Source organism: Pseudophryne corroboree, chromosome 7, assembly GCF_028390025.1.
Source record: "Pseudophryne corroboree isolate aPseCor3 chromosome 7, aPseCor3.hap2, whole genome shotgun sequence".
Taxonomy (NCBI): domain Eukaryota; kingdom Metazoa; phylum Chordata; class Amphibia; order Anura; family Myobatrachidae; genus Pseudophryne; species Pseudophryne corroboree.
This window is the reverse complement of record NC_086450.1, coordinates 46,451,383-46,523,471: the sequence shown is the minus strand read 5'-3', so window position 1 is coordinate 46,523,471 and position 72,089 is coordinate 46,451,383. Positions and strand designations below refer to the sequence as shown.

At 47.3% G+C, this 72,089-nt stretch overlaps 1 long non-coding RNA gene across 1 annotated transcript; it reads right to left on the bottom strand.

The window, feature by feature from the left end:
- Positions 1–27,300: 27,300 nt before the first annotated feature.
- On the bottom strand, positions 27,301–66,321 carry LOC134944514 (uncharacterized). Its single transcript, XR_010181886.1, has 4 exons — positions 66,142–66,321; positions 64,724–64,918; positions 29,505–29,592; positions 27,301–27,491 (listed from the first exon to the last, which is right to left on the bottom strand). It is a non-coding gene; the product is annotated as an uncharacterized LOC134944514 (long non-coding RNA).
- Positions 66,322–72,089: the final 5,768 nt, after the last annotated feature.

The following is a 72,089-nucleotide window of genomic DNA, read 5'->3' as shown; positions in this document are numbered from 1 at the left end:
CTTATGGGGGCTATGCAACAGGCAACAAGATTATGGAACCATTGTGATTTTTAAAACGGCAACAGGTTATAGGGCTAGTTTTCCTTTATAAATTGTTGCAGCTTTAAATGTATTACGTGGGTCATTCCGAGTTGATCGCTCGCTAGCAGTTTTTAGCAGCCGTGCAAACGCTATGCCGCCGCCCACTGGGAGTGTATTTTAGCTTAGCAGAAGTGCGAACGAATGTATCGCAGAGCGGCTACAAAGTTTTTTTGTGCAGTTTCAGAGTAGCTCAAAACCTACTCAGCACTTGCGATCACTTCAGACTGTTCAGTTCCTGTTTTGACGTCACAAACCCGCCCAGCGTTCGTCCAGCCACGCCTGCGTTTTTCCTGGCACGCCTGGGTTTTTCCGAACACTCCCTGAAAACGGTCAGTTGACACCCAGAAACGCCCACTTCATGTCAATCACTCTGCGGCCACCAGTGCGACTGAAATGCTTCGCTAGACCTTGTGCAAAACAACATCGTTTGTTGTGCCCGTACAACGCGCGTGTGCTTTGCACCGCATATGCATGCGCAGAACTGCCGTTTTTTTAGCCTGTTCGCTGCGCTGCGAACAAAAGCAGCTAGCGATCACCCCGGAATGAACCCCCCACATAACCCTCTATATCAGTAGTTCTTGCCTCTCCACCCACCCAATAAATTCTCAATAGATTAAAAAAAAAATCCTTTTTTTGAGGAGTGTGGAAAAGATGTATTCCTGATTTCCATACCTGTAACTTTAAAAAAAAATAAAAAAAATTCACACTCCTGCAGTTTCGGTTTGAGACGATTCACTAGTAAAGCATACACATCTCTCCCGGGCTGCCATCACAAATTGCGGGGCCTGGGACTGACAAAATAGACAGGGCCCCCATGCAACAAAAAAAAAAAAAGTTTCTGCCGCACCACTGCACCCCTCTGTGATGTCACACATTGTGACGTTACATACAGGTGGAGCGTTGCGGACCTGCAGGAATTATTCCGGGAGAGGAAATGCACACGGAAGGCTTGTTTTACTAAGTCTCAACAGCCCGCTATTGTTGCGCAGTCTGGTGAAGCTCTCCAGGTATTGGCGGTAGGAGCCAGGAGTGGGCCCCTCTCTCTGTAAGGGCCCGGGACTCCACGCAGTTCCCCCCTGATGGCTGCCCTGCACATCTCTACACACATTACCATCGGCAGGCTAATGTGGTTTTAAATTGTGCCAAGTCTCAGCTATAGTATTCTGCCTCTGATTATGCCCAAAACTATATGAATACGGTACAAAGTCCAATGTAGAGGAGAGAAAGGCAAAGTATCGGTGGCATATCTCCTGGCGGCAATGGAATTGTTTGCATCCATGTGTCAGGTGTTGGGGCCCCCCAGAAGTGCCTATGGGGGAAGGGTACTGGCAGAATAACAGGGACTACAGCCTACGGGGTCCGATCAGTATAGTCTGGGCCGCACGCAGCCTGTAGCCTGATAGAAGAAGCGCTCCAATCATTTACACTGTGCTCTCCCATCCTCTCCTGCACTGTAACTGCAGGCATCGGCGCTGTCGTCTGGACTGGTCAGTAAAAGGGGGGTTGGGACTGGCGCCCCTATGAGGAAACGCTGGAGTCTATTCATGAAGCAGTGAAAAATGTGGAGAAGTGAGCCAGTGGAGAAGTTGCCCATGGCAACCAATCAGCATTGAAGTAACATTTATAATTTGCATACTATACAATTGTACGGAGCAGCTGATTGGTTGCCATGGGCATCTTCTCCACAGGCTAACTTCTCCACACTTTTCGCTGCTTCATGAATAGACCCCAGACTGTCTCCGGGCACCAGTGAGGACGTTCCGCCTCTGCAAACTATTTAACAATGGACTATCATAGACAGGATGCTGATTGCAATACAGATAAAGAGAATAAAGTGACTGATTAAATCTCCCTAGAGTCCTGAAATGCGGGGCACACTGTAGTATGTAGTGACAAGCTGCTCACCAGGATCCATTCATATATCTGACCAACACTGACAATACCTGTCTATTTCTGAGGAGCCCAGAGCTTATTGTGATGGGCCCATGGGCGTTGCATCTTGGCCCCTGATGTGATATAGAGATCAGAGCAGAACTGGAATAGTCAGACAGTTGGGGGTCTATTCATGAAGCAGTGAAAAGAGTGGAGAAGTGAGACAGTGGAGAAGTTGCCCATGGCAACCAATCAGCTGCTCTGTATGATTTTATAGTATGCAAATTATAGATGTTACTTCAATGCTGATTGGTTCTTCTCCACTGGCTCACTTCTCCTCAGTTTTCACTGCTTCATGAATAGACCCCTAAGAGCCTGTGCTGGCTGCAACCAGATCACGTGAGATCCGAGCCAGTGAAAATGATGCTTTGACTTGCAATACGATCCCAGGATCATGGGCAGTATAGAGCCAATCGGAGGCTGCGTTTATGCCGGATTAACCTTAATTACAACCACATTTTCATTTATTAATGGCTCTTCCTCAAAACTAGAACAGAATTGTTCTTCCACATTAACTGTAAAGATGCTGAAGAGTTTTGATTTACATCGGTCATGCTGCTGCATTAGTACAGGTTCAGAGAGAATAAATAAAATGCATAAGAAATCTCTAACGTCTCCTGGTATCTTCAAAGTGTGACTCTAGTGTCATAGTTCTTGTTTTATCCTGAAACGTTCTTTCCCTGCATATTCATTTTGCCATTAACATCATTGAAATTCCTGCCCATTGTGCAACTTCCTTTATTGAATTCCATTGTGTTTATACTGCGCTAATGTAATCCGTCTTCACAGGGTTGTAGAAGTAAACCATTTGTTATTGATTTTAAGTAACATCCCCAATATCCTTCAGGACACATGAACCTGAACCCGGACACTCAACTCTGGAAGTGACCATAGAAAGCCTGGGTACGTCTTTCACTACAATAATTTGGGATGAATAATATGATGTAACTGATTCACCTGCGGAATGTTTAAAAGTCAGTAACCATTTTGGCTGGTTGACAAGTATGTGGTTGTCAGTAGCTGCATCATTGCCATCATAGGCGTGCGCAGGACATTTTATTAGGGGGTGCACGAATAGAAGGGCGTGTTTAGCACCGCCTATTGGGTATGTCTAACACCACCTAATGGGTGTGTCTACCACCACATATTGGCACTCAATGCAAACTAAATAATATAGAGAATTGATGCACAGATATATATATATATATATATATATATATATAGATATATAAAATCTGTTTAATATATGTTCAATTGTATATATATATATAATATATATAATATATGTATATAATATATGTATATTATATATATATAATATATATATATATATATATATATATATATTTATTATATATATATATATATATATATATATAATATGTATAATATATATAATATATATAATATAATATATAATATATGTTCAATTGTATATTTTATTACCATAGATTATATCCTAATCTCTCGAAATATATATTGATATTGAATTTGAACTTGTCCTCCTCCAAGAGGAACGCTGTATTCTGTGGCGTTGGCACATGATGAGGAGAGAGAGAGCATGGGTGGGAGCATGAGCGGGCATGCACGCGGCATGACATCATCACGACACATCCCACAGGTTAGAGGAACTGGGAGTAGGATTACGTCAGTGATACTGCACCATACAAATGAATGACAGCCAGACTGAGCGGAGGGGGTGGCGGGCGCAATGGGCGGGAGGACAGAAATGAGCACACTCTGCGATCGCCAATACTGCAGCAGGTGCGTGTGAGGGGGTTACAGACATTAGGGGGTGCCTGTGCGCACCAGGCACCCCCCCTGCGCACACCTATGATTGCCATCTTCTTTGTCATACAGGAAGTGCCTCTGCAACCATTAATTCACCATTAGCAGTGTCCATTAATTCACCATTAGCAGTGAGTAAAGACACACTTCTACAGCTCTCCAGAGTCTGGTAATTTGCACACAGACCACTGTACAATTTCTGATAATTATAATTAATTATCGCGGCAATAAGCAATGAAGTATTGTAAGAGATATATGGGGGTATGCAATTAGGAATTTTTTTTAGCCTATGCGAAAAATTCAGCAGGAGTTAAAAACATGTGGATCGGCGAATCCACATATTTTCTCACCTGCGTCGGCAAAAATACGAGCCATTATTTCGCCAATGCCTTTTCCCAAAAAAAAAAAAAAGGTGAAAAGGCATTGGCGAAAATGCCTTAAAAACAGGTGAAAACGAAGACGCGAAAGCAATAGCTCTGAGATTACCGGAGCAAATTGAATACCCCCTATAGTAATCGCTAAAGCTCACGGAAAGTTTAGTGTAATGTAGCCCATAGACTACAATGGCTGACACTATATGAAAAGCTGCAATGACTAAACAGATTTAAATTTGTCATTTTAGCAGCCCCTATACAATCCGTTGCTATTGCAAAGAAAAGGGAGGATATCTGCTGCAGTACCCCATAAATACATCCTGGGAATACTTAATATTTGCATATATCCCCAAATACGGATGTTTTCATGTGTCTCATTACTGTGATATAAAGCAAGGCTGCTCCTTGCTCAGTGCCACTTATTTCCAGCTTTCTTGATGTTTTCCTAAGATATCACCTCGCTTCCCTTTGAAAGTTCCTGCACTCCTTACTTGCCATGTTCAATAATACATGATAAAAGTAGGATGAATAAAATTCCTTTTCATGAGTCAATTTTCACCTCTCAGAAAAGGCAGCGAGGGAAATCAAGGGCGTTGGACGTACGCATGACGCATCCAAATCACCCAGCCGCAATCCAACGTCCCTCATAGCACCTTGTCGTTTGTGCAGTGTGTATATGTGACAGGGTCTAATCATCGCAACAGTGCGGAGACTTTCTCAGCTTTAAATAAACATATCACTCAGTTTTATGGGCAACCTTAAATACTCAGAAACTTATCAATTATACATCTTATGCCGAAACATTTCCCTGCAGCACGCTTGGAGATGATAGGGCTTCTGTGCCCTGGTGGGCTGACTTTATACTGCACAATTAGGGCTCAATTAAGCATGTGAATCCCATCAGTAATAAAGTTTAGTTCAGAGGTCATCAGCTGGCACTTATTGTCCTACAGAAGTTCCTTCAGCTCATGATAATTATACCTACATCATAAATATAGCTAACAAGTGCTAACCTATCCTCGGCATTTACAGTTGGAGAACGAATTGACAGAATAGGAGAGGAGTGGGTTGAACCTCAGCAAGTCTGGGAGGCAGGACAGTAAGGCATTATGGGAGTTTATGATTAGCCAACAGGAATGAATGTTGGGGGTAGGTGGAAAGGGTTCTTAAGCCTGGTGAAGGGGCTGGGTCAGCCTCTTCTGCTTTTGTCGTCCCACCCTCCCTCCCTACTGGTGGTGTTTGTTTTATGCTGTTGCGTTGGCTATTTTCGTGATGTGGGTTGTCACGGTTTGGTGGTGGCGGGAAAGAACGGCAAGTTAACATTTGTTGTATTAAAGAGTGGATTGGAGGTCGTTTGGTGGTTGATTTTTAGGTGCGCTCTCCTTCGCTGACTGGTTTTACATCTGCTGGACCGCCTTCTCGGGTGGGTAGTCAGGATGGAGGTTGAGCGGATACCTATTGTTTGTTGGAAGGTTTACGTCAGTTTTTTATAAGATAGTTTGTTTATGGGATAGGGTTGTTTTAGCCGTTCTTTCTGGCCACCATACTTTAGTTTAATTATCCACAGTTAATGGTTCACTTAAATAAATAGCTAACATTTTCTGCCAAATTCAAGTCTCCGTGTCTTTATTTATTATAATTAAGTGTTAAGATGTTATGGTTTATGTTACGAACAATCCTCAGACTATATGAGGTTTAAACTTTTTTCCTTTAAAATGACAGTTAGGAGCTGATTAATTGGTACTTAGGGGGTAATTCAGAGTTGATTGTAGCAGAAAATTTGTTAGCAGTTGGGCAAAACCATGTGCACTGGAGGGGAGGCAGATGTAACATGTGCAGAGAGAGTTAGATTTGGGTGGGTTATTTTGTTTCTGTGCAGGGTAAATACTGGCTGCTTTGTTTTTACACTGCAATTTAGATTGCAGATTGAACACACCACACCCAAATCTAACTCTCTCTGCACATGTTATATCTGCCTCCCCTGCAGTGCACATGGTTTTGCCCAACTGCTAAAAAATTTCCTGCTGCGATCAACTTGGAATTACCCCCCATGTGCACTGCAGAGTGGGCAGATATAACATGCAGAGAGAGTTAGATTTGGGTGTGGTGTGTTCAATCTGAAATCTAAATTGCAGTCTAAAAATAAACCAGCCAGTATTAACCCTGCACAGAAACAATATAACCCACCCAAATCTAACTCTCTCTGCAAATGTTATATCTGCCCCCCCCCCCCCTCTCCTCCCTGCAGTGCACATGGGCCCTCATTCCGAGTTGTTCGCTCGCTAGCTGCTTTTAGCAGCATTGCACACGCTAGGCCGACGCCCTCTGGGAGTGTATCTTAGCTTAGCAGAATAGCGAACGAAATATTAGCAGAATAGCTACTAAATAATTCCTTGCAGTTTTTGAGTAGCTCCAGACCTACTCCTAGATTGCGATCACCTCGGTCCGTTTACTTCCTGGTTTGACGTCACAAACACTCCCAGCGTCCGGCCAGCCACTCCCGCGATTTCTGCTGGCACACCTGCGTTTTTTAGCACTCTCCCAGAAAACGCTCAGTTACCACCCAGAAACACCCACTTCCTGTCAATCAGTCTCCGATCAACAGAGCGACTGAAAAGCTTTGTTCGCCCGTGAGTAAAATAGCATAGTTTTGTGTAAAATTGCTTAGCGCGTGCGCCTTGCGGTGCATACAGTCACATGCGCAGAACTGCCAGATTTTGGCCTATTAGCAATTCTGCTAAAAAAAGCAGCGAGCGAACAACTTGGAATGACCACCATGGTTTTGCTCAACTGCTAACAAGTTTGCTGCTGCGATCAACTCTGAATTACCCCCTTTATCTCTTCCCTAGCTTTGATAAATCTTCCCCTGTGCCCCTGGAATGCATTTTATATTTCCTTCATAAAACTGCATTACATATTTAATGTCATTTTACTTTCTTTCCGGTTTTGTCCTTATACTGTAGGGGGCACTCCTGTATTCTTTTACGCATTAATGCAGACAGCTTACCATCAGCGTTTAAATGCTGCATCCTTGTGTATCAGCCTTATAGAGCCAAATGTGATACGCTGCGATTTGGAGGAGCCAGCGCGATTCCGTCGAGATATTTATTAGCTTTAAAGCACCACTTAGAGTAAATGCAAAACTAACCTTTTAATACATAGAAGGGATAAGCATAATAAAAATGAGTATTCCCAGCACAATGATGATTGCTCATAATCGCAGCAGCCTCAAGATTATTAATACCTAGAACCCCTTAGATCTGTGAGGCTCAAGAAAGTCAATCGTTGGTTGAAAACTGGGTCTACACTGAAGTCTTCACTGAAGCCGGCAAGCAGGGGATGCGCCTGTACACCACAGGTGAGATGTAGGGTTTCTGCCGGTAAGCATTGGAGGCACCTGTACACCGCACGTGAGATGTAGGGTTTCTGCCGGCAAGCATGGGAGGCAACTGTACACCACAGGTGAGATGTAGGGTTTCTGCCGGCAAGCATGGGAGGCACCTGTACATCACTGGTGAGATGTGGGGTTTCTGCCGGCAAGCATAGGAGGCACCTGTACACCGCAGGTGAGATGTAGGGTTTCTGCCGGCAAGCATGGGAGGCACCTGTACACTGCAGGTGAGATGTAGGGTTTCTGCCGGCAAGCATGGGAGGCACCTGTACACTGCAGGTGAGATGTAGGGTTTCTGTCGGCAAGCATGGGAGGCACCTGTACACCACAGGTGAGATGTAGATTTCTGCTGGCAAGCATGGGAACCGCCTGTACTCCACAGGTGAGATTTAGACTTTCTGCCGGCAAGCTGGGGAGGCACCTGTACACCGCAGATGAGATGTGGGGTTTCTGCCGACAAGCATAGGAGGCAACTGTACACCGCAGGTGAGATGTAGGGTTTCTGCCGACAAGCTGGGGAGGCACCTGTACACCGCAGGTGAGATGTGGGGTTTCTGCTGGCAAGCATGGGAGGCACCTGTACATCACTGGTGAGATGTGGGGTTTCTGCCGACAAGCATAGGAGGCAACTGTACACCGCAGGTGAGATGTAGGGTTTCTGCCGACAAGCTGGGGAGGCACCTGTACACCGCAGGTGAGATGTGGGGTTTCTGCTGGCAAGCATGGGAGGCACCTGCACATCACTGGTGAGATGTAGGGTTTCTGCCGACAAGCATAGGAGGCAACTGTACACCACAGGTGAGATTTAGGGTTTCTGCCGACAAGCTGGGGAGGCACCTGTACACCGCAGGTGAGATGTGGGGTTTCTGCTGGCAAGCATGGGAGGCACCTGTACACCGCAGGTGAGATGTAGGGTTTCTGCCGGCAAGCATGGGAGGCACCTGTACATCACTGGTGAGATGTGGGGTTTCTGCCGACAAGCATAGGAGGCAACTGTACACCACAGGTGAGATTTAGGGTTTCTGCCGACAAGCTGGGGAGGCACCTGTACACCGCAGATGAGATGTGGGGTTTCTGCTGGCAAGCATGGGAGGCACCTGTACACCGCAGGTGAGATGTAGGGTTTCTGCCGGCAAGCATGGGAGGCACCTGTCCACCGCAGGTGAGATGTAGGGTTTCTGCCGGCAAGCATAGGAGGCACCTGCACACCACAGGTGAGATGTAAGGTTTCTGCCGGCAAGCATGGATAGCACCTGTCCACCGCAGGTGAGATGTAGGGTTTCTGCCGGCAAGCATAGGAGGCACCTGCACACCACAGGTGAGATGTAAGGTTTCTGCCGGCAAGCAGGTGAGGCACCTGTACACCACAGGTGAGATGTAAGGTTTCTGCCGGCAAGCATGGATAGCACCTGCACACCACAGGTGAGATGTGGGGGTTTCTGCCGGGAAGCATGGGAGGCACATGTACACTGCAGGTGAGATGTAGGGTTTCTGTCGGGAAGCATGGGAGGCACCTGTACACCACAGGTGAGATGTGGGGTTTCTGCCGGGAAGCATGGGAGGCACCTGTACACTGCAGGTGAGATGTAGGGATTCTGCCGGGAAGCATGGGAGGCACCTGTACACCACAGGTGAGATGTGGGGTTTCTGCCGGGAAGCATGGGAGGCACCTGTACACCGCAGGTGAGATGTAGGGTTTCTTCCGGGAAGCATGGGAGGCACCTGTACACCGCAGATGAGATGTGGGGTTTCTGCCGACAAGCATAGGAGGCAACTGTACACCGCAGGTGAGATGTAGGGTTTCTGCCAACAAGCTGGGGAGGCACCTGTACACCGCAGGTGAGATGTGGGGTTTCTGCTGGCAAGCATGGGAGGCACCTGTACACCGCAGGTGAGATGTAGGGTTTCTGCCGGCAAGCATAGGAGGCACCTGCACACCACAGGTGAGATGTAAGGTTTCTGCCGGCAAGCAGGTGAGGCACCTGTACACCACAGGTGAGATGTAAGGTTTCTGCCGGCAAGCATGGATAGCACCTGCACACCACAGGTGAGATGTGGGGTTTCTGCCGGGAAGCATGGGAGGCACCTGTACACCACAGGTGAGATGTGGGGTTTCTGCCGGGAAGCATGGGAGGCACCTGTACACTGCAGGTGAGATGTAGGGTTTCTGTCGGGAAGCATGGGAGGCACCTGTACACCACAGGTGAGATGTGGGGTTTCTGCCGGGAAGCATGGGAGGCACCTGTACACTGCAGGTGAGATGTGGTGTTTCTGCCGGGAAGCATAGGAGGCACCTGTACACCACAGGTGAGATGTGGGGTTTCTGCCGGGAAGCATGGGAGGCACCTGTACACCGCAGGTGAGATGTAGGGTTTCTGCCGGGAAGCATGGGAGGCACCTGTACACTGCAGGTGAGATGTGGGGTTTCTGCCGGGAAGCATGGGAAGCACCTGTACACCGCAGGTGAGATGTAGGGTTTCTGCCGGGAAGCATAGGAGGCACCTGTACACCACAGGTGAGATGTAGGGTTTCTGCCAGGAAGCATGGGAGACACCTGTACACCGCAGGTGAGATGTAGGGTTTCTGCCGGGAAGCATGGGAGGCACCTGTACACTGCAGGTGAGATGTGGGGTTTCTGCCGGGAAGCATGGGAGCCACCAGTACACCACAGGTGAGATGTGGGGTTTCTGCCGGGAAGCATGGGAGGCACCTGTACACTGCAGGTGAGATGTAGGGTTTCTGCCGGGAAACATGGGAGGCACCTGTACACCACAGGTGAGATGTGGGGTTTCTGCCGGGAAGCATGGGAGGCACCTGTACACCGCAGGTGAGATGTAGGGTTTCTGCCGGGAAGCATGGGAGGCACCTGTACACCGCAGGTGAGATGTGGGGTTTCTGCCGGGAAGCATGGGAGGCACCTGTACACCGCAGGTGAGATGTAGGGTTTCTGCCGGGAAGCATGGGAGGCACCTGTACACCGCAGGTGAGATGTAGGGTTTCTGCCGGGAAGCATGGGAGGCACCTGCACACTGCAGGTGAGATGTGGGGTTTCTGCCGGGAAGCATGGGAGGCACCTGTACATCGCAGGTGAGATGTAGGGTTTCTGCCGGGAAGCATGGGAGGCACCTGTACACCGCAGGTGAGATGTAGGGTTTCTGCCGGGAAGCATGGGAGGCACCTGTACACCGCAGGTGAGATGTAGGGTTTCTGCCGGGAAGCATGGGAGGCACCTGTAGGGTTTCTGCCAGGAAGCATGGGAGGCACCTGTACACTGCAGGTGAGATGTGGGGTTTCTGCCGGGAAGCATGGGAGGCACCTGTACACTGCAGGTGAGATGTGGGGTTTCTGCCGGGAAGCATGGGAAGTTTGACCATACTGAACCATTTATGAAAGTTGCTACACCTTATCAATGCAAAACAACTCTTAAGGGCCTTGTTGTGTGGATTAGGACACTAGGGGGTATATTTACTAAAAGTCAATTGTGGTTTTCAGTAAATTTTGTGTGACAGGTATTTACTAATATCAATTTTGACTAAAAATCAACTGAAATAGAACTTTACACTTAAATAGAACTACAACAGAACCTTCAATACTTTAACATACCGAGTTCAATTCCTAAGCCATATTTACTAATAGCCAATTTAAAAATCGACTCGACATCGACCCAAAATCACCATTTTCAATAGAACCATAAGAAATAATTCTATTTGCTTTATGTCATGGAGAATTGTCTGAAACCTTATTATGATGGACAAACACATGGGAGGGAAGCATGTGGGCAATCTAGCTGCATAAATCATGACACTGAAGGCACAGAAAGGATTTTAGAAAAAAATTGTGGATATGCAAATTAGCCCAGAAATGGAGGTGTTTGTGGGTAATACAGTGCATGTGACCTGTTTTGACCAATAAAATTGATTTTGTCTATTTTGGTTCGATATTTGATCAATGTGTGATCGATTTTATTGTTTTTTTCTGTTGGGGGGGGGGGGGGCATTTTTGATGAATAGAACACTTTCAGAACTTCAAATAGAATGAGCTACAGAAACACTGTAGTTGATTTTGTGGGGATGTTGGTTTTATTCTGGTCGATTTTAAATAGAATCAAAATCGACTTTTAGCAAATATACCCCCAGATTTTTTAATTCTATTTGTTTTACACAATTTATTTATTCTAAAGGATTTTATTTTTTGTTAAAATGTAACTTGAATCCAAACAACCATCAAAACCATGTACGAAGATACAATAATCTATGATTTATAGCTATAAAGGAGAACAGGTCAAATGTCAGTTACGTTAACTTTGTAAATATTTGATTATTAGTCTTTCTATTATACACAAAAGTAGGGACTGAAGTCAATATTGTAGAATTGAAAATGAGTCTAGTTAAAAGTATTTAGGGGGTATGCAATGAGATCCAATCATTTTGGAGCTAATGAATTCGCCTCCCTAAGTATTCAATTGCGGGCCGTTTTCGTCTGTTTTAAGGCATTTTTCGCCAATGCTTTTTCACCTTTTTTTTTTTTTTGTTAAGTAAAAAGACATTGGCGAAAAATTCCTCAAAATCATTGAAAATGGCCCGTGTTTCAAGGGAAAACACATGGATTTACCGATCCACGTGTTTTCCGCCCCTGCCGCCTAGGCGAAAAAACTGAGCTCATTGCATACCCCCCTATGTATTAAATATTGTACATGCCACTTAAACTGCTTAGACACTTTTGCTGAAATTACCTTTAGTTTACTCAATAAATGACTGTAAAAGATTTGTTTTATATCAGTAAATAAACTGGGCCTTTTGTAATTCAAGAAGAAAGTCACTGGTAAGTTCCAAATGTTTTGCAAGTAACTTAGGTCAGGCTAACGTCTCTGTCTAATGTTAGATTGTCCATGTTGAAGGATTTATACTTATAACCTGAAAAGGAAATGTTTGTTTATTACAACGTTATGGCTTTTTATATACTTCACTGAAAAATGTTATCAATCCTGATTAGAGGGCTGCAGACAATCTTCTCGCTTTCTCTTAAGATTTATATGATTCTGTAATTGACAGCTTCATATTGGAAACCATCCCAGGGTCAGCTCGATTAGAAGGTTCCCAGTTGGGGCATAATTACCGTCATAGCAATGGTGCCTGGCTCCTCTCTGTCATCTCCTCTAAGTGCTACACTCAGAGGGAGACATTTCATGGAGAGAGAGATAAAGAGGAGCAAGATAAAGTATTATCCAATCTGCTTCCAACTGTCATTTTACGAGCTGTGTTTTAAAAATGACAGGAGCTAATTGGTAGGCACTCTGGGGCATATGTATTAAGCCTGGAAAAGTGATAAAGTGGAAGGTGATAACGCACCAGCCAATCAGCTGCTGACTGCCAAGTTACAGGCTGGTTTTGAAAAATGAGTTAGGAGCTGATTGGCTGGAGCATTATCACCTTCCACTTTATCACTTCTCCAGGCTTAATACATCTGGCCCTCTATCTCTCTCCACTTTATCTCTCTTCAATCATTGGTAAATGTCCCCCGGAGGAGAATAATGTGGTGTTCCTGGAAAGCAGGGAGCTTCTCGAGATCTGTATTGTGTGAGTATCGACAACACAATCATTTGAAGCCCCCAGAATACTGATAACATGATCCAGAGTTCCAAAATTGAATTTTGCGGTAGTATTGGCGTTCCTCTCTGAGCAGAGTGGGTACACTTTGGAGCGGCCCAGTAAGACAACCGAGAGATGTCCCACCCTTTTAAAAAATGACTATTGCGGCCCTAAATTTCTCATTACCCCCTTGTACACATGGAAACTTATAAGTGATCTGACGCACAAACAGCCAAAACTCATGGACTTAAATACAGTGTAGTCAGTAATGACTTGCTGTATACAAACAAAAGAAAAACCCTGAATGTGTACAATTTTTTACGAGTGTTCTATTACCTGAGCCTGCACTGTCCTCTTGTGTCTGCACAGAATAATGAAGCATCAAGCCAGGAACTCATGATCACAGCAATAGCAAGAAGGACTAGCAAATCCTCATAAACCATTAAAGGTCAAAGGGAGTCAGCAAGCGGCTGATGATAATATGGAGCCAGGCGCATAGATTTACTGCTGCCTATTCCTCTGCAGTTTTATATGGACACTAAAAGACACACTCAGATTTATGAACAAATTATCATCATTCTGAATGGCGGTAGTAGAAGGGAAAACTGCAGAGCTGGATGGACATAATAGGGAACATTGTACAAGCTGTTGTATTGCTCTTTCAGACTCTCTGTATAATGAAATGTTCATAAATATTCTATGCGGGTTCCTATTGGCTGCAGATGGAGAAATTTGCTAAGCAGTGGTTTTTGTATGTGATTTGCAAACCGACACACATGACATGCTAAACTGCTGGATTTACAATCTACAGTTTGGAAACTGAAGGGTCTATGTACTAAGGGGTCTGTGTACTAAGCCTCAGAGAGAGATAAATTGGAGAAAGATAAAGTACCAGCCAATCAGCTCCAAACTGCCATGTTACAGGCTGGGTTCGAAAAATGACAGGTAGGAGCTGGTTGGTTGGGACTTTATTTCCATCCACGGTTAGCAAATAGACCTCTGAGTACATATACCCCTTTATCTCTCTCCACTTAACTTTGGAGTGTCTATAATATTTTATATATACATCTCAAATACCACGGACTCATCACAAAATCTCCTGAACCATAAGTACTAGGAATAGGAAATTGACATTTAGACAGTAGCTCAGTAGCTTGCTTTTGTGATGTAGGTACCCACTAAGGAGAGATTTTTAACGTTTCACCCACAAAAGGGGTTAAAAGGGGTAAGTTGATTAATGGGAATTCCCCCCTCACAGAGGAGAGTTAAGACAGCCCACCCAGCTGGGGAGTATAAGGAATGTATGGTGTCAGCGATACCAAGTCGCGGAGGGGAAGGACACAATGCTCTGTTCCTGGACTTCCTTGCCAGTGGCAGCTGCAGAGCAATTCATTATTCAAATAGGGGAGCCACATCAACTGCCACCCCTAAACACTGTCAAACATCGCTGGGTGTGGCTCCCCTTCAGTATTTGAATAATGGACTGCTCTGCAACTGCCACTGTCAAGGAAGTCCAGCCTTACGGTTCTGGAGATTTTGTGAGGAGTCAGTAGTATTTGAAAAAAAAAAAAAAAAAAAAAAAGTATATTATATATATATATATATATATATATATATAAATAAACACAGATGGGTCCACGCTCATCTTGGCTTTTGTGCTGCGCCTAGGCACACCATGGTTTATTAACATAAACCCTTCATCTATTGTTCTCAGCTGCAATACAATACAGAGAACAATACATCAGGGGATTAAGTCATTACAGCAGGGAATTAAATCCGACTGCCCTGGCTCAATTAATCCTATTAAAAGGCCAAGATAAAGGTGGACCCATCTGTGTGTGTGTATGTGTATGTATATATATATATATATATATATATATATATTTCAGATATAAGTACTTATTTGCAGTCAGGAGAGGATAGTGTCTCAATTATCATATCATAGGTTAACCTGTCACCTGAACTAAACATTGCCAAACACGCCCTGCATTCGCCCAGCCACGCCTGCGTTTTTCCCAACACTCCTTGAAAACGGTCAGTTGACACCCAGAAACGCCCACTTCATGTCAATCACTCTGCGGCCAGCAGTGCGACTGAAAAGCTTCGCTAGACCTTATGTGAAACTACATCAGGCCGTCGTGAAAGTACATAGCGTGTGCGCATTGCGCCGCATACGCATGCGCAGAAGTGCCGTTTTTTTGCATCCTCGCTGTGCAGCGAACATTTTCAGCTAGCGATCAACTTGGAATGACCCCCTTTGACTTTTAAATGCAATAAAAGGAAAGCTTGATAGTCAGCAACTGCTTATCTGCTGTGTAAAGGGTACCGACAGCTCTCCCAGTGACCTTTAGGTGTCTATTTACTAAGCCTTAGATCAGGGGTGGGCAATTATTTCAGCTGGGGGGCCACTTAACACATTCCATCGAATATTCGAGGGCCGCACACAAAATATCCCCTCCCTCCCTGAGCACGCACAGGTACAAGGTATAGCAAAAACACACACAGGTGTAGGTGGGTACAGGGGCCCTCGTTCCGAGTTGGTCGTTCGCTAGCTAGTTTTAGCAGCCGTGCAAATGCATAGTCGCCGCCCACGGGGGAGTGTATTAAAATAGCATCCTGTGCAGCAGAGTGCCTGCAAACACATTTTGTGCAGAACAAGACCAGCCCTGTAGTTACTTATTCTGTGCGATGTTTGCTGCGACGAGTGACACAGTAATGACGTCAGACACCCGCCCTGCAAACGCCCGGCCACGCCTGCGTTTTCCCAAACACTCGCAGAAAACAGTCAGTTGCCACCCAGAAACTCCCACTTCCTGTCAATCTTCTTGCGTCCGCCAGTGCGACTGAAAGCGTCGCTAGATCCTGTGCAAAAGCACGCCGGCCATTGTACCCGTACGATACGACGCGAATGCGCATTGCGGTGCATGCACAGTTTAGCCCCGTTTTGCCTTGATCGCTGCGCTGCGAAAATCCGTAACTCGTACCCCCAGGAGTGTGTCACAAAGCGTCAGGGGGTGTTCACTGTCAAAAACGTCAGGAAGGTAGGGGTACAGGGTGCCATAAACACTGAGGTAGGGGTACAGGGTGTCATATATATAGAGGCAGGGGGTACTGGGTATCAAACACGGGGGGGGGGGGTACAAGGTGTGTAACACATACACAGGGGTAGGAGGGTACTGGGACACACACCAGGGGTGAGGGTGGTAGTGGGGGTCACTCACACAGAGGTATTAGGTACAGTGAGTCACACACACGGGGGGGGCGGGGGGGTTAGGTGGGTACAGGGCTCCCAGGGTGCTCACCTCTCTCTGCACCAATCCACTGAGTTGCAGGACGTCACTTGCGGTAACCAGGTACAGGCCAGAAGATCAAGTGCTGTGCAGTCCATGGTGTGATGCGGAACAGTGACTGGGAGGCCAAGATCTGCTTCCTCCTCCCTGGAGGAGGGAGGGTGTGGGGGACGCTGACGCTGTTCCTCCATGATGCAATGCTGGCCGAGGTGGTTAGCCAGGGAGCAGGAGACAGCCGGGCGTCCAGCTGCCCAGATGATCCGCTGGCCGCATCCGCTTCAGCCCCTGCTTTGGCTCTGCCCCCGCACCGCCCAGCGCCTGACGTCGGAAAGGAAATCCCGGTCAGCAGCCCCTGTGCCGTGACCGGGATTTCCTCAGCGGCGCCGCGTCTTTGAGCTGCTGTAGCGCAATGACCAGCGGCTCAGCTAGTCGGGCCGCTTGTCATTGCGCACTGCTGGGGGACAGCGGGCCAGGCAGGATCGGTTCGCGGGCCGCATTCGGCCCGCGGGCCGCATGTTGCCCATCCCTACCTTAGATGGAGATAAAGGGGGATATGTACTAAGCAGTGAAAATAGCGGAGAAGTGAGCCAGTGGAGAAGTTTCCCATGGCAACCAATCAGCATTGAAGTTTATAATTTGCATACTTTCAAATTATACAGAGCAGCTGATTAGTTGCCATGGAAAATTTCTCCACTGGCTCATTTCTCCACGCTTATCACTGCTTAATACATTTCCCCCAAAGTCAACGGAAATAAAGTACCAGCCAATCCGCTCCTGACATGTCAAAGGATGGGTTTGAAAAATGACAGTTATGAGCTGATTGGCTGGTACTTTATCTCCATCCAAGGCTTAGTAAATAGACCCCTAAATGTTGTGCGAAAATCAGTTGTGCTGGAGTATGCAGTTGCTTATTCATTTGTGATGGCTTCGTGGGTGTGTTTATTCACGAGTGGGTGGCTGCTTCACTTGCAATGCCTCGCAGTTCCGTCACTAGAAAAGAGAGCTGCTGCGTCGGCATTGCGACTGCATCTGAGTCATACCCAATGTTTGGTCACTTGTTCAGATACTCATACGGCATAGACATAATGGCTAACCCACTTCAGCTTCCCAATGAATTGCTTTATAAATCCCCACACACATGGAAACCGAGCAAAGGCTTACAATCATTTCCAACCTTCCACCTTAATCCCTCTCGCCCACACGTATGTAGGCTCTCCGATGCGCTTGGATATTATAAAGTGCTGCGGGGGTAATTCAGACCTGATCGCTGGGCTGCTAAATTTGTTGTCCTGCGATCAGATAGCCGCCGCCCAAGGGGAGTGTATATTCGCCGTGCAAGTGTGCGGTCGCATGTGTACGCCGAGCTACAAATGTCCCTCAGTCAGCGGACAGCTGCAAATCCATTCGCACCTCACTCACCATCGAATGATTTTACCAGTGTGTGCAGTCTGTGCAGCCCAGGACCTACTCCTACAGTGCGATGAGAACAGGCTGATCGGGGCCGGAGCGGACGTCACCTATTCTCCCTGAAAACGCTTGGGAACGCCTGCGTTTTCCCTGACACTCCCAGAAAACAGTCAGTCACCACCCACAAACGCCCACTTCCTGTCAATCACCTTGTGAACGCCCGTGCGATCGAAATTTTCACACCAGCCTGTCGCTGTTCGGCGATGGGTTATTGTTTGGCGACGCACGTGCACATTGTGGTGCATATGCAGTGAAAACGCACATCAGGTCTGAATCGGGTCCTTTATCTTTCCTCTTGGTGCTGTTTGCAAACACCTTTTTTTTAAATTTACAATCTTATTGGAAAGTAAGTTCACAGAACCCTGTAAATCTAGAAAACAGAAACAAATTATAATCATTTTTTTTCTTTTAATACAGGCGACAAATATTTACCGATTATTGTGAAATTTGGCAACATTTTAGTGTTTCACAGATCTCTCCTGATCCACTTATAGGGCCTTATTCCGAGTCTGACGCTGATGTGACCTCTTTAGCGCCTCGTGTCGTAGTCATGTCTGTGACTAGGGACAGATGGACTACTAAACCTTGGAGAATGATAAAGCGGAGAGAGATAAAGCACCAACCAGCTCCTAACTGTCACTTTTCAAACACAGCCTGTGACATGACTGGTACTTTATCTCTCTCTAATGCTTAGCAAATAAACTCCATCTAGTGAAGCAGGCAGGATGGTGAAATAATCACTGGAATTGCGGTGCTGGGGTGTGGTATGTTAGAGAGAATAAATTTAGGTCGACCATTATTGGTCGACAGTAAGTAGGTCGACATGGTTTCTAGTTCAACAGGGACTTTAGGTCGACAAGAAAAAAGGTCGACATGAGTTTTTTAAAAAAATTTGGTGTCGTTTTCTGCGTAGAGTGACCAGGAACTCCAATTAATGCACCGTGCCCCTGCTTCGGGCAAGGTGCCTCGCTGCGCTTGGCACAGGTTACCGTTCCCAATTGTAGTCCATGTGGATCGTAAAGTATGAAAAATGTCAATTTAAAAAAAAAAAAACCTCATGTCGACCTACTTACTGTCAACCAATAGTGGTCGACCTAGACACTGTCGATTTAAGTCTTGTACGACCTAGAGACCGGATCCCGCAGTGCTGTGTGGAGGGGTGGGGCTAAATTATGCATAATTTTAGCCCCTCCCCTACCAGTGAACCCATGAATAGTGGCATTTTGCTGCCAAGGGGCTGGGCCTAATGCTGTGGCAGCCAAGCACCGTCCCCCAAAGGGGCTTGTCTGGGCTTCTCCTGGAGGGAGGCACAAAAAACACAAACACTTTAGGGGCATTCCCATACCACGCCCATAGACAGACCATCTCTGTGTGTCTGAATAACCTCCTCACACCATATTTCCAGTACATTTCTAATACCGTGCGTCTCTATTGCAATGGTGCCTCGATGTACACTCTGTGTAACACACGAGCCATAGGAGGTTTTAGGGATTTTCGTGCATGCGTAGTAGCAAAGAATTGCTCAACTCGTGACCTTCAGTAGTGTGTGTGAATCAGGCCCATGATGTGCTAAATTACTTACCACAATGGAGAAGCATTGCCCTAGAAACATTACATAGGGATCCAGGGCGATGACCCATCTACAACGTTATCAAGCCTTACTAAATGATCTAGAACCAAACCGAAGCAACTCTCTCCCGCATCTTTTTCTTTGTGCAAATATCTAAATATATGAAAGGACAATGGGGCATATATTTTATTTAAGGGGCAAAAAGCCCTATTGCTGTCTACCGAAGGGTAGTGATAAGTTTCGCCAGCTTTTGAAATACTTCCCGTATATTTAAACAAGACACTTTTCCCGTTGATCATTCCTGCTGCTGCCTTCATAGCAGCATCTGATGACCTTGTTCCATTGGCTACTCCATGCACAGATATCACTGCAAGTAGGGAGGCCGATCCCGGGATTCTGGCCCAAAAATGCTGGGAATTGAATCCCAGGATTGGAGCCTTCAATCCCGGGATTACATTGAGCAGTTTGGCCGGACAGCGCTGCCCAGCTGTGCGGCCCGGGTGACACTGGCAGCGGGGTGTCTTTAAAGGTGATGTGGGCAGCATGAACAAACGCTGGCTGCGCCGGTTTCATTTCAAATGTAGCGCCAGCCGCAAGCCAATCAGATAAGCAGTTACATTTTAAAGGCCAGTCATGGGATAAAGCTGGCCCTCTGAGCTCGCACTTGAAGCCCCCAGCTCCTTCCTGCTTTATTATAGCTTGTAACTTACTTAGCTTACCTATTTATAGTGTAGTAGCAGGCAATTACATGTGTCTCTAAGGGTGTGTACACACGGTGAGATATTTTCTTTCGATTTTGACTAATCCCGATTCGATCCCGATGCGCGGTCCCGCCAGGTCAGCATCGCAAGAAAAGATAGACTGTGCAGGCAAGTCAACCCTTGCTAGATCGGTGTACTATCTAGTTCATCTCACATGTCAATGACATATCACATAAGACAAAATCGTAAGCACACAGTCCATATCTCAAGAAAAGTTAGTCAAAATCGGTGGTGCTGGGCTCCGGGGAGTTCAAGGGAAATCACAAGTGAAAATCGGGCATAGCAAGGTGAAAGGGTTAAAGCTCGTCTCTGCTTCAATGTCATAGAATTGCTTGTGTTATAGAACTTAATGTTCCAGCACATTCCTTGCTACTGTCCTTGTCTCTTATCTTTTTCTTATACCGTGTGAACAACCTCCCTATTTGAAATACAAACTTGCCCATATATGCATATCCTTCCACTGCGGCAGTTCCTAGCCAATCATGTTATGTTAGCCCCTTTTTGTGTTCTGTCCAATTAGTTATTGACTTGGGATATACACGCCCTAAATCCTTTCTTTTATATACTTTTGTTAAACGAACAATAAACAGTGTGAATCTTTACTGCTTGTGTTGTGCATGTTCCTTGTGGCTAAAGGTTTACACTCACAGACGTCTGAGAGGCCATCACATCGAGGGTTAAAGAATATAGGGACATATCCTTTCAAGTGGGGGCTACGTCCGCGATTCAGTGATCGTCCCTGGATGGTAAAGATAGAGAATTTATTGTCTGTCTTTGCCATACGGGATTGCGGTCATACACTGAAGCTGAATCCGTGTCAGTGTTCTGGGAACACGTGACCAAACATCTTTAATGTCTGGGACTTAAAGATACGTCTGAGAAGGGACCAGGGGTCCAAGCGCAATTCTCCAAAGACGTTAGTATCTGGGATACTTAAAATAGACCTGGGAGTCTATACATAACGTGACGTTAGTATCTGGGATACTTAAAAATAGACCTGGGGTCTATACGTAACGTAGAGAATACCTCGATTTGATCGTCTATATATTCTTGTATGTTTGTAGTGAGATAAGTTCTTATATTTGGTCCAGACGGCTGGTAAGTTTTCGTCTGCCAGATATCTTTACTCAAACACTTTTCCTGCTTCCTGTTTAAAACGCTGTATTTTTCTGACATCTTGTACGAATGGTAAGTATCGTACACGTCAAAAGATTTCATGTTCTCACTATACAGATAATATTGTGATATTGTCAATGACTAATTAACTGGTTAGCTGATGCATATAGTAAGTAGAGTGTTGTAAATTTTAGATATTTTCTTTTAAAGTTGTACTGTTGATTTATATTACTGTCTGACAATGGGCTCTAGTCAGAGAAAAAAAAAAAAAAAACTACATATCCCCCGCCCCTCCCTGGTGAGACATGCAAGATGTATGTCGCCCGCAACTCTACCTCAGAGTATTACTTAGTTAACCCATGGGTGGATAATTTAGCGGGATGGACAGAGAAAGCAGGACAGGACCCATTCCTACGGGAAGGCAGTAATTACCCTTTCTATATGGAGGATTACAAAAATGTCAGTTCCCAACAGCACAGAAGCGAAGAAGTGAGAAACTGTAAAATCTTTGAAAACCCTCTCCCTCCCCCTTACATTCCAAAGACCCCGCGCACTGACGGGGCCCGGAGGAGGGTATCCCAGCCTTTATTCAACTCACCCGTCATAGTAAAGATTCACCTCTGCTGCCACTTATTATAAATGGAAGTAAAATTCCCTTTTTAGTGGACAGCGGTGCAACAACCAGTGTTTTGTGTTCTGACCTATGCAGTATCCCCTCTCACCAGAAAAGATAGAAGGTCTCCGCCCCATGATACAGCAATTCTTACAACAGGGTATTCTCAGACATATTGTATCACCATACTGTACTCCTGTGAACCCTGTTGCCAAAGCTGATGGCAGTATAAGATTTGTACAGGATCTCAGAGCGATCAATCAGTTAATTGTCCCAATTGCACCAATTGTTCCAGATGTAAACTCACTCATTTCTGCAATCCCTGCAGATGCTGCGTTCTTCTCTGTAATTGATTTGAAGAATGCCTTTTTTCAGCATACCTGTAGATTCACAGACACAATTACTTTTTGCCTTTTCTTTTGAGGGTAAACAACTTACCTGGTGCAGATTACTGACGCACCTGTTGTCTCCAGGCCACATTGGGGCCCTGGCAACCTCACCATGGTTCAGTCCTGCTACAGTATGCAGATGATCTGCTGCTCTGTAGTCAAACTGAGGAGGCCTGCCGAGAGGATGGTGTTTCATTACTAAACTGGCTTTGTGAATGTGGACACAAGGTGTCCAAAACAAAAATGCAATGGTGTAAAAAGCATGTTGATTACTTAGGTTTTGTGCTCACTCAGGGAGAGAGGAAAGTCAGTCCACAACGCATACAGTCTGTATTGGGCCTGGTCACCCCAACTACCCAGAGGGAACTACTGTCCTTCCTGGGTATGGTAAATTACTGCAGACAGTGGATTTCTGATTGCTCTTATTATGATAACATTTTGAGACAAGCCACACTGAAGGACAAACCTAAAACTGTACAATGGTCACAAGAAATGTTAACTGCATATGAAAGTTTAAAATGTATGTTGATGAAAAGTCCGGCACTTGGCCTCCCCAATTATGTACTACCTTTCCATCTATATGCAAGGGACAATTGTAAAACCATGGCGGGGGTGCTCACACAGTTTCATGGAGGGAAGTTGCGCCCCGTGGCATTTTTTTTCCAAAGTCATGCCAGTGTCTGTGCAAGGTATGCCTGCCTGCCTCAGGGCTTTGGCAGCCTGTGCAATGGTTGCAGAAATGGCCACTACCCTCACTTTAGGCCACATCACAGTACTCCACACCACACATGATGTCCTGGCAATACTTAAAGGCTTGCACACACAGCACATGTCAGCACAACGCCTTAGTGGATATGAAGTACTCCTTTTGAGTAACCCTACCCTTACCATCAAGTACACTGCTAGTTCTTCTGGCCCTGCACCCATTCTCAATGCCCTTTTAGGCTTGAAAGGTCCCGAGGATGAATCACCCGACCTACATGGCTGTGCTGCTTCCATTGAAGCTGAAACTTCTCCCAGACTTGACATGTCTCCCGTTCCCATACCAGGCGCAGACATAGTTTTTGTTGACGGCTCCTGTAGTAGGCCCAATGACAATACATACCAGGCTGGCTATGCCATTGTCACCCTCCCTGACACTGTGTTGGAAACCCTGCCAATACCTTATCAGTCCGCGCAAGCTGCAGAACTCATTGCACTCACTAGAGCATGTCCCTCCCTTGACAGCGTCCATCTGCTCACTCAACTTCAAGCTGCTGCGACTAATACTGATCTCTCCGACTGGACTTACCCAATTCTGCAGAAAAAATCCTAAATCAGGATTAATCTGCAAAGAGGGGAAACCCTGTATACCCCAGTCCAGTGCCCCTTTGCTCGTTGCCCAGTGCCGTGGTGTTGGTCACCGTGGTGAAGCCACAACACTCCTCCTACTAACCAATGATTTTTATGTTACTAATGCCAAATCACTTGTGGACCAGTATGTTAGCAGATGCATCACTTGCCTCAGGAACAACCCTAACAACCCTAATAAAGCTAAACACCAGCATCTTGAATACCCCACCACCCCTTTTACACACTTACAAATTGATTTTACCCATATCCCTGGTACAGGTAAACAAGAATATGCCCTGGTCATTGTAGATATGTTCTCTCGCTGGCCAGAAGTATTCCTAACTAAGTCAGAGGATGCCAAGACAGTAGCAAGAATCCTAACACAGAAAATCATCCCTAGATGGGGGTGCCCCCTGCAAATAAATAGTGATAAAGGCTCAGCCTTTACAGCCAAAATCACACAGGCCTTAGTAAAAGCTCTGCAGGTGGAGTGGAAGTTTCACATCCCGTACCACCTGCAGAGTTCAGGGGTCGTAGGAAGAATGAATAGGACCCTCAAAGACAAACTAAGGAAGGCCACAGGAGGTACCTTCCACAAATGGAAGCAGGTCCTTCCCATTGTCCTAGCAGAAATCAGAATGACCCCACAGAAAACTCTAGGATACTCACCCTTTGAAATACTAATGGGTAGACCCTTCCCCACACCCTGGGCTAAGAAACCACTAGTAATACAGGAAGGAGATCTAGAACTCATCAGAGAAGAGTATGTCAGGTCCCTGATAACAAAACTGAATGAAATTGAACATGAGGTTGTTTGTAAAAACCCTTTGAATCCACAGGAACCTACACACCCCTTTAAAGTCAGAGACAGAGTCGTGGTGAAGGTGCTCCCCAGGAACAAGAGCCCAGGAGACTTCACCTATGGTCCAGAGACAGAGGTCGTAGCAGTTACCCGAACAGCAGTCCTGACAGAGGAAAGTCCTACCTGGATCCATGCATCCCGAGTAAAAAAGGTTCCTAGACCAGACCTAGAGAGGGAAGCAAGTGATTCCAGTGAGGTACGAACCAGGGCAGACAGCCCTGACCTCCCACCTAGCGAAGACAGAAGAACAGAAAACGATGAAGAACCTGCCCCCTATCTTTACCCTGGGGACTATCTTGATAGCCCTACTGGCCCATTTTCCCCTCTCAATGACTGAGGTTGATATAACTCAGAATAAGGGAAACTGACACTATGGTATAACTCTTCCACCACATACACCGCAACCTACATACTAGATTATTTCCAATTCCCCCAACTAGCTGCTGTCCAAAAGTCTGTTGACTACCAGATCCGCGCTGACACCACAGACAACCTAAGCCCCGAGGTACCTTATATTTGCGTTACAGGCCATAACTGGGGAAATGATTGCAGCTCATGGTCCGCGGCTGCCTGGAACACAGGTACCCCATGGGGCTATAAGCCCGCTGAAGCCTTAGATGAAAAGGATAAACACGGAACATCATTAACCCAACGATTAACCCTTCTTAAAATGCCCAACAATTACTGCAACTCCCGCTCAGGCTAAAAATTGCGCCATTGGTGTGCAGAAAGACGTAAGCTTTGCAAGAATCATATAGTATAACAATAATGATTCTAAGAGGGGATTGAAAGGGTTAAAGCTCGTCTCTGCTTCAATGTCATAGAATTGCTTGTGTTATAGAACTTAATGTTCCAGCACATTCCTTGCTACTGTCCTTGTCTCTTATCTTTTTCTTATACCGTGTGAACAACCTCCCTATTTGAAATACAAACTTGCCCATATATGCATATCCTTCCACTGCGGCAGTTCCTAGCCAATCATGTTATGTTAGCCCCTTTTTGTGTTCTGTCCAATTAGTTATTGACTTGGGATATACACGCCCTAAATCCTTTCTTTTATATACTTTTGTTAAACGAACAATAAACAGTGTGAATCTTTACTGCTTGTGTTGTGCATGTTCCTTGTGGCTAAAGGTTTACACTCACAGACGTCTGAGAGGCCATCACATCGAGGGTTAAAGAATATAGGGACATATCCTTTCACAAGGATCTTACCGTGTGTATACACCCGTACTATCTATTTTCTGATTAAACCTAAGGGTAAGATGTGTGTATTGTGTTCCCTATCACTAGGTTTACCATACTATCCCTTTAAACCGGGACAATCATGGATTATGCAGGTTCTGTGGCGGATTAAAGCCAGGTGAAATACAGGCTTGAAGTCAGCCAGCCACAGAACCTGTGTAATTCATGAGTGTCCCAGTTTAAAAGGGATAGTATGGCAAGCTGATCACCGATCTAGGTCTTGCACAGACCAAATAGAAGATTCTGCACAGGCCTGATGATTGCATAGTGTAAAGCAAATTGCAGCCAAAGATCATTAATCTATTCCAGTAAGTTCCACACACTGTAGGCTGGACTGATCAGCTTTGACATTCAGTTTTAGGTTTAATTCATTTATGCATATGCCATAATAATGACTAACTCTGACACGGTGTGTGCTGTTCGTGCACATCAGAGAATGCCTAATCAGCTATCACTCAGGTTTGTGCACCGCCGGAAGAGTAAATAAAATGATTCCACGGCGCTCTTATGCGGATGGATAAGGACAGCTATGCAAACAACTCTGATTATGAGTGAACTGCGCATGCGCACAACAGGTCCTGTGTCATCACAGGCAATGTTCCCTAAGCCGCAGCCTGACAGGCTACAGACAATTGGGGGCAGGGAGTGGTTGGCACTGGACAGCATTCCTGAAAACAGGGGTGACCAGTGATCTGATGCTACATCTTCACATCCAAAGATACAGCAGCTACGTGTTTATCAGCCCCACAGATAACGCTTATTGGGAAGTGTCACACTGCAGTAAGCCTGTCACACAGTACAGCAAGACTTTTGTACTGTCCAAAGGAACAGAGTTTTGATTAAACTTTACCTTATCCCAACTTATTAGTGATGTCAGTAGTTGTGCAATTTACACAAACCCAGGTGCCCTCCCAGGAGTAAATTTGGATGATTAGTGACTATTGTTACCTCTCTGCTGTCCCAGTAGAAACCTCATGTGGCATGAGGCCCCAACTGCCCCACACCTGTAAAACATCACTCCTTTGAAGTGCAGTGGGTGAAGTAACACAAGAGTAAGAGCAGTGGGGAGGCCCAAAGCAAAAGTTAGGATTTAGATGTGAAGGTAGAGCTTTAAATCTCTACAGTACTGCAATATCACATTTTCTACTGTTTCCTTTGGGTAATATTGCAGGGAGGCACAAACACCTAGTCCGATTCTGTGACGGAGACCCCAACCCACGTGGCTGATGGCAGCTGTGACACTGAAGGGGGTTTAATCCCGTGCTTCAGCGCCACATTTAAATGGATTAATCGGGGCCACTTCTGAAATGAATTAATAGAACTAGGCGCAGAGTGGTGAAAAAAAAATATATAAAAGTGTATGACAACACAGCTGTAGTCTTGGAAGCTGCGGATCATTTCCTGAATGCCATGAGCATCTCCTAGTGGAAACCAGAGGGAATACAACCATTGTGATACCTAAAAGAAGTCAATGTGCAAATAATTTTGGTGAAACTTTACATATAATAATTTTTTTTATTAATGCTTCAGACTGACAAATATGACAGATAAATAAAGTTTATTCCACAAGGAGTCCAGCAGTAAGGGATAGCGGCATTACTACGCTCTCATTACCAGGCGGTTGATCAGATGACAGATGTACTTGTTCTCAATAACTTCATTGTATCCTTTGGTATATCTTTCCCCCGGCAGCTGCAGAAAGAACCCAAACACACATTTGCTGCATAAATCTTATGCTTGACTCAAAACATACCAATGTCGCACATTTTTTTTTTAAAAGTAAGTCTTGCATCCTTTGCACTGGTAAATATCTTAGTGATGAGGAAGGTGCATTATCTGTTTACCATTTTAGAATAACAAAGCTTGTGGCTGCTAAAAATGCAGCCCAACTGTTCTAGTGGTCCGTCTTCTGCCGCACCAAACAAAAAGCTGAATTGCCTGAGCCGGGGATATAGGGGGCTGGCCCATTGCATCATGGGAGTCTGAAAAGCTTAACTGTTTGGTGCCCGTTCCGCTGTCACTTCCTTATATCTCAAGGTAGATTCTGTGGACCCTGATAGAAAGATACATTCATACACAATATGAAAATGATGCAACCAAGACTAAGAGCAATCCCCAAACTGGGTGATGTGGCAGCCTAGGGTGTTGCACGGCACTTGCTGGGGTGGTGGCCCAAGACCAAAATCAAAATATTTATTGTCCATGTGATAGGAAACGCCAGTGCTGCAGGCAGCCAATTAGAATATAAAAGTGGACAAACAGAACCACAACCCTGTCCATTACTGCATAACTGAACCTACAGGTGACATAACCACAATTTATTTAAATTTAATATTTTTTACTGAATTTCTCAACAATAAAGTTTTGGCCTAGGGATGCAGTGAAAAAAATAATAATAATAATTGGCTATACTCAAGGGTGCTGTGATCAGGAACTACTGCCATAGTGGGCGGCAAATCAGAAGCTTCCTATGCTTAACCAGTAAATAATCACAGAGCGTAATGCAACAAAGAGATCCATTTCATTCAGCGGGGATCTACTCAGTGGCGTAAATAGAAGTTTTTCTCCCCCAAGCCAAAAAATTCTCTGGCACACCCCCCCGTAATTGGCACTAGCAAAGTGATGAATCTGCCGTAAAAAGGGGCGTGACCTTGCTGAAATAGGTGTGGCTTTGCATATAGGGGCGTGGCATTGCAGGCAAAGTCTACCCAGTTTTGCAACCTGCACGCCCAGACGTTAGCCACCACAGGGAAAAAAAATAATCCTGATTCATGCCCCTTACATTATTTGTCATTTTTCGTCCTTATAGTAATGCCCAGTATACATTATGCCACATACTGCAATGGCCCTTAGACATTATGCCACACACCATAATGCCCCCGCCACATTATGCCACACACCGTAATGCCTGTGACACATTATGCCACACACCGTAATGCCTGTGACACATTATGACACACACCGTAATGCCTGTGACACATTATGACACACACCGCAATGTCCGTGATACATTATGCCACACACCGCAATGCCCATTACACATTAAGTCCTACAGTAAGGCATCTAATTACTTTTAAATTACCTGCTCGTTGCCAGGGGTTTCATGCTCTTGGTTCCATGCACGGTGCCAGGGGTTTTCATGCTCAGGGTGTCATGCTCGTTGCCAGGGGTTTCATGCGGTAGGTGTTATGCTTGTTGCCAGAGGTATCATGTGCTGGGTTTCAAGCTTGTTGCTAGGTGGTAATATTCGTAGCCAGGGGTTTCATGCACTGGGTGTCATGCTCGTTGCTAGGGGGTAATGCTTGTTGCCAGGGATTTCATGAGCTGAGTGTTGTGCTTGTAACCAGGGGGTAATTCTTTTTGCTGGGGCTGTGCTCCCAGTGCCACATATGCCAGATATTCCCCCCCAGTGCCAGGTACACATGCCCCCTCAGTGCCAGGTACACATATACCCCCAGTGCCAAATATGCCCCCCCCAGTGCCAAATATGCCCATCCCCAGTGCCATATATGCCCATCCCCAGTGCCATATATGCTCTGCTAGTGCCAGGTACACCCCACCCCCCAAAGTGCGCACACTGTGCCCTCCGTGTGCCTCCTTCCCAGCAGAAATCAGTGGCGGCGGCTAGGGCGCCCCGCAGCCCTGCGCGCCCCCAAGCACTCGCAGGGGCAGCGGGCCCCTAGTTACGCGACTAGATGTACTCACACTGCTTGCGGATGTATCCGTTCTTCTGCATGGCTTCAAGGAAAACGCCATCGCTGTAGGCAGAGCACTCCCAATATCACTCCCTGACCTATAGAAGACAGCAAGAGGTTTCAATTATAACCACGGCATTCCATAGATCTGCGTATGACTGTGCTGGCATAGCATGTACACATGAACCAGCATGAAACATTGACTAGGAATTACTAGCTTACAGAACAGAATACTTTATAAGGGTTGCAGCTTTGTGGGGGGGGGGGGGGAATAAACGAACAACACAAATCGGAAACATATTTAAAAAACAAAAAACCCTAAATAAACATATTACACCATTATTCGTAATAAGCTTATGTGGCCTTACTCAACAGCAATTGCCTAATCATATATAATGCAATTATTAGGCCACTGCTCCATCAGGAGCCAATAGCGGTAGAGCTGAGCCACAATGCATACGTGACTCAATTTCAGCAGTATTAAAGCCTCACTGAAAAAGGCTTCCTGAATACTGAAGCCCTTTTTCGAAAATGCCAAACTATTAATTTTACATAACTAGTCGTATTAATGTTGAAAATATACAGGCGCAAGCTCAGAACAATCTATTGGGAAATGTGAGAGGAGACGTCTCATTATATACATGTAGCTATATATCATTGAACAGTGGTGCACAGAAAGAAGACAGTCTAAGGGAGTGGTTCCCAAACTGTGTGCCTAGGCACCCTGGGGTGCCTTCAGGCTCTTGAAGGGGTGACTCAGGTTGGTGGTTCAGGACCAAATCAAATTATTTATGGTCAAAGTGATGGTTAAAACTAGCGCTTGTGGCAGCCAATCATATGACAATCAAAAGCATAATTGTACACCACCACATACAGTAACTGACCCTAAGGAGGACAGGTGGGCAGTGGGCACAGTAAACTAAATTTTATATTTTTTTTCCATATTTATCAATAAAAACAAAAACAAAAAAAAAACCTTTTATCCTAGGGGTGCCGTGAAAAAAAAAAGAAGCTGATAATTCTTGGGCGCAGTGATTCAAGAAAGTTTGGGAATCACCGGTCTAAGGTGTGGGGATGTAAAGTCACCTCAAGCAGAATGGGGTATTTTCAGGCCTCTGTAACAGTTTACTTTGGAAATAAAAACCACAAACTGAGACTGTAAGCTCTGTTTGGACAAAGGCCCTCATTCCGAGTTGTTCGCTCGGTAAAAATCTTCGCATCGCAGCGATTTTCCGCTTAATGCGCATGCGCAATGTCCGCACTGCGACTGCGCCAAGTAAATTTGCTATGCACTTAGTAATTTTACTCACGGCTTTTTCATCGTTCTGGCGATCGTAATGTGATTGACAGGAAATGGGTGTTACTGGGCGGAAACAGGCCGTTTTATGGGCGTGTGGGAAAAAACGCTACCGTTTCCGGAAAAAACGCAGGAGTGGCCGGAGAAACGGAGGAGTGTCTGGGCGAACGCTGGGTGTGTTTGTGACGTCAAACCAGGGACGACAAGCACTGAACTGATCGCAGATGCCGAGTAAGTCTGAAGCTACTCAGAAACTGCTACGAGGTGTGTAATCGCAATATTGCGATTACTTCGTTCGCAATTTTAAGATGCTAAGATTCACTCCCAGTAGGCGGCGGCTTAGCGTGAGCAACTCTGCTAAAATCGCCTTGCGACCGAACAACTCGGAATGACCTCCAAAGAGTGGTAGGGTGAGGTTTCTCCAACACTTCATGATATATTGACAGTGATATCCTGTGTCCTGGTCTATAATACCACACGTCCCTCTAATATGCTGTACAAGTCCACTGCGATGACATCGAAAGACTGATATAACTATACTACGATTTTAATCAAGAAGAGTGACTGTATAAAATTCTCCATTTTTTTTTTTTAAATTATAAGCGACCCTAAATTTTGCTTGTAGAAGTTGGTGCCTATCTGTAGTTTCCATTTTCAATAGCACATATACTATATCGCTAGGCGCATGTTCCTGCTCAATCACATGTCCGATGTGCTGTAATTGCTTTTTTGTCCCAATTAATTGTTATAGGGGAATTACCTTTATCAGATGAGGAGAGAGAAGTCTAGTCGGCGTGCTTTGACTAGTAGACTTACAATAAAATAGGATTTTAATACCTACCGGTAAATCCTTTTCTCCTAGTCCCTAGAGGATGGTGGGGACTCCAAAAGGACCATGGGGTATAGACGGGATCCGCAGGAGACATGGGCACACTAAAAAGACTTTGACTGGGTGTGAACTGGTTCCTCCCTCTATGCCCCTCCTCCAGACCTCAGTTATAGGAACTGTGCCCAGGAGAGACGGACATTTCGAGGAAAGGAATTTTGTTAAACTAAGGGCGAGAAACATACCAGCCCACACCACAAACACACCGTACAACTGGATCAGCAGGAATACCAGATAACAGTATGAACTAACAACAGCAACAAGCTGAATACAACTGATACACAAACCTAGTGTAACCGAAAATAACCAGTATCAATACAACTGCAAGGAACAGTCCGCACTGGGATGGGCGCCCAGCATCCTCTACGGACTAGGAGAAAAGGATTTACCGGTAGGTATTAAAATCCTATTTTCTCTTACGTCCTAGAGGATGCTGGGGACTCCAAAAGGACCATGGGGGTCTATACCAAAAGGTCCAGGCCGGGCGGGAGAGTGCGGACGACTCTGTAGCACCGATTGAGCAAACATGAGGTCCTCATCAGCCAGGGTATCAAACTTGTAGAACTTAGCAAAAGTATTTGAACCCGACCATGTAGCTGCTCGGCAAAGTTGAAGTGCCGAGACCCCTCGGGCAGCCGCCCAAGATGAGCCCACCTTCCTGGTAGAATGGGCTTTTACTGACTTAGGTAACGGTAGCCCAGCCGAAGAATGAGCGTGCTGAATCGTATTACAAATCCAGCGTGCAATAGTCTGCTTAGAAGCAGGATTTCCAATCTTGTTGGAAGCATACAGGACAAACAGAGCCTCCGTTTTCCTAGTAAGAGCCGTTCTGGTGACATCAATTTTCAAAGCTCTTACAACATCAAGAGATTTTGGGACTGCCACAGCATCCGTAGCCACAGGTACCACAATAGGTTGATTTATGTGAAGTGAAGAAATCACCTTCGGCAGAAATTGTTGACGAGTCCTCAATTCCGCTCTATTCACATGAAAAATCAAATATGGGCTCTTGTGAGACAAAGCCGCCAACTCGGACACTAGTCTAGCAGACGCCAAAGCCAAAAGCATGACCACTTACCAAGTGAGAAACTTTAACTCAACCTTACGCAAAGGTTCAAACCAGTGAGACATAAGAAACTGCAACACCACTTCAAGATCCCACGGCGCCACGGGTGGCACAAATGGAGGATGGATATGCAGCACTCCCTTCACGAAAGTCTGAACCTCAGGAAGGACGGCCAATTCTTTTTGAAAGAAAATAGATAAAGCCGAAATCTGCACTTTGATGGAACCCAATTTCAGGCCTGCATCCACTCCTGCCTGCAAAAAATGGAGGAAACGACCCAAGTGAAACTCCTTCGCAGGAGCTGCTTTGGTTTCACACCACGACACATACTTTCTCCAAATACGGTGATAATGTTTCGCCGTGACCTCCTTCCTAGCCTTAAGGAGAGTGGGGATGACCTCCCCGGGAATACCCTTCCGAGCTAGGATTTGGCGTTCAACTTCCACGCCGTCAAACGCAGCCGCTGTAAGTCCGGAAACACACAGGACCCCTGCAGTAACAGGTCCACTCTTAGAGGAAGCGGCCAAGGATCTTCTACAAGTAATTCCTGAAGATCCGGATACCAGGCCCTCCGTGGCCAGTCTGGAACGACGAGTATTGCCTGAACCCTTGTTCGTCTAACGATCCTCAACACCTTTGGAATGAGAGGAAGCGGGGGGAACACATACACCGACAAACACCCACGAGTTACCAGGGCGTCCACTGCACTGGCTTGGGGGTCCCTTGATCTGGAACAATACCTCGGAAGCTTCTTGCTGAGGCGAGACCCCATCATGTCTATCAGAGGAATTCCCCAACGCCTTGTCACTTCTGCAAATACCTCTTGATGAAGAGTCCACTCTCCTGGATGGAGATCGTGTCTGCTGAGGAAGTCTGCTTCCCAGTTGTCCACGCCCGGGAGGAAGACTGCTGACAGAGTGCTCACGTGCTGTTCCGCCCAGCGAAGAATTTTTGTGGCCTCCGCCATTGCCGCCCTGCTCCTTGTTCCGCCTTGGCGGTTTACGTATGCCACCGCAGTTATGTTGTCCGACTGGATCAGGACAGGGAGACCCTGAAGAAGGTTCTTCGCTTGCAGGAGGCCGTTGTAAATGGGTCTTAACTCGAGAACATTTATGTGGAGACAAGATTCCTGGCTTGACCATTTTCCCTGGAAACTTCCTCCTTGCGTGACTGCGCCCCAGCCGCGGAGACTTGCATCTGTGGTCAGCAGGACCCAGTTCTGGATTCCGAATCGGCGTCCCTCTAGAAGGTGAGAACCTTGCAGCCACCACAGGAGAGAAATCCTGGCCCTGGAAGATAGACTTATTTTCCAGTGCAGGTGCAGCTGAGACCCGGACCATTTGATCAGCAGATCCCACTGAAACACCCGGGCATGAAACCTGCCAAACAGAATGGCTTCGTAAGCCGCAACCATCTTCCCTAGCACTCGAGTGCATTGATGAATCGACACTTGTCGGCCTCAGAAGCTCCCTGACAATGGTCTGGATTTCCAAAGCTTTGTCCTCCGGAAGAAACACTCTCTGTAGCTCCGTGTCTAGGATCATGCCCAGGAAGGGCAGCCGAGTGGACGGGATCAACTGAGACTTTGGCAAATTTAGAATCCAACCGTGATGTCGCAGAACCTACAGGGAGAGATCCACACTTCTTGACAACTGTTCCTTTGATCTCGCCTTTATCAGGAGATCGTCCAAGTACGGGATAATTGTGACCCATTGCTTGCGAAGGAGAACCATCATTTCTGCCATTACCTTGGTGAAAACCATCTCCTGAAACTCCAGTTTGTTCCCTTGGGACACTATGTCTAAGACCCAAGGATCCAGGGCCGATTGAACCTAGACCTGACTGAAGAATCAAAGAAGGCCCCCCACCGGTACGGACTCCCGCAGGGGAGCCCCAGCGTCATGCGGTGGATTTGGTAGAGGCGGGGGGAGGACTTTTGGTCCTGGGAGCCTGACACTGCAGGTGACCTCTTTCCCCTTCCTCTACCCTTTGAAGCGAGGAAGGATGAGCCCTTTCCTTTTTTTGTATTTATTAGGCCGAAAGGACTGCATCTGATGATGGGGTGCCTTTTTCTGTTGTGTGGGAACATAAGGAAGAAAAGATGACTTACCCACAGTAGCGGTAGACACCAGCAAGGCAGTCACCGAACAAGACACTACCTTTAAAAGGGAGAACTTCCATAGCTTTCTTGGAGTCGGCATCAGCATTCCATTGATGAATCCACAGCGCCCTCCTGGCCGAGACCGCCATGGCATTAGCTCTTGATCCCAAGAGGCCAACGTTCATCGCTGCATCCTTTAGGTAATCTGCAGCGTCCTTTATATAACCAAGAGTCAAAAGAATGTTATCCTTATCAAGGGTATCCATATCAGAAGCCAAATTATCAGCCCACTTAGCAATAGCACTACTCACCCATACCGACGCCACAGCAGGTCTGAGCAATGCACCAGTATTAACGAAAATGGCCTTCAATGTCGTCTCCAGCTTGCGATCCGCCGGATCCTTGAGAGCAGCAGTGTCAGGAGACGGAAGCGCCACCTTCTTGGACAATCTGGATAGAGCCTTGACCACATTGGGATACGACTCCCACTTTTCCCTGTCGTCAGAGGGGAAAGGATATGCCATCAAAATTCTCTTGGGAATCTGCCACCTTTTGTCAGGCGACTCCCAAGCCTTTTCACAAAGCGCATTCATTTCATGAGAGGGGGGAAACTTCACCTCAGTCCTTTTCCCTTTAAATCAGCAAACCCTTGTGTCTGGATCAGCAGGTTCCTCAGAGATATGTAAAACATCTTTAATAGCCACAATCATGTACTGAATACTCCTAACAACCCTCGGATGTAAGGAAGCCTCATTGAAATCGACATCGGAATCAGAGTCCGTGTCGGTAGCTGTCATCTGGGTAAATGAACGCTTTTGTGATCCTGAGGTGGTCTGTACCTGAGACAAAGTGTCCTCCATGGATTTTCTCCATGTTTGTGTCTGAGAATCAGATTTATCCAGCCTCTTAGACAATAAAGCCACATTTGCATTCAGTGTACTCAGCATATTCATCCAATCAGCAGTCGGCTGTGCCGACAGAGTCATTCCCCCAGTAACAACCTCTGGGGAGGAACACTCAGCCTCAGACATGTCGACACGTAATACCGACACACCCACACTGACCAAAAAACAAGGGGACAGACCCACAGGGAAACCTGTAGAGAAAAAATAAGATTTTACTCACCGGTAAATCTATTTCTCGTAGTCCGTAGTGGATGCTGGGAACTCCGTAAGGACCATGGGGAACAGCGGGCTCCGAAGGAGGCTGGGCACTCTAGAAAGATTTATGACTACCTGGTGTGCACTGGCTCCTCCCACTATGACCCTCCTCCAAGCCTCAGTTAGGACACTGTGCCCGGACGAGCTGACATAATAAGGAAGGATTTTGAATCCCGGGTAAGACTCATACCAGCCACACCAATCACACCGTATAACTCGTGATACTATACCCAGTTAACAGTATGAATATAACTGAGCCTCTCAACAGATGGCTCAACAATAACCCTTTAGTTAGGCAATAACTATATACAAGTATTGCAGACAATCCGCACTAGGGATGGGCGCCCAGCATCCACTACGGACTACGAGAAATAGATTTACCGGTGAGTAAAATCTTATTTTCTCTGACGTCCTAGTGGATGCTGGGAACTCCGTAAGGACCATGGGGATTATACCAAAGCTCCCAAACGGGCGGGAGAGTGCGGGTGACTCTGCAGCACCGAATGAGAGAACTCCAGGTCCTCCTCAGCCAGGGTATCAATTTTGTAGAATTTTGCAAACGTGTTTGCCCCTGACCAAGTAACAGCTCGGCAAAGTTGTAAAGCCGAGACCCCTCGGGCAGCCGCCCAAGATGAGCCCACCTTCCCTGTGGAATGGGCTTTCACTGATTTAAGATGCGGCAGTCCAGCCGCAGAATGCGCCTGCTGAATCGTGTCACAGATCCAGCGAGCGATAGTCTGCTTAGAAGCAGGAGCACCCAGCCTGTTGGGTGCATACAGGATAAATAGCGAGTCAATTTTTCTGACTCTAGCCGTCCTGGAAACATAATTTTTCAAGGCCCTGACTACGTCCAGTAACTTGGAATCCTCCAAGTCCCTAGTAGCCGCAGGCACCACAATAGGTTGGTTCAAGTGAAAAGCTGATACCACCTTAGGGAGAAACTGGGGACGAGTCCTCAATTCTGCCCTATCCATATGGAAAATCAGATAAGGACTTTTATATGACAAAGCCGCCAATTCTGATACACGCCTGGCCGAAACCAAGGCCAACAACATGACCACTTTCAACGTGAGATATTTTAGATCCACGGTTTAGTGGTTCAAACCAATGTGATTTTAAGAAACTCAACACCACGTTGAGATCCCAAGGTGCCACTGGAGGCACAACCGGGGGCTGAATATGCAGCACTCCTTTTACAATGTCTGAACTTCAGGTACTGAAGCTAATGCTTTCTGGAAGAAAATCGACAGAGCAGAGATCTGTATCTTAATGTAGCCTAATTTTAGGCCCATAGACACTCCTGTTTGTAGGAAATGCAGATATCGACCTAGTTGAAATTCCTCTGTTGGGGCCTTTTTTGGCCTCACACCAAGCAACATATTTCCGCCATATGCGGTGATAATGTTTTGCAGTTACATCTTTCCTGGCTTGAATCAGCGTAGGAATGACTTCCTCCGGAATGCCCTTTTCCTTTAGGATCCGGCGTTCAACCGCCATGCCCTCAAAACGTAGCCGCGGTAAGTCTTGGAACAGACAGGGCCCCTGCTGCAGCAGGTCCTGTCTGAGCGGCAGAGGCCATGGGTCCTCTGATACATTTTCTTGAAGTTCTGGGTACCAGGCTCTTCTTGGCCAATCCGGAACCACGAGTATCGTTCTTACTCCTCGCCTTCTTATTATTCTCAGTACCTTTGGTATAAGAGGCAGAGGGGGGAACACATAAAACGACTGGTACACCCACGGTGTTACCAGAGCGTCCACAGCTATCGCCTGAAGGTCCCTTGACCTGGCGCAATATCTTTTATAGCTTTTTGTTGAGGCGGGACGCCTTCATGTCCACCTGTGGCCTTTCCCAATGGTGTACAATTCTTTGGAAGACTTCTGGATGAAGTCCCCACACTCTCGGGTGGAAGTCGTGTCTGCTGAGAAGATCTGCTTCCCAGTTGTCCACTCCGGGAATGAACACTGCTGACAGTGCTAACACATGATTTTCCGCCCATCGGAGAATCCTTGTGGCTTCTGCCATCGCCATCCTGCTTCCTGTGCCGCCCTGTTGGTTTACATGGGCGACTGCCGTGATGTTGCCTGATTGGATCAGGACCGGCTGGTTTTGAAGCAGAGGCCTTGCCTGACTCAGGGCATTGTAAATGGCCCTCTGTTCCAGAATATTTATGTAGGGAAGTCACCTGACTTGACCAAAGTCCCTGGAAGTTTCTTCCCTGTGTGACTGCCCCCCAGCCTCAAAGGCTGGCATCCATGGTCACTAGGACCTAGTCCTGTATGTCGAACCTGCGGCCCTCTTGAAGATGGGCACTCTGCAGCCACTACAGTAGAGATACCCTGGTCCTTGGAGACAGGGTTATCAGCCTAATGCATCTGAAGATGCGAACCGGACCACTTGTCCAACAGGTCCCCCTGAAAAGTTCTTGCATGGAACCTGCCGAATGGGATTGCTTCGTAGGAAGCTAACATTTTTCCCAGGACTCGCGTGCAATGATGCACCGATAACTGTTTTGGCTTCAGGAGGTCTCTGACTAGAGATGACAGCTCCTTGGCTTTCTCCACCGGGAGAAACACTTATTTCTGGTCTGTGTCCAGAACCATCCCCAGGAACAGTAGACGTGTCGTAGGAACCAGCTGTGACTCTGGACTGTTTAGAATCCAACCGTGCTGTTGTAGCACTTTCCAAAATAGTGCTACCCCGACTAGCAACTGCTCCTTGGACCTCGCCCTTATAAGGAGATTGTCCAAGTACGGGATAATTAAAACTCCCCTTTTTCGAAGGAGTATCATCATTCCGGCCATTACCCTGGTAACACCCTCGGTGCCATGTACAGTCCAAACGGCAGAGTCTGGACTTGGTAATGGTAATCCTGTACCACAAATCTGAGGTACTCCTGACGAGGATAGTAAATAGGGACATGCAGGTAAGCATCCTTGATGTCCCGGATACCATGTAATCCCCCTCGTCCAGGCTTGCAATAACCGCCCTGAGCGATTCCATCTTGAACTTGAATTTTTTTATGTATGTGTTCAAGGATTTTAAATATAAAGAAGGGTCACACCGAACCATGCGGTTTCGGTACCCCAACCGTGTGGAATAGTAACCCCGTCCTTGTTGAAGTAGGGGCACCTTAAGTATTACCTGCTGGGAATACAGCTTATTAATTGCCTCTAGCACAGCCTCCCTGCCTGAGGGAGTTGTCGGCAAGGCATATTTGAGGAAACGGCGGGGGGGAAGACATCTCGAATTCCAGCTTGTACCCCTGAAATACTACTTGAATGAAACAGGGATCCACCTGTGAGCGAGCCCACTGATCGCTGAAACTTTTGAGACGGCCCCCCACCGTACCTGGCTACACCTGTGGAGCCCCCGCGTCATGCTGTGGACTCAGAGGAAGCGAGAGAAGAATTATGATTCTGGGAACAGGCTGACTGGTGCAGCTTTTTCCCTCTTCCCTTGTCTTTGTACAGAAAGGAAGCGCCTTTGACCCGCTTGCTTTTCTGAAGCCGAAAGGACTGTACCTAATAATACAGTGCTTTCTTAGTCTGTGAGGAAAACTGAGGTAAAAATATTTCTTCCCAGCTGTTGCTGCGGATACGAGGTCCCAGAGACCATCCCCAAATAATTCCTCACCCTTATAAGGCAGAATCTCTATGCGCCTTTTAAGGTCAGCATCACCTGTCCAGTGACAGGTCTCTAATACCCTCCTGACTGAATGGACATTACATTCATTTTGGATGCCAGCCGGCAAAATATCCCTCTGTGCATCCCTCATATATAAGACGACGTCTTTAATATGTTCTCATGTTAGCAAACTAGTATGTTTGACAGGGTCACCGACCACGCTGCAGCAGCACGCTCTGCAGGTTTCAGTCTAGTACCTGAGTGTGTAAATACAGACTTCAGGATAGCCTCCTGCTTTTTATGAACAGGTACCTTCAAAGTGGCCGTTCCTAAAACGGCAGTGCCACCTATTTTGACAACCGTATGAGCGCCTTATCCACCCCAGGGGATATCTCCCAGCGTAACTCATCCTCTGGCGGGAAAAGGTACGCCATCAGTAACTTTTTAGAAATTACCAGTTTCTTATCAGGGGGAACCCACGCTTTTCACACACTTCATTCATTCATCTGATGGGGGAACAAAACACTGCCTGCTTTTTCTCCCCAAACATAAAAACCCCCTTTTTTAGAGGTTAATGTCAGAAATGTGTAACACATTATTTTTATTGCCGGGATCAAGTCACGGATGTTCCTAGTGGATTGTGTATATGTCTCAACCTTGTCGACACTGGAGTCAGACTCCGTGTCGACATCTGTGTCTGCCATCTGAATGAGCGGGCGTTTTTGAGCCCCTGATGGCCTTTGAGACGCCTGGGCAGGCACGGGCTGAGAAGCCGGCTGTCCCACAGCTGTTGCGTCATCCACCCTTTTATGTAAGGAGTTGACACTGTCGGTTAATACCTTTTACCTAACCATCCACTCTGGTGTCAGCCCCACAGGGGGCGACATCACATTTATCGGCATCTGCTCCGTCACTATATAAGCCTCCTCCTCAAACATGTCGACACAGCTGTACCGACACACCGCACACACAGGGAATGCTCTGACTGAGGACAGGACCCACAAAGCCCTTTGGGGAGACAGAGAGAGAGTATGCCAGCACACACCAGAGCGCTATATAATGAGGGGATTAACACTATAACTGAGTGAATTTTCCCCCATAGCTGCTTGTATATACAATATTGCGCCTAAATTTAGTGCCCCCCCACTCTTTTTTACCCTTGAGCCTGAAAACTACAGGGGAGAGCCTGGGGAGCTTTCTTCCAGTTGCACTGAGAAGAGAAAATGGCGCCAGTGTGTCTGAGGGAGATAGCTCCGCCCGTTTTCCGCTGCCTATTCTCCCGCTTTTTTCTGGATTCTGGCAGGGGTATTTACCACATATATAGCCTCTGGGGCTATATATTGTGGTATTTTTGCCAGCCAAGGTGTATTATATTGCCCTCAGGGCGCCCCCCCCCCCAAGCGCCCTGCACCCTCAGTGACCGGAGTGTGAAGTGTGTATGAGGAGCAATGGCGCACAGCTGCAGTGCTGTGCGCTACCTTGGTGAAGACTGATGTCTTCTGCCGCCGTTTTTCCGGACCTCTTCTTGCTTCTGGCTCTGTAAGGGGGACGGCGGCGCGGCTCCGGGACCGAACACCAAGGACTGGGCCTGCGGTCGATCCCTCTGGAGCTAATGGTGTCCAGTAGCCGAAGAAGCCCAATCCGGCTGCAAGCAGGCGAGTTCGCTTCTTCTCCCCTTAGTCCCTCGCTGCAGTGATCCTGTTGCCAGCAGGTCTCACTGAAAATAAAAAACCTAAATCTATACTTTCTTTCTAAGGGCTCAGGAGAGCCCCTAGTGTGCATCCAACCTCAGCCGGGCACAAGATCTAACTGAGGCTTGGAGGAGGGTCATAGTGGGAGGAGCCAGTGCACACCAGGTAGTCATAAATCTTTCTAGAGTGCCCAGCCTCCTTCGGAGCCCGCTATTCCCCATGGTCCTTACGGAGTTCCCAGCATCCACTAGGACGTCAGAGAAACAGAGGGAGTATGCCAGCTCACACCCCAGCGCCCATATACTACAAAGAAATAATATATGTGTCTAGCGCTGTAATATAGGATAAAAAGCACCAAACTTCATGTGCCCCCCCCCCCATTTTGCTCCCTTGTTACTTGAAGGAGCTTGGAGGTCCGAGCCAGCGTCTCTGCAGCGGCTGTGGAGAGAGAGAAAATGGCACTGGTGAGCTGTGCAGCTAAGCCCCTTCCCGGCGCGCTGTGGTCCCGCTCAATTTTGAATTTTTTATACTGGTGGGGGTATTGTATACGGTGCCTGGGCACCGAATATGCGTTCTGCCAGTTCATTGACCCTCAGTAACTGCTTCCCAGGGCACCCCCCCCCCCCCCCCCCAGCGCCCTGCACCCTGTGAGTGCCATTGGTGATGTGTGTGGGAGCATGGAGCGCAGCGCTACCGCTGCGCTGTACCTCCGTTACTGAAGTCTTCTGCCGTCTGATGTCTTCTGTTCTTCTCATACTCACCCGGCTTCTTTCTTCTGGCTTCTGTGAGGGGGGGGGGGGGGGGGGGGCGGCGCGGCTCCGGGAACAAGCAGCTAGGCGCACCAAGTGATCAAACCCTCTGGAGCAGAGCCTTTAACTCAAAATAAGTAGGTCTGACTTCTCTCCCCTCACTCCCACGATGCAGGGAGCCTGTAGCTAGCAGGTCTGCCTGAAAATAAATAACCTAACAAAGTCTTTTAGAGAAACTCAGTAGAGCTCCCCTAGTGTGTGTCCCATCACTCCTGGGCACAAAGTCTGAGGTCTGGAGGAGGGGCATAGAGGGAGGAGCCAGTTCACACCCAGTCAAAGTCTTTTTAGTGTGCCCATGTCTCCTGCGGATCCAGTCTATACCCCATGGTCCTTTTGGAGTCCCCAGCATCCTCTAGGACGTAAGAGAAATATTGGTTTCAATTTCATCTGAGCTGGGTGACACTGCTACCTTGGGCTGTAGAGGGCACCACTGAGGAGTGGGCATATCTTCAAACTAGAACGGTTTGCAACTGAAAGCAACATAGGCCCTCATTACGAGTTGATCGCTCGCTACTTTTTGCAGCCGTGCAAATGTATAGTCGCCGCCCACGGGGGAGTGTATTTTCGCTTTGCAAGTGTGCGATCGCATGTGCAGCCGAGCGGGACGAAAAAGTTTTTTGCAGTTTCAGAGTAGGTCTGAACTTACTCAGCCCTTGCGATCACTTCAGCCTGTCCGGTCCCGGAATTAACATCAGACGTCCGCCCTGTAAACGCCTGGACACGCCGGCGTTTTCCCTACCACTCCCAGAAAACGGTCAGTTGACACCCATAAACGCCCTCTTTCTGTCAATCTCCTTGCGATCACCCGTGCGAATGGATTTCGTCGCTAGAAGCATTGCCCAGCAACGATGCTGTTTGTACCCGTACGACGCATGTGCGCACTGCGGTGCATACGCATGCGCAGTAGTAACCTGATCGCTGTGCTGCGAAAAATCGGCAGCGTGCGATCAACTCAGAGTGACCCCCATACTCAAGAGGTAAGAAACTTATCGGTCAATGGTTCACACGCGAGAAAAAAAAAAAAAAAAAAAAAAAGGAAACCGTTAAACACCATTACACATAATTTAATTCTTCTACACATTCCTTGACTATATTTTAAAAACTTCTCCACTGCTCTGTCCTTATGGACAAATTTTAAATACATAAAAAAAAGCGAATTTTTTCTTAGTGCACCATTGACACTTTTCTTTTTTTCTTGTGTATAATTCATTACCCAGGTCTGCGGTTGCACCCCCTAATCTGATAAAAATATTTAAATATAAAATTATCTTGTACAGGTACTAGGAATAATGTTTACATTGTCCAAGCGAATATATTTCACAGTGCAATAGAACCTTATTTCTCTTTCTTGTAATTGAAGGCTCCTCCACCTGCTGGTGACACTCAATCAGCCTTCACTTTAACTTTTGTGCCATGTAAGGCAACATCTACCGCAGGAATGGGGAACCTTTGGCCCTCCAGCGGTTGTTGAACTACACGTCCCAGAATGCCCTGCAACAGTTTAAGCATGGCCAAAAAGCAAAACTGCAGCAGGGCATGCTGGTACGTGTAGTTCACCAACAGTTGGTTGGTTGCTGATCTACAGCAAGCATTCCTAACCTTGGTCCTCAAGGCACGCTGACAGTGCAGGTTTTCGTGATATCCAGGCTTCAGCACAGATGTGAAAAGCAAAACAACAGGTACTAATTAAGGGCCTAATTCAGACCTGCTTGCTGGGCTGCTAATTTTGCTGTCCTGCGTTCAGATAGTCGCCACCCAAGGGGAGTGTAAATTCGCTGTGCAAGTGTGCGGTGGCATGTGTACGCTTTGCTACAAATGTCCCTCAGTCAGCGGACAGCTGCAAATCCGTTTGGACCACAGTCACTATTGAATGATTTTACCAGTGTGTGCGGTCTCTGCGCAGTCCAGGACTTACGCCTACAGTGCAATGAGAACGGGCTGATCGGGTCCGGAGCCGACGTCACACACCCTCCCTGAAAACGCTTGGGAGCGCCTGCGTTTTCCCCGACACTCCCAGAAAACGGTCAGTTACCACCCACAAACGGCCTCTTCCTGTCAATCAGCTTGTGAATGGCTGTGCGATTTAAATTTTAGAACCATCTTGTGTGCATTGCGGTGCATACGCAGTCTATCGATAATCGCCCGCTGTGCGAAAACGAACAGCAGCGATCAGGTCTGAATTAGGCCCTAAGTCACCTGTACTCAAGCAGGGATATCACTAAAACCTGGAACTAAATCCCTATCACTAAAACCCCTTTTCCACCTACGTACCGTGTCCGATCCGGGATGTTTAACACGGCTACAACCCGTGTCGGCTCCCCCGTTTCCACTACACTTCGACACGGGTTATTCCCGTGTCTGATCTGTTTCCACTTAACCCGGGTAAGCTCTGTAAAAGCCTATTGCTGTCATTACAAATGGACTTTTTACTGTCTCATCAAGATGATGTCATCAAAAGGACCAAAAGGGAGGGGTGGGGCCTGCTCACAGCATTGCAGCAATGGACACCGGTGCAGTAGCTGTGTCTAGCATGGAGTCGCAGACTGTTTGCAATTTACTGCTGCTTTCTGCTACAGACAGCTTGATGCAGCTTTTCACCTTGTGCTACCTACTGCAGAGCTGGAGAAGGAGAGCTCAATTCTTTGCAGAGAGGGCTACCTATCGACGCAAATATTTGAAAAGGAGGAGAGCGCGTATATCATCCACTGTTGTTATTTCTTTAATAACAATGAACTGTACACCAAGCCGAAGAATGTGGATGAGAGATCGCAGACATGGGGAAGCATTCATGCAGACTATTCTAGCATATCAGGAGGAGCAGTGGATGTCAAACTTCAGGATGTCTCGCGCTACATTCGAGTATGTTTTGGAACTACTGTCCCCCGCAATAACCATGCAGACCACCAGGTTCCGTAAGCCCATTGAGCCAGCCAGGAGATTAGCGATTGCTCTCTGGTGGTATGCTACCCCTGGAGAGTATCGCACAGTTTCCAGTTTATTTGGAGTAGGGATTGGCACGGTCTGCAAGATTGTCTACCAGGTCACGCGGGCATTGCTGGATACCATGTACCATCGCTTTATTTCCTTGCCACAAGGACAGCGGCTAGATGAGACTATAAAAGGGTTTAAGAAGCGTGGCTACCCACAGTGTGCTGGTGCCATAGATGGGACCCACATCCCCATCATCGCCCCCCATGACAACCCAGCAGACTATTACAATCGTAAGGGTTGGCATTCCATTGTTCTGCAAGCTGTAGTGGACCACAAATACTGGTAAGCACTGTTTCACTAATGTGTTTGAAATAGGCTTGGCCTGTTTTATGATAATGCATAAACCTTTATTTTTAGTTTCACAGATGTCTTCATAGGGTGGCCCGGACGGTCACATGATGCAAGGGTTCTCGCCAACTCCGATCTTTACAGTATTGCTGAGGACAAGCTTGGTGGATGGCTTTTCCCTCGAGAGGTAAGATTATTTACTACTTAAACTAATGTTCGCCCATAAACCAATAGTCAAGTTTTACCCCTGTAATAATATTAATGTTTTATTAACAGAAATCGGTGATCGTACATGGTGTGGACATCCCGGTCCATCTCATTGGTGATGCAGCATACCCATTACAGCGCTGGCTAATGAAGGGCTACACCCAGCATGTTCACTTATCCCCCGAACAGACATCATATACCCATGCCCTAAGTTCGGCCCGTATGGCAGTGGAGAATGCGTTTGGGCGTTTAAAAGGACGCTGGCGCTGCCTCATGAAGAGGAATGATGTGGACTTGAAAATAATGCCAGATATAGTAGCGGCCTGCTGCATTCTCCATAACATATGTGAGATACAAAAGGAAAACTTTCTCCCCGAGTGGAATGTACATGATCATGGGGCGGGGGTCACTGTACATGATGCACCAGGCTTGGTGGGGGGGCATGACGCTGCCAGCGAGTGCATAAGGGCCACCATTGCAGCTAATCTTCAAACAATGTTGCAGTAGAGAAAACAGACAAGTTTTTGTGTGCAAACAATTTTTGTTTATTTCGTTTTTTCAGTTATAAAAATTTGGTTCAAAAGTTATTATATTTTTCCTTTTAAACAGTTGGCACACATTTTCTGAGGTAACAATATAAAATATTTAAGTGCAAACATGTCACTGTAAAATTCCACATAACGCAAGGGGTCTTCAACATGTGTCCCTCCAGCTGTTGTGGAACAACATGTACCAGCATGTGTTGCTGTGTGTTTCCACAACAGCTAGAGGGCCACATGGTGAAGACACCTGCCCTGAGGTAAAAGAGTAAAGTGCAAACAGGGCACTCTGTATAAAAAAAACCCTAATGTTTGGTTTGGCAGATATCGGGTCACCCCCAATATTTGGATCGCACTGCCGCACATTTTCTGAGGTAACATCATAAAATATTTAAGTGCAAACATGTAAAATTCCACATAACGCAAGGGGTCTTCAACATGTGTCCCTCCAGCTGTTGTGGAACAACATGTACCAGCATGTGTTGCTATGTGTTTCCACAACAGCTAGCGGGCCACATGGTGAAGACACCTGCCCTGAGGTAAAAGAGTAAAGTGCAAACAGGGCACTCTGTATAAAAAAACCCCTAATGTTTGGTTTGGCAGATATCGGGTCACCCCCAATATTTGGATCGCACTGCCGCACATTTTCTGAGGTAACAATATAAAAAGGTAGCCCAAATATCTGGATCCCACTGCCCATTTTCTGAGGTAACACTATAAAACTTTAAAGTGCCAACAGGGCACTCTGTAAAATCAAAATAATGTTTGCATTTGTAGGTATCAGGGTTGAGGATACAGTGCAAACATAACCTTAAAAACACAAACATTGTTTTATAACCCGCTGCTTTAGGGCAGTTGTCTATATACCCGAAATTCTGAGGACTGCGGGATTTGTGTTGGGGGATTTGAGGGAGGCTCATAGTTGTATGGACCATATGGGTGCTGTGGGTAGGCTGTGTCTTGCTGTTGTGTTTGTGTGGTATTCCCTATGGTACGTGCAAACGTGCGTTCAAAAAATGTCATCTGCCTATCATGCATGGTCATTAACTGACTCATAAAAGTTTGATGCATTTCTTTTTCTGACGCAAGGAATCTCTCAAGCCGTGCATCTTCCTGGGCATTGAGCTCACTATCTGCCTCACGCAGGTGATCCAAGATAATGGACTTCATTGCTTTGACCGTTTGTTCTGTTTTGTTCAGTTTCTTTTTCCGCTGTGGAACGTTGTAGACTGTGAAGGAGATGAAACAGAATGTAAGCAACAATTTAAAAATAGCAGTGGTAGCATATACGTGTTTGTGGCCTTCTCCCACCTGCACACTAGCTATACTCTGCAACATTACCATGATTCTATTAAAAAATAGCAGTGGTAGCATATACGTGTTTGTGGCCTTCTCCCACCTGCACACTAGCTATACTCTGCAACATTACCATGCCTTTACATATAGGGACTGCTGCAACTGTATTTGTAATGGTAATACTTACTATTTGAGCGCAAAGTCGTGGTCTTGGGGGGTTGCGACGTCTCCGCCTGAGACTGTGGTACGTCCTCAATAGTGGCACTGATGGAATCATCATTGACGGTCGAGTCTTCAAAACTGCTGTCCGATATAAGCAGCGGGGATGATGGGCTGCATTGTGAGCTGGGAAGGCTGTGCTGTGTTTCGTCACAGTCCTCGTCGACTGACATCTGGCGACTGGCAGAGCTGGATGACGATAGTGCTATGGGATTTGTTATCGCAGTTTTGCCGAAGACACTATAGCATAGGTCATAATATGGCCATTCCATACGCCCAGCACCACTTTTCTTGCGGTTATGGTCGTGTACTTTGGTGAATTGTCTGCGTAGTGCCTTCAATTTGTTAACGACTTGTTGCTGGGTTTTTTGGATGCCCCTTTCTGCCAGCATAAGGGATATGTTCTTGTAGACGATAGCATCCTTAACTGTTCCAGTCACCTGCCTTCTTATTTCTTCCTCTCCCCGAATATTAAGCAGCTCCTTGATCTCTGTGTCTGACCAGATATGGCTAGCCATGTTGCTGTGCTGGAGCTTCTGCTGCTGTATATTGTCTGTTTGTTTGGAAGCTGCTGCAATAAAAAGATCTGTATGTACCCAGCGCGACTTCAGAGTGTTTTGTTTGCTGCCTCAATGCCTGCATGTGCCCAGCGTGTCTCCCAGGGATGACATCATCTTCCAGTGCCCCAGAAGCACCAATCAGCGTCTCAGAGCGTTACTCGGGTCTGAAAACACGTGTAATGACCGTTTCCACTGCACCGCTATCCGTGTCATTACCGTGTTCTACCCAGGTAAATAGCCGGGTTGGATTCCCGGGTCACTCAACCCGTGTTGACCCGTTTCCACCTACTAAAAATCCGTGTTGATGCGCGCCCCCGTGCAAAAACACGGGTAAAAACAGCTAGTGGAAAAGGGGTATTAGTGTGCCTTGGGGACAGAGGTTGGGAATGCCTGATCTACAGTCACACAGTAATAGCTATAATACTACTACAGAGAAAAAAAAAAAAAAAGATTACACTGAAACGCTTACAGACACATTTTCAGCTTGGGTACTGAACATCGATGCATGCCACCAGGGAAGCTGTAGTCCTTGTAAAACTGTTCCAGGTGCCAGTGAACGTGGAGGGCAAGATTGTCACATTACTGTAAAGGCCCGTACACACTGGCCGATATATCGGCCTTTCCACTGATTGGCCGATATATCGCGGGTCCGTCGGCCAGTGTGTATGGGTGATGTCTGTGAACTCCGTCGTTCACAGACATATCGCGTCGGGCCCGCAGCACAGCCGACAGCCAATATATCTACCGATATACTGGCGCATTGCTGTGTGTGCAGTGATCGCGCTGAGCCCCAAAAAAAGTGGGTCCCAGGGACCCCTCACTTTTAAAAAATTGGGGCCTACCCGTCCTTTTTTGGGTCCCATCAAAATAAAGGTTATTAATCTTATTACTTATTAAGACACAGACTTGATTTGGACACTACAAAAGTGTTGCAATAAGGGGGAGGGGATGACGATACTGCTGGGCTATGTAGCACACATGACACTCTGCCCCAGAGCTGTATCTAGACATTTTAGTGGCCTGTGCCAGAAAGTGAATTGGTGCCTCCCCCTCTGTACTACATCGAAATCAGGGACAGTGCGCGCCGAAGGCGCGCAGCAAAATGTAGGGGCATGTCTTCATGTAAAAATAAGATTTTACTTACCGATAAATCTATTTCTCGTAGTCCGTAGTGGATGCTGGGGACTCCGTCAGGACCATGGGGGATTAGCGGCTCCGCAGGAGACAGGGCACAAAACTAAAGCTTTAGGATCAGGTGGTGTGTACTGGCTCCTCCCCCTATGACCCTCCTCCAAGCCTCAGTTAGGATACTGTGCCCGGACGAGCGTACACAATAAGGAAGGATATTGAATCCCGGGTAAGACTCATACCAGCCACACCAATCACACCGTATAACTTGTGATCTAAACCCAGTTAACAGTATGACAAACGTAGGAGCCTCTGAACAGACGGCTCACAACAATAACAACCCGATTTTTTTGTAACAATAACTATGTACAAGTATTGCAGACAATCCGCACTTGGGATGGGCGCCCAGCATCCACTACGGACTACGAGAAATAGATTTATCGGTAAGTAAAATCTTATTTTCTCTGACGTCCTAAGTGGATGCTGGGGACTCCGTCAGGACCATGGGGATTATACCAAAGCTCCCAAACGGGCGGGAGAGTGCGGATGACTCTGCAGCACCGAGTGAGAGAACTCCAGGTCCTCCTCAGCCAGGGTGTGCCCCTGACCAAGTAGCAGCTCGGCAAAGTTGTAAAGCCGAGACCCCTCGGGCAGTCGCCCAAGATGAGCCCCCTTCCTTGTGGAATGGGCATTTATATATTTTGGCTGTGGCAGTCCTGCCACAGAATGTGCAAGCTGAATTGTACTACACATTCAACTAGCAATCTTCTGCTTAGAAGCAAGAGCACCCAGTTTTTTGGGTGCATACAGGATAACAGCAAGTCAGTTTTCCTGACTCCAGCCGTCCTGGAAATCTATATTTTCAGGGCCCTGACAACATCTAGCAACTTGGAGTCCTCCAAGTCTCTAGTAGCCGCAGGTACCACAATAAGCTGACAAAATAAAATTATATTTAAAAATATACTGTGCACAGTATCAAATTAATATTGCTTTAAAAAGGCCAAAAAGAAAACATATAAGACATAAATCATAAAAATGTATCCAGTTATGGACACAACACTGTAGCATAAATGATATCTCAGACTTGTCTCAATTGGGAAACATGGTCATTGAGAAACACTGTTTGCGCAATTGATTTTTTATACAATGACTATAAAATCAATTTAAAGTCCACAATATTGTATGGTGCTATATAAAATTCGCACAGATATCTCAATTCATCAAGTCCATACGGTATATAACTGGTCTTATGATAAGTACTGTTCGTGCAAAAAAAAACTGTGATATATATTGCTTGTTCACTAAAACAGGTACGTGTGGCGTCCCACCGTGATGTTACCTGATATGTAGTAAAGGTAGGAGCTGATGTTCGGATTAAGCACACCTCATGTGGCTGCTAAATTGACTGGTAATGTTGAGACCGCTGGTCCTTGATTATATAGCGGAGGGAAAGGTGCTGGTAATGACCGCCAGACTGCGCTGGCCTCAATTATCACCTCGTGATGCTCTCACCGGAAAATCCGTCCCGTAGATAGTGCAGATAGTGACCGCCAGACTGCGCTGGCCCGAAGGATCACCTCTTACCGCTCTCACCGGCAGACCCGTCCTGTGGCGAGGAGGAGCCGAGCTGGATTTAAACACCTCACGTCAACCCGCCGGGTCAGATGGAAAAGATGTGACCGATAAGCTGCAGCAGAGATAGATTGGCTGTGTATCATAGGCACCAGTAAAGGCTTTTTTGTCGGTTCGGACCTCTGGATATCAGACCAGAGGAATAACGTGTAGCAGGTATCCCAGGTGGGAACAATAGGGAGGAGTCCTAACGCGTTTCGTCACACCCACGTGACTTTCTCAAAGGTAGAGAAAGTCACGTGGGTGTGACGAAACGCGTTAGGACTCCTCCCTATTGTTCCCACCTGGGATACCTGCTACACGTTATTCCTCTGGTCTGATATCCAGAGGTCCGAACCGACAAAAAAGCCTTTACTGGTGCCTATGAGACACAGCCAATCTATCTCTGCTGCAGCTTATCGGTCACATCTTTTCCATCTGACCCGGCGGGTTGACGTGAGGTGTTTAAATCCAGCTCGGCTCCTCCTCGCCACAGGACGGGTCTGCCGGTGAGAGCGGTAAGAGGTGATCCTTCGGGCCAGCGCAGTCTGGCGGTCACTATCTGCACTATCTACGGGACGGATTTTCCGGTGAGAGCATCACGAGGTGATCATTGAGGCCAGCGCAGTCTGGCGGTCATTACCAGCACCTTTCCCTCCGCTATATAATCAAGGACCAGCGGTCTCAACATTACCAGTCAATTTAGCAGCCACATGAGGTGTGCTTAATCCGAACATCAGCTCCTACCTTTACTACATATCAGGTAACATCACGGTGGGACGCCACACGTACCTGTTTTAGTGAACAAGCAATATATATCACAGTTTTTTTTTTGCACGAACAGTACTTATCATAAGACCAGTTATATACCGTATGGACTTGATGAATTGAGATATCTGTGCGAATTTTATATAGCACCATACAATATTGTGGACTTTAAATTGATTTTATAGTCATTGTATAAAAAATCAATTGCGCAAACAGTGTTTCTCAATGACCATATTTCCCAATTGAGACAAGTCTGAGATATCATTTATGCTACAGTGTTGTGTCCATAACTGGATACATTTTTATGATTTATGTCTTATATGTTTTCTTTTTGGCCTTTTTAAAGCAATATTAATTTGATACTGTGCACAGTATATTTTTAAATATAATTTTATTTTGTTATATTAAAACATTTATGTGCATTATTGATTGGGTTTGATTGATTTGACACTCGGTGATCTGTATCCGCATGTGCAATTAATGGATTAATTATGGTTTACTTTATGCTCTGTTAATCCCGGGCGCAGCTGTATTATTTTTCTCTTTTTATATTCATATACAAACGTACAGAAGTTTGTTTGCAGCAGCGAACGGGAGACACAGAGGTACGATCAACTTGGATGTACACGTGCATATTTGCATGTGTATATATACACATACATATCCAATTTTTCCTTAAAATTAGCGCCTAGGTATTTCGTTTTTTTTTTACCACAATAAGCTGGTTCAGATGAAACGCTGACACCAACTTAGGGAGAAACTGGGGACGAGTCCGCAGCTCTGCCCTGTCCGAATGGACAATCAGATATGGGCTTTTGTGAGACAAAGCCGCCAATTCTGACACTCGCCTGGCCGAGGCCAGGGCCAACATCATGGTCACTTTCCATGTGAGATATTTCAAATCCACAGATTTGAGCGGTTTAAACCAACGTGATTTGAGGAATCCCAGGACTAAGTTGAGATCCCACAGTGCCACTGGAGGCACAAAAGGGGGTTGTATATGCAGTACTCCCTTGTCAAATTTCTGGACTTCAGGAACTGAAGCCAATTCTTTCTGGAAGAAAATCGACAGGGCCGAAATTTGAACCTTAATGGACCCCAATTTGAGGCCCATAGACACTCCTGTTTGCAGGAACTGCAGGAATCGACCGAGTTGAAATTTCTTCGTGGGGCCTTCCTGGCCTCACACCACGCAACATATTTTCGCCACATGTGGTGATAATGTTGTGCGGTCACCTCCTTCCTGGCTTTGACCAGGGTAGGAATGACCTCTTCCGGAATGCCTTTTTCCCTTAGGATCCGGCGTTCAACCGCCATGCCGTCAAACGCAGCCGCGGTAAGTCTTGGAACAGACATGGTACTTGCTGAAACAAGTCCCTTCTTATCGGCAGAGGCCCTGAATCCTCTGTGAGCATCTCTTGAAGTTCCGGGTACCAAGTCCTTCTTGGCCCATCCGGAGCCACGAGTATAGTTCTTACTCCTCTACGTCTTATAATTCTCAGTACCTTTGGTATGAGAAGCAGAGGAGGGAACACATACACCGACTGGTACACCCCTGGTGTTACCAGAACGTCCACAGCTATTGCCTGAGGGTCTCTTGACCTGGCGCAATACCTGTCCAGTTTTTTGTTCAGGCGGGACGCCATCATGTCCACCTTTGGTCTTTCCCAACGGTGCACAATCATGTGGAAAAAACTTCTCGATGAAGTCCCCACTCTCCCGGGTGGAGGTCGTGCTGAGGAAGTCTGCTTCCCAGTTGTCCACTCCCGGAATGAAAACTGCTGACAGTGCTATCACATGATTTTCCGCCCAGCGAAGAATCCTTGCAGTTTCTGCCATTGTCCTCCTGCTTCTTGTGCCGCCCTGTCTGTTTACGTGGGCGACTGCCGTGATGTTGTCCCACTGGATCAATACCGGCTGACCTTGAAGCAGAGGTCTTGCTAAGCTTAGAGCATTGTAAATTGCTCTTAGCTCCAGTATATTTATGCGGAGAGAAGTCCCCAGACTTGATCACACTCCCTGGAAAATTTTTTCCCTGTGTGACTGCTCCCCAGCCTTTCAAGCTGGAATCCGTGGTCACCAGGACCCAGTCCTGAATGCATAACTGTGGCCCTTTAGTAGATGAGCACTCTGCAGCCACCACAGAAGAGACACCCTTGTCCTTGGAGACAGGGTTATCCGCTGATGCATCTGAAGATGCGATCCGGACCATTTGTCCAGCAGATCCCACTGAAAAGTTCTTGCGTGAAATCTGCCGAATGGAATCGCTTCGTAAGAAGCCACCATTTTTCCCAGGACCCTTGAGCAATGATGCACTGACACTTTTCCTGGTTTTTTGGAGGATCCTGACTAGCTCGGATAACTCCCTGGCTTTCTCCTCCGGGAGAAACACCTTTTTCTGGACTGTGTCCAGAATCATCCCTAGGGACAGCAGACGTGTCGTCGGAGACAGCTGCGATTTTGGAATATTTAGAATCCACCCGTGCTGTCGTAGAACTACTTGAGATAGTGCTACTCAGACCTCCAACTGTTCTCTGGACCTTGCCCTTATCAGGAGATCGTCCAAGTAAGGGATAATTAAGACGCCTTTTCTTTGAAGAAGAATCATCATTTCGGCCATTACCTTGGTAAAGACCCGGGGTGCCGTAGACGATCCAAACGGCAGCGTCTGAAACTGATAGTGACAGTTTTGTACCACGAACCTGAGGTACCCTTTGTGAGAAGGGCAAATTTGGACATGGAGGTAAGCATCCTTGATGTCCAGGGACACCATATAGTCCCCTTCTTCCTGGTTCGCTATCACTGCTCTGAGTGACTCCATTTAGAATAGGTCTCACCGAGCCGTCTGGCTTCAGTACCACAATATAGTGTGGAATAATACCCCTTTACTTGTTGTAGGAGGGGTACTTTGATTATCACCTGCTGGGAATACAGCTTGTGAATTGTTTCCAATACTGCCTCCCTGTCGGAGGTAGACGTTGGTAAAGCAAACTTCAGGAACCTGCGAGGGGGAGACGTCTCGAATTTCCAATCTGTACCCCTGGGATACTACTTGTAGGATCCAGGGGTCCACTTGCGAGTGAGCCCACTGCGTGCTGAAACTCTTGAGACGACCCCCCACCGCACCTGTTTGTACGGCCCCAGCGTCATGCTGAGGACTTGGCAGAAGCGGTGGAAGGCTTCTGTTCCTGGGAATGGGCTGCCTGCTGCAGTCTTCTTCCCTTACCTCTATCCCTGGGCAGATATTATGGGGACGAAAGGACTGAGGCTGAAAAGACTGTCTTTTTCTGCTGAGATGTGACTTGGGGTAAAAAAAGTTGGATTTTCTAGCTGTTGCCGTGGCCACCAGGTCCGATGGACCGACCCCAAATAACTCCTCCCCTTTATACGGCAATACTTCCATGTGCCGTTTGGAATCTGCATCACCTGACCACTGTCGTGTCCATAAACATCGTCTGGCAGATATGGACATCGCACTTACTCTTGATGCCAGAGTTTCGCATATATAGAAATGCATCTTTTAAATGCTCTATAGTCAATAAAATACTGTCCCTGTCAAGGGTATCAATATTTCCAGTCAGGGAATCCGACCAAGCCACCCCAGCGCTGCCCATCCAGGCTGAGGCGATCGCTGGTCGCAGTATAACACCAGTATGTGTGTATATACTTTTTAGGATATTTTCCAACCTCCTATCAGTTGGCTCCTTGAGGGCGTCCGTATCTGGAGACGGTAACGCCACTTGTTTTTATAAGCGTGTGAGCGCCTTATCCACCCTAAGGTGTGTTTCCCAACGCGCCATAACTTCTGGCGGGAAAGGGTATACCGACAATAATTTTCTATCGGGGGAAACCCACGCATCATCACACACTTCATTTAATTTATCTGATTCAGGAAAAACCACATGTAGTTTTTTCACACTCCACATAATACCCTTTTTTGTGGTACTTGTAGTATCAGAAATATGTAACATCTCCTTCATTGCCCTTAACAAGTAACGTGTGGCCCTAAAGGAAAATACGTTTGTTTCTTCACCGTCGACACTGGAGTCAGTGTCCGTGTCTGTGTCGACCGACTGAGGTAAAAAGGACGTTTTAACGCCCCTGACGGTGTTTTAGACGCCTGGACAGGTACTAATTGGTTTGCCGGCCGTCTCATGTCGTCAACCGACCTTGCAGCGTGTTGACGTTTTCACGTAATTCCTTAATTAAGCCATCCATTCCGGTGTCGACTCCCTAGAGAGTGACATCACCATTACCGGCAATTGCTCCGCCTCCTCACCAACATCGTCCTCATACATGTCGACACACAAGTACCGACACACAGCACACACACAGGGAATGCTCTGATAGAGGACAGGACCCCACTAGCCCTTTGGGGAGACAGAGGGAGAGTTTGCCAGCACACACCAAAAACGCTATATTATACAGGGACAACCTTTATATAAGTGTTTTTCCCTTATAGCATTTTAATATATATATATATATATATATATATACATATCGCCAAATAAGTGCCCCCCCTCTCTATTTTAACCCTGTTTCTGTAGTGCAGTGCAGGGGAGAGCCTGGGAGCCTTCCCACCAGCATTTCTGTGAGGGAAAATGGCGCTGTGTGCTGAGGAGAATAGGCCCCGCCCCCTTTTCGGCGGGCTTCTTCTCCCGTTTTTCTGAGACCTGGCAGGGGTTAAATACATCCATATAGCCTCCAGGGGCTATATGTGATGTATTTTTAGCCAGAATAAGGTATTATACATTGCTGCCCAGGGCGCCCCCAGCAACGCCCTGCACCCTCCGTGACCGTTGGTGTGAAGTGTGTGACAACAATGGCGCACAGCTGCAGTGCTGTGCGCTACCTTCATGAAGACTGAAAAGCCTTCTGCCGCCGGTTTCTGGACCTTCAATCTTCAGCATCTGCAAGGGGGGTCGGCGGCGCGGCTCCGGGACGAACCCCAGGGTGAGACCTGTGTTCCGACTCCCTCTGGAGCTAATGGTGTCCAGTAGCCTAAGAAGCCAATCCATCCTGCACGCAGGTGAGTTGAACTTCTCTCCCCTAAGTCCCTCGATGCAGTGAGCCTGTTGCCAGCAGGACTCACTGAAAATAAGAAACCTAAAAACTTTTTCTAAGCAGCTCCTTAAGAGAGCCACCTAGATTGCACCCTGCTCGGACGGGCACAAAAACCTAACTGAGGCTTGGAGGAGGGTCATAGGGGGAGGAGCCAGTACACACCACCTGATCCTAAAGCTTTAGTTTTGTGCCCTGTCTCCTGCGGAGCCGCTAATCCCCCATGGTCCTGACGGAGTCCCCAGCATCCACTTAGGACGTCAGAGAAAGGGGCGTGACCGCATAAGAGTATCAATTCACATTACACCACACAGTTAGTGTTAGTTATTTGCATTACATCACACAGTAATGCCACTTATACATTGCGCCAGGTAGAGCCCCTTAGACAGTGTGTGTGTGTGTGTGTGTGTGTGTGTGTGTGTGTGTGTGTGTGTGTGTGTTACTCATAGACAGTGCGTGCAGACAGTCTTCCCCTTTGCCATCCCCAACGCTGCAGTGGACATTACAGGTCTCGCCACCAGCAGCTCCCGATCTCTGCATCCTGACAGGCTGTATATGGCCTCTATGCTACAGGGATCAGTCACAACACAGCTGCACATGTCCATAACTCAGGCCAGAATACCACATACATAGATAGTTACCGTTATACGTTCCACACAAACCAAACTTCTGCCAATCTACAAACCCACCAATTAGCCTGTGCATGTGGCCCCATCCATGGCACTTCATTACCCATCTTAGCTAAACAAACCCACTGCATAAATAATAAGAATTTACTCACCGGTAATTCTATTTCTCGTAGTCCGTAGTTGATGCTGGGTACTCCGTAAGTACCATGGGGAATAGACGGGCTCCGCAGGAGACTGGGCACTCTTTAAAGAAAGATTAGGTACTATATCTGGTGTGCACTGGCTCCTCCCTCTATGCCCCTCCTCCAGACCTCAGTTAAGGAAACTGTGCCCGGAAGAGCTGACATTACTAGGAAAGGATTTGGAATCCAGGGTAAGACTCATACCAGCCACACCAATCACACCGTACAACTTGTGATAATTATACCCAGTTAACAGTATGAACAACAGCTGAGCCTCATTCAACAGATGGCTCAGAACAATAACCCTATAGTTAAGCAATAACTATATACAAGTATTGCAGAAGTCCGCACTTGGGACGGGCTCCCAGCATCCACTACGGACTACGAGAAATAGAATTACCGGTGAGTAAATTCTTATTTTCTCTGACGTCCTAGTGGATGCTGGGTACTCCGTAAGGACCATGGGGATTATACCAAAGCACCCAAACGGGGGCGAGAGAGTGCGGACGACTCTGCAGCACCGAATGAGCAAACTCAAGGTCCTCCTCAGCCAGGGTATCAAACTTGTAGAATTTTGCAAACGTGTTTGACCCCGACCAGGTAGCAGCTCGGCCAAGTTGTAAAGCCGAGACCCCTCGGGCAGCCGCCCAAGAAGAGCCCACCTTCCTCGTGGAATGGGCTTTGACTGATTTAGGATGCGGCAGTCCAGCTGCAGAATGTGCAAGTTGAATCGTGCTACAGATCCAGCGAGCAATAGTCTGCTTTTAGAAGCACCCAGCTTGTTGGGTGCATGCAGGATAAACAGCGAGTCAGTTTTTCTGACTCTAGCCGTCCTGGAAACATAGATTTTCAGGGCCCTGACTACGTCCAGCAACTTGGAATCCTCCAAGTCCCGAGTAGCCGCAGGCACCACAATAGGTTGGTTCAAACGAAACGCTGATACCTTAGGGAGAAATTGGGTACGAGTCCTCAATTCTGCCCTGTCCATATGGAAGATCAGATAAGGGTTTTTACATGACAAAGCCGCCAATTCTGACACACGCCTAGCCGAAGCCAAGGCCAAAAGCATGACCACTTTCCACGTGAGATACTTCAACTCCACGGTCTGAAGTGGCTCAAAACAATGTGATTTTAGGAAATCCAACACTACGTTGAGATCCCAAGGTGCCACTGGAGGCACAAAAAAGGGGCTGAATATGCAGCACTCTCTTAACAACGTCTGAACTTCAGGCAGCGCCTTTCCTAGCCTTTAACAGCGTAGGAATCACTTCATCTGGAACGCCCTTTTCCGTTAGGATCCGGCGTTCAACCGCCAAGCCTTCAAACGCAGCCGCGGTAAGTCTTGGAACAGACAGGGCCCGTGCAGTAACAGGTCCTGTCTGAGAGACAGAGGCCATGGGTCCTCCGTCATTTCTTGTAGTTCTGGGTACCAAGTTCTTCTTGGCCAAACCGGAACTACGAGTATAGTTCTTACTCCTTTCTTACTTACTATCCTCCGTACCTTGGGTATGAGAGGAAGAGCAGGGAACACAAACCGACTGGTACACCCACGGTGTCACTAGTGCGTCCACAGCTATCGCCTGAGGGTCTCTTGACCTGGCGCAATACTTTTTTAGCTTTTTGTTGAGGCGGGACGCCATCATGTCCACCTGTGGCCGTTCCCAACGGTCTACAATCTGCGTGAAGACTTCTGGATGAAGTCCCCACTCTCCCGGGTGGAGGTCGTGCCTGCTGAGGAAGTCTGCTTCCTAGTTTTCCACACCCGGAATGAACACTGCTGACAGTGTTAGCACGCGATTCTCCGCCCATCGGAGAATCCTTGTGGCTTCTGCCAACGCCATCCTGCTTCTTATGCCGCCTTGTCGGTTTACATGGGCGACAGCCGTGACGTTGTCTGACTGAATCAGCACCGGCTGGTTTTGAAGCAGGGGTTCTGCTTGACTTAGGGCATTGTAAATGGCCCTTAGGTCCAGAATATTTATGTGTAGGGAAGTCTCCTGACTCGACCATTGTCCTTGGAAGTTTCTTCCCTGAGTGACTGCTCCCCAACCTCGGAGGCTTGCATCCGTGGTCACCAGGACCCAGTCCTGAACGCCGAATCTGTGGCCCTCGAGAAGATGAGCACTCTGCAGCCACCACAGCAGAGACACCCTGGCCCTCGGAAACAGGGTGATCAGCCGATGCATCTGAAGATGCGATCCTCACTTGACTAACAGGTTCCACTGAAAGTTCCTTGCATGGAACCTGCCGAAGGGAATTGCTTCGTAAGAAGCTACCATCTTTCCCAGGACTCGCATGCAATGATGCACCGACACCCGTTTTGGTTTCAGGAGGTCTCTGACCAGAGATGACAACTCCTTGGCCTTCTCCTCCGGGAGAAACACCTTCTTCTGTTCTGTGTCCAGAAACATGCCCAATATCAGCAGACGCGTCGTAGGAACCAGCTGCGACTTTGGGATATTCAGAATCCAGCCGTGCTGTTGTAGCACTTCCTGAGATAGTGCTACACCGATCAACAACTGCTCCTTGGACCTCGCCTTTATAAGGAGATCGTCCAAGTACGGGATAATTATAACTCCCTTCTTTCGAAGTAGTATCATCATTTCGGCCATTACCTTGGTACACACCCTCGTGCCGTGGACAGACCCAACGGCAACGTCTGGAATTGGTAATGGCAGTTCTGTACCACAACCTTGAGGTACTCCTGGTGAGGTGGGTAAATGGGGACATGTAGGTAAGCATCCATGATGTCCCGTGACACCATAAAATCCCCCTCTTCCAGGCTTGCAATAACCGCCCTGAGCGATTCTATTTTGAACTTGAATTTCCTTATATAAGTGTTCAAGGATTTTAAGTTTAGAATGGGTCTCACCGAACCGTCTGGTTTCGGTATCACAAACATTGTGGAATAGTAACCTCGTCCCTGTTGAAGGAGAGGAACTTTGATTATCACCTGCTGGAGGTACAGCTTGTGAATTGCCGCCAGTACTACCTCCCTTTCCTTGGGAGTAGCAGGCAAGGCTGATTTGAGGTAACGGCGAGGGGGAGACGTCTCGAACTCCAGCTTGTATCCCTGAGATACCTGTAGAACCCAGAGATCCACCTGTGAGCGAACCCACTGGTCGCTGAAGTTCCGGAGACGGGCCCTCACCGCACCTGGCTCCACCTGTGGAGCCCCAGCGTCATGCGGTGGACTTAGTGGAAGCAGGGGAGGATATTTGTTCCTGGGAACTGGCTGTCTGGTGCAGCTTTTTCCCTCTACCCCTGCCTCTGGGCAGAAAGGACGCGCCTCTGACCCGCTTGCCTTTCTGAGGCCGAAAGGACTGTACTTGATAATACTGTGCTTTCTTAGGCTGTGAGGGAACCTGAGGTAAAAAAAGTCGATTTCCCAGCTGTTGCTGTGGACACGAGGTCCGAGAGACCGTCCCCAAACAATTCCTCACCCTTATAAGGCAAAACTTCCATGTGCCTTTTAGAATCAGCATCACCTGTCCACTGCCGAGTCCATAATACTCTCCTGGCAGAAATGGACATTGCATTAATTCTAGATGCCAGCCGGCAGATGTCCCTCTGTGCATCTCTCATATATAAGACTACGTCTTTAATATGCTCTATAGTTAGCAAAATAGTATCCCTGTCAAGGGAATCAATGTTATCTGACAGGGAATCAGACCATGATGCTGAAGCACTACACATCCATGCTGAAGCAATAGCAGGTCTCAGTATAGTACCTGAGTGTGTATACACAGACTTCAGGATAGCCTCCTGCTTTCTATCTGCAGGCTCCTTTAAGGCGGCCGTATCCTGAGACGGCAGTGCCACCTTTTTTGATAAGCGTGTGAGCGCCTTGTCCACCCTAGGGGATGTCTCCCAGCGTAACCTATCCGTCGGCGGGAAAGGGTACGCCATTAGTAACCGCTTAGAAATCACTAGTTTCTTATCTGGGGAACACCACGCTTCTTCACACAATTCATTTAACTCATCAGATGGGGGAAAAGTCACTGGCTGCTTTTTCTCCCCAAACATAATACCCTTTTTTGTGGTAACCGGGTTAATGTCAGAAATGTGCAACACATTTTTCATTGCCGTAATCATACATCGGATGGCCCTTGTGGATTGTACATTTGTCTCATCCTCGTCGACACTGGAGTCAGACTCCGTGTCAACATCTGTGTCTGCCATCTGAGGTAGCGGGCGTTTTTGAGCCCCTGATGGCCTCTGAGACGTTTGGGCAGGTGCGGGCTGAGATGCCGGCTGTCCCAAAGCTGTTACGTCATCGAACCTTTTATGCAAGGAGTTGACACTGTCGGTTAATACCTTCCACATATCCATCCACTCTGGTGTCGGCCCCGCAGGGGGCGACATCACACTTATCGGCTCCTGCTCCGCCTCCACATAAGCGTCCTCATCAAACATGTCGACACAGCCATACCGACACACCGCACACACACAGTGAATGCTCTGACTGAGGACAGGACCCCACAAAGTTTTTTGGGGAGACAGAGAGAGAGTATGCCAGCACACACCACAGCGCTATATAATCAGGGATTTACACTAAAGTGAGTGATTTTTCACTATAGCAGCTTATTATACACAGTTTGCGCCTAAATTTAGTACCCCTCCTCTCTTTTTTACAATTGAAGCCTGGAAACTGCAGGGGAGAGCCTGGGGAGCTGCCTTCCAGCGGAGCTGTGAAGAGAAAATGGCGCCCGTGTGCTGAGGAAAATAGCCCCGCCCCTTTCTCAGCGGACTTCTCCCGCTTTTTTATATGCTTTATGGCGGGGGATTATGCACATATACAGTATATTAGCTGTATTATGTGCTATTTAGCCATGTAAGGTACTCTAATTGCTGCCCAGAGTGCCCCCCCCCCAGCGCCCTGCACCCATCAGTGACCGGAGTGTGTGGTGTGCAGAGGGAGCAATGGCGCACAGCTGCAGTGCTGTGCGCTACCTTAATGAAGACCGGAGTCTTCAGCCGCCGATTTTCAACTTCTCTTCGGTTCTTCTGGCTCTGCAAGGGGGACGGCGGCGCGGCTCCGGGACCGGACGACCGAGGACTTGGCCTGTGTTCGATCCCTCTGGAGCTAATGGTGTCCAGTAGCCTAAGAAGCCCAAGCTAGCTGCAAGCAGGTAGGTTCGCTTCTCTCCCCTCAGTCCCACGTAGCAGTGAGTCTGTTGCCAGCAGATCTCACTGAAAATAAAAAAAACCTAACAAATACTTTCTTTCTAGGAAGCTCAGGAGAGCCCCTAGAGTGCATCCAGCTCTGGCCGGGCACAGATTCTAACTGAGGTCTGGAGGAGGGGCATAGAGGGAGGAGCCAGTGCACACCAGATATAGTACCTAATCTTTCTTTAAAGAGTGCCCAGTCTCTTGCGGAGCCCGTCTATTCCCCATGGTCCTTACGGAGTACCCAGCATCCACTAGGACGTCAGAGAAAATAAGTTTGCTGTAAGTTTTTACATCACGAATGAGTGAGGAAATCTGAATAATTGTTTATCCCATATGTAAAAACAGTATAACCACTATCCTGCCATGAACCCTCCAACTTCTCCACAGTGGCCTTAACGTCATAGCTATCCATCTCATACACTGGGCAAACACAGGAGCTGCCCACCTCATACCCGGGGCACACACACAGCACCTGTCCACCTCATACCCTGGACACACACACACAGAAGCTGTCCACCTCATACCCTGGACACACACACACACACACACAGCATCTGCCCACCTCATACCCCGGACACACACACAGCACCTGCCCACTTCATACCCCGGACACACACACAGAAGCTGCCCACCTCATACCCCAGACACACACACCTCATACCCCAGACACACACACACACCTCATACACACACACACCCCTCATACCCCAGACACACACACACAGAAGCTGCCCACCTCATACCCCAGACACACACACCTCATACCCCAGACACACACACACACCTCATACACACACACACACACCTCATACCCCAGACACACACACAGCAGCTGCTCATCTCATAATCCTCCACCTCTTATACCCCGGGCACACATTGACCCTCTCCCCTTACAATCCGGGCACACACGCATGTAACTGGCCCCCTCCACTTACACCCTGGCACAGTGCGAGCACCTCCTCACTGGCAGAGCCCATATGCAGGCACAAATACAGCGGGCAGCAAGTGGTCAGTACACGGCAGCGCAGAGACCGGGATATGGTGTGAGATATACACTGTACACACACCGTCCGGCGCTCAGTTCTGCTGACCGTAGCGGCGGGGACACTGACCTATGTAGAGACAGGCCGCTCAGTACATGAGTGCGGGAACGATCCGAGGGCGCCGAAGCGAAGGTATCCAACAACAGCAGCGCTCAGTCTGCCGCGTCCATAAGTGACGAATCGGCGCCTCCGTGTTACTCCCCTCCTCCCCCCACAGTGGAATCACTCATTTAACATGATTGTAATTGGCCGCAGCGGAGCGCGTCCCCAGGGACCCTCCCATTTTAGAGAAGTGAGTCCCCTGAACTCAAAACCGGGTAAAATACACGCTACAGCACGTTTTTGCGATCACTGGTGTGTACGCGTACACATGCTGCGGCAGCCGGCGGTGATTGACAGCTGAACTGGGCGGCCGTGTGTACACGCCTGCCCAGTTCATGACGTCATATCCCCGACGGATCGGGCAGTGTGTATGTTCAACACACTGCCCGATCCGTCCATAGATATATCTGCCGATCAATTGATCGGCAGATATATGTATCAGTGTGTACCCACCTTATACCTGGTTTGTTGAATTCTGATCTGCTTCAGGAAAATATTTCATACCTGGGGAAAAGAACATCAGATACAAGAAGGAAAACTGAGCTGCTCACTCAATAACCAGATATAAAGTTACATTATAGTAACCAAATATAGCTTCCCCGTTATCTGCATTGGCTGTCTATCAATAACCCTTCTACATCATACAGACTACCAGCAATCTCCTAACTGGTTGTAATGGATCATTTACCTCCCATAATACAGACCCCCAGGAATCTCCGAACTGGTTGTAATGGATCATTTATCTCCCATAATACAGACCCCCAGGAATCTCCTAACTGGTTGTAATGGATCATTTACCTCCCATAATACAGACCCCCAGGAATCTCCTAACTGGTACTTCTGCATCATCTCCCCCAGTCCGGCAGCCAGTTCTGTGCTAGTTGCCAGATGCCAGGTCTCCATTAACTGCGATGATCTTGCTGTTTCGTCCAAACTGTTTGGTGGTTCTCTCATTCTCATTTCAGCCCGTGTCTTGAGCGGACGAAGTTAGGCCTGTGAGAGTCACAAAAAGTTAAACACAAATAAGAGCAGATTAAGGTGTCTATTTACTAAGCCTTGCATGGAGATAGTCGCTGGAGATAGAACACCAGCCAATCGGCTCCTAACTCATTTTTCAAATACAGCCTGTGGCGTGTCAGTTAGGAGCGGATTGGCCGGTGTTTTATCGCCAGCGACTTTTATCTCCAGCCAAGGCTTCGTAAATAGTCCCCTCAATACTTTAATGCTAATCAGAAAATGTTTTACAAATCTAAATATTTTTTTTTACGTTCTCATGTGACAAAATTGCAAGGGAGATTTTCTAATGACAATGACTGTCATCAGGTTAGACGCATTTTAACAGTGTGTATACATGCTAGAAGTTCTTCCATAATGTGCCCAATAGCAAGCAGGAAGTCAGCAGGAGTGTGTCGGCACCAAGGTGCCGATTCACCACCCTTACCCTTATACTGCCAACGCCTATGCAATGCTTTAAGCTAGAATTTAACTTCGTACTGTGCAACTGATCTCCTGCTTACCGACATCATGAGAGTCCAGGTGGTCTTCAGGTTGCCGGCGGCTGGGCTCCCGACGACGACCACCATAACGACCGATTTTATCCCTTTTGGGGTCCAGTACCCCCGTGGGGGGAGAATACATAGCGCGCGCCACCGTGTCCGCAAAGGGCTCATTAGTGCTCACCCAGCTGTCAGGATTCCGGCGCCAGCGGGAGCCCGACCGCCTGCATGACATACTACACCCCGAGCGTCCATATCCTGAATGAATCCCTGATAAAGTTCTCAGGAAAAGTACTTTATAATGAGCAACATTGACAATTTGTGTGTGTATAAAACAAATTGGTATATATATATATATATATATATATATATATATATATATATATATATATATTACATTTTTTTCTATCAAAGTATCTGGCACCCCTGCCACTTCCCCGATGCCCTACTCAAAGGGAATCACAGACAAATAGGTATAGGCAGCACTATACATCTATACAGAATAATAGGATGGCACTGTGCAGGTGCTGGACACTGGGAAGCAAGGACATCTCTGCGGCAATGAGGGGGAGGCTGTCCATGGAAATAAGGTGCAGCGGCTGGCTGCGTATACAGTGTGCGACTGACACCCTGGCAGCCGACAATGGGGCCTCCGCTTGCGCCCTCAGGAAAGCACTCTCATTCCCCTCACACCACACGCGGCCTCTCTCCGCTACTCACCGATCCCGACTTCCACCTTCAAGCCACAGTAGCGCCGCACTCCGGGAATACTGTACGCAGCAGCAGCCTGCTTCCGCCCTTCCTGGAAGAACACTCCGCGCCCGCCGTTCAAAGGGTCTTTCCTAAAGTCAGCGGCGCGCCGTGTGACGTCACTGCGGATGTCCTCCCTGATGCCTGTTTCTCATGCTAAGCAGCAGGCAGAGCTGCCCGCGCCTTCCCTGTATATAAAGCAGGGCGCGGGCGGGGAGCAGTTAGGGACGAGTCAGTCAGTAGTCACACTCTGAGGTCTCACAGTGAAGTTGGTGAGAGCGGAGATAGTGCTGTAGTGTCCGCTCTCTCCCGGCCGCGTGATGTGTGTGACCGGGCCAAACCACGGCCAGTCAGTCACAGTGTGTACTGTGTGGCTGTAAGAAGAATGAAATATGTAATATTGTGCAAAGACTGTTTAATGAACTCATATATCTGAAAAAAACAAACATTCACCCGCAGTAAAAACAACGTCTCCTTTGAGTGTCACTCACACGTGCTGATGTGTTACATGACTGCTGATATGTTTTGTTTAGGATTGCAAATTGTATGAATTACTTTTTTTTTTTTAAAAAACATCTGGTGTCTGCAGTTGCTATTCCTGTTTATTATGTGCTTCCTACATATATGAAAACCTGTGGTGGGAAGTGTATATGAAAAACATACCTGACGTCCATAGTTCACCTTAAAAAAGCCTATAAAAAGGAAGGACTTTCAGTATTACAGAATTCTGTACCTTGTTTTGTTGTGGGTGAATATTTATTTTCTCGGATACATGATTTCATGGAACAGTGCTCGATTTGACATAATATTTCTATGTGTTGGGAGGAGTTAGATGTGAACCTCCTTTTAATGTCTGCTACAATTTTTTTTATCTGCGCATGAGCACAGAAAAAATTTGCTTCTACAGTAGGGATGGGCATCGGAAGCCCACCATCAAATGATGGCTGGCCTTCCGCCATCATATCTTTCGATGCAATGGTAACTGACTGTCGCATCAAATTAATTTGATAGAAGAAATTAATCATGATTTCTCTATCGTCCTAGTGGATGCTGGGGTTCCTGAAAGGACCATGGGGAATAGCGGCTCCGCAGGAGACAGGGCACAAAAGTAAAGCTTTCCGATCAGGTGGTGTGCACTGGCTCCTCCCCCTATGACCCTCCTCCAAGCCAGTTAGATTTTTGTGCCCGGCCAAGAAGGGTGCAATCTAGGTGGCTCTCCTAAAGAGCTGCTTAGAAAAGTTTAGCTTAGGTTTTTTATTTTACAGTGAGTCCTGCTGGCAACAGGATCACTGCAACGAGGGACTTAGGGGAGAAGAAGTGAACTCACCTGCGTGCAGGATGGATTGGCTTCTTGGCTACTGGACATCAGCTCCAGAGGGACGATCACAGGTACAGCCTGGATGGTCACCGGAGCCTTGCCGCCGGCCCCCTTGCAGATGCTGAAGTAAGAAGAGGTCCAGAATCGGCGGCAGAAGACTCCTCAGTCTTCTAAAGGTAGCGCACAGCACTGCAGCTGTGCGCCATTTTCCTCTCAGCACACTTCACACGGCAGTCACTGAGGGTGCAGGGCGCTGGGAGGGGGGCGCCCTGGGAGGCAAATGAATACCTATTTTGGCTAAAAATACCTCACATATAGCCTCCGGAGGCTATATGGAGATATTTAACCCCTGCCAGAATCCGTTAAGAGCGGGAGACGAGGCCGCCGAAAAAGGGGCGGGGCCTATCTCCTCAGCACACAGCGCCATTTTCCCTCACAGAAAGGCTGGAGGGAAGGCTCCCAGGCTCTCCCCTGCACTGCACTACAGAAACAGGGTTAAAACAGAGAGGGGGGGCACTAATTTGGCGTTATAGCATCTTTTTTATATATTTCTAAGGGAAAACACTTATATAAGGTTGTCCCTATATAATTATAGCGTTTTTGGTGTGTGCTGGCAAACTCTCCCTCTGTCTCTCCAAAGGGCTAGTGGGTCCTGTCCTCTATCAGAGCATTCCCTGTGTGTGTGCTGTGTGTCGGTACGTGTGTGTCGACATGTAGGAGGACGATGTTGGTGAGGAGGCGGAGCAATTGCCTGTAATGGTGATGTCACTCTCTAGGGAGTCGACACCGGAATGGATGGCTTATTTAGGGAATTACGTGATAATGTCAACACGCTGCAAGGTCGGTTGACGACATGAGACGGCCGACAAACAATTAGTACCGGTCCAGACGTCTCAAAAACACCGTCAGGGGTTTTAAAACGCCCGTTTACTTTAGTCGGTCGACACAGACACAGACAGGGACACTGAATCCAGTGTCGACGGTGAATAAACAAACGTATTCCTTATTAGGGCCACACGTTAAAGGCAATGAAGGAGGTGTTACATATTTCTGATACTACAAGTACCACAAAAGAGGGTATTATGTGGGATGTGAAAAAACTACCATAGTTTTTCCTGAATCAGATAAATTAAATAAAGTGTGTGATGATGCGTGGGTTCCCCCCGATAGAAAATTATGGGCGGTATACCCTTTCCCGCCAGAAGTTAGGGCGCGTTGGGAAACACCCCTTAGGGTGGATAAGGCGCTCACACGCTTATCAAAACAAGTGGCGGTACCGTCTATAGATAGGGCCGTCCTCAAGGACCAGCTGACGGGAGGCTGGAAAATATCATAAAAAGTATATACACACATACTGGTGTTATACTGCGACTAGCGATCGCCTCAGCCTGGATGTGCAGAGCTGGGGTGGCTTGGTCGGATTCCCTGACTAAAAATATTGATACCCTTGACAGGGACAGTATTTTATTGACTATAGAGCATTTAAAGGATGCATTTCTATATATGCGAGATGCACAGAGGGATATTTGCACTCTGGCATCAAGAGTAAATGCGATGTCCATAACTGCCAGAAGATGTTATGGACACGACAGTGGTCAGGTGATGCAGATTCCAAACGGCACAAAGGTGTATTGCCGTATAAAGGAAGAGGAGTTATTTGGGGTCGGTCCATCGGACCTGGTGGCCACGGCAACTGCTGGAAAATCCACCGTTTTTACCCTAAGTCACATCTCTGCAGAAAAAGACACCGTCTTTTCAGCCTCAGTCCTTTCGTCCCTATAAGATCATATCTGCCCAGGGATAGAGGAAAGGGAAGAAGACTGCAGCAGGCAGCCCATTCCCAGGAACAGAAGCGTTCCACCGCTTCTGACAAGTTCTCAGCATGGCGCTGAGACCGTACAGGACCCCTGGATCCTACAAGTAGTATCCCAGGGGTACAGATTGGAATGTCGAGACGTTTCCCCTTCGCAGGCTCCTGAAGTCTGCTTTACCAAGGTCTCCCTCCGACAAGGAGGCAGTATGGGAAAAAATTCACAAGCTGTATTCCCAGCAGGTGATAATTAAATTACCCCTCCTACTACAAGAAAAGGGGTATTATTCCACACTATATTGTGGTACTGAAGCCAGAAGGCTAGGTGAGACTTATTCTAAAAAAAAAAAAAAAAAATTTTTTGAACACTTACAAAGGTTCAAATCAAGATGGAGTCACTCAGAGCAGTGATAACGAACCAGGAAGAAGGGGACTATATAGTGTCCCGGGACATCAGGGATGCTTACCTCTATGTCCCAAATTTGCCCTTCTCACTAAGGGTACCTCAGGTTCGTGGTGCAGAACTGTCACTATCAGTTTCAGACGCTGCCGTTTGGATTGTCCACGGCACCCCGGGTCTTTACCAAGGTAATGGCCGAAATGATGATTCTTCTTCGAAGAAAAGGCGTCTTAATTATCCCTTACTTGGACGATCTCCTGATAAGGGCATAGTCCAGGGAACAGTTGGAGGTCGGAGTAGCACTATCTCGGATACTGTTACAACAGCAGGGGTGGATTCTAAATATTCCAAAATCGCAGCTGATCCCGACAACAAGTCTCCTGTGCTTAGGGATGATTCTGGACACAGTCCAGAAAAAGGTGTTTCTCCCGGAAGAGAAAGCCAGGGAGTTATCCGAGCTAGTCAGGAACCTCCTAAAAACAGTGCATCATTGCACAAGGGTCCTGGTAAAAATGGTGGCTTCCTACGAAGCAATTCCATTCGGCAGATTTCACGCAAGAACTTTTCAGTGGGATCTGCTGGACAAATGGTCCGGATCGCATCTTCAGATGCATCAGCGGATAACCCTATATCCAAGGACAAGGGTGTCTCTCCTGTGGTGGTTATAGAGTGCTCATCTTCTAGAGGGCCGCAGATTCGGCATTCAGGATTGGATGCTGGTGACCACGGAGCCCAGCCCGAGAGGCTGGGGAGCAGTCACACAAGGAAAAAATTTCCAGGGAGTGTGATCAAGTCTGGAGACTTTTCTCCACATAAATATACTGGAGCTAAGGGTAAATTTATAATGCTCTAAGCTTAGCAAGACCTCTGCTTCAAGGTCAGCCGGTATTGATCCAGTGGGAAAAACATCACGGCAGTCGCCCACGTAAACAGACAGGGCGACACAAGAAGCAGGAGGGCAATGGCAAAAACTGCAAGGACTTTTCGCTGGGCGGAAAATCATGTGATAGCACTGTCAGCAGTGTTTCATCCCGGGAATGGAAACTGGGAAGCAGACTTCCTCAGCAGGCACGACCTCCACCCGGGAGAGTGGAAACTTCATCGGGAAGTTTTTTTCCACATGATTGTAAACCGTTGGGAAATACCAAAGGTGGACATGATGGCGTCCCGTCTGAACAAAAAACGGGACAGGTATTGCGCCAGGTCAAGAGACCCTCAGGCAATAGCTGTGGACGTTCTGGTAACACCGTGGGTGTACCAGTCGGTGTATGTGTTCCCTCCTCTGCTTCTCATACCTAAGGTGCTGATAATTATAAGACGTAGAGGAGTAAGAACTATACTCATGGCTCCGGATTGGCCAAGAAGGACTTGGTAACCGGAACTTCAAGAGATGCTTACAGAGGTCTTATGGCCTCTGCCGCTAAGAAGGGACTTGCTTCAGCAAGTACCATGTCTGTTCCAAGACTTACCGCAGCTGCGTTTGTCGGCATGGCGGTGGAAAGCCGGATCCTAAGGGAAAAAGGCATTCCGGAAGAGGTCATTCCTACCCTGGTCAAAGCCAGAAAGGAGGTGACCGCACAACATTATCACCACATGTGGCGAAAATATGTTGCGTGGTGTGAGGCCAGGAAGGCCCCACAAAGAAATTTCAACTCGGTCGTTTCCTGCATTTCCTGCAAACAGGAGTGTCTATGGGCCTCAAATTGGGGTCCATTAAGGTTCAAATTTCGGCCCTGTCGATTTTCTTCCAGAAAGAATTGGCTTCAGTTCCTGAAGTCCAGAAGTTTGTCAAGGGAGTATTGCATATACAACCCCCTTTTGTGCCTCCAGTGGCACTGTGGGATCTCAACGTAGTTCTGGGATTCCTCAAATCACATTGGTTTAAAACCAGTCAAATCTGTGGATTTGAAGCATCTCACATGAAAAGTGACCATGCTCTTGGCCCTGGCCTGGACCAGGCGAGTGTCAAATTGGTGGTTTTTTCTCAAAAAAGCCCATATCTGTTTGTCCATTCGGACAGGGCAGAGCTGGGACTCGTCCCCAGTTCTCTCCCTAAGGTGGTGTCAGTGTTTCACCTGAACCAGCTTATTGTGGTGCCTTGCACCTACTAGGGACTTGGAGGACTCCAAGTTGCTAGATGTTGTCAGGGCCCTGAAAATATGTTCCAGGACGGCTGGAGTCAGGAAAACTGACTTGCTGTTATCCTGTAGGCACCCAACAAACTGGGTGCTCTTGCTTCTAAGCAGACTATTGCTAGTTGGATGTGTAATACAATTCAGCTTGCACATTCTGTGGCAGGCCTGCCACAGCCAAAATATGTAAATGCCCATTCCACAAGGAAGGTGGGCTCATCTTGGGCGGCTGCCCGAGGGGTCTCGGCTTTACAACTT